The sequence below is a fragment of the Prionailurus bengalensis genome, unplaced genomic scaffold (assembly GCF_016509475.1).
Source record: "Prionailurus bengalensis isolate Pbe53 unplaced genomic scaffold, Fcat_Pben_1.1_paternal_pri Un_scaffold_61, whole genome shotgun sequence".
Classification (NCBI taxonomy): domain Eukaryota; kingdom Metazoa; phylum Chordata; class Mammalia; order Carnivora; family Felidae; genus Prionailurus; species Prionailurus bengalensis.
In genome coordinates this window covers 273,552-336,415 of record NW_025091162.1, presented here as the reverse complement: position 1 = coordinate 336,415, position 62,864 = coordinate 273,552, and the positions used below count along the sequence as shown (strand labels likewise).

At 46.5% G+C, this 62,864-nt stretch overlaps 1 non-coding gene and 4 gene segments (V, D, J or C); 1 reads left to right on the top strand and 4 right to left on the bottom strand.

Annotated features, from left to right (window-relative positions):
• Positions 1 to 11,112: 11,112 nt before the first annotated feature.
• Positions 11,113 to 11,216, top strand: LOC122478438. The gene has a single exon (XR_006295997.1). It is a non-coding gene; the product is annotated as a U6 spliceosomal RNA (small nuclear RNA).
• Positions 11,217 to 11,668: 452 nt separating this feature from the next.
• Positions 11,669 to 15,990, bottom strand: LOC122478416. The segment is given in 3 exon segments: positions 11,669 to 11,803; positions 15,426 to 15,760; positions 15,871 to 15,990. Coding segments are annotated over 3 exon segments (528 nt in total).
• Positions 15,991 to 25,546: 9,556 nt separating this feature from the next.
• LOC122478426 lies at positions 25,547 to 26,198 on the bottom strand. The segment is given in 2 exon segments: positions 25,547 to 25,953; positions 26,065 to 26,198. Coding segments are annotated over 2 exon segments (438 nt in total).
• Positions 26,199 to 32,732: 6,534 nt separating this feature from the next.
• Positions 32,733 to 33,464, bottom strand: LOC122478421. The segment is given in 2 exon segments: positions 32,733 to 33,218; positions 33,332 to 33,464. Coding segments are annotated over 2 exon segments (540 nt in total).
• A 25,700-nt stretch (positions 33,465 to 59,164) lies between these two features.
• LOC122478427 lies at positions 59,165 to 60,268 on the bottom strand. The segment is given in 2 exon segments: positions 59,165 to 60,023; positions 60,135 to 60,268. Coding segments are annotated over 2 exon segments (438 nt in total).
• Positions 60,269 to 62,864: the final 2,596 nt, after the last annotated feature.

Below are 62,864 nucleotides of genomic sequence, written 5' to 3'. Positions count from 1 at the left end.
TGAGCAGGAGTGATCAGCCTCGTCCTCAGCCTGGGACTCAGGGGTGGTCAGAGAGGCCAGCCTGCTTGACTTGCATCCAGAAGCTCTATGGGAGAACAAGAGGGCCAGGTGTTCTTTCTTCCTGTTGATTTGAAGTGTAGGGACATGGCCCGGGTGTTGCTGCCTTCAAGCTGCTCACTTTTTGCCAATAGTGTTCCTATTTCCAGTGCAGGTGAATGTGGCCATCTGTGGGTGGGCTTGGTCACTGAGGGTGGGCTTGGTCACCGACGGTGGCTGATTCAGCCCCACCTGGGTCACAGACACTGTAAGGGGACAGAGAGGAATGTGAAGAGGATGGCATCCCACTGCACGGGAGAGTGGGGGTGTGGAGCAGAGTTGGGGGGTTCTTTCATTCACCCTGGAGAGGTCTGCCCTCATCTGTGCAGAGAGTGGGGAGGGTGAGGAGGAGAGGAACCCAGGTCCTAAGACCCAGACTCTGACGCTAAAGCTCTGTCATGGATACTGAGCACCCCAAAGTCTCTTTACTTCTCTGGAAAGTTCCACAGGGGTGGGCTTGCTGTGCTCAGTTAAGCCCTTGCTGTCCATCTGTCCGGCCTCCCTGTCAAGGCCTCTCACAGGTAGAAGGAAACAGAGGAGCAGGTGAGGAGCTGACTCAGGGATAGAGGTGGCCCGTGTGGTGATGGCCCCTGGGTCCTGGCAGGTCAGCAATATCTAGTGAGCACACTGATGCCTGAACACCCTGGAGGCCCTGAGTGCTGTCTCTGCTGGCAGGGGCCACACAGGATTGTCCCAGCCTGTCTCACAAGCCATCAGAACCCAGACACTCCCTGTCCTCTCTTGCACTCCTGTCACCCCAGTTAGAGTTCTACAGGTTGTCCTGACCCTCTTTTCTGAGCTGCTCCTGATGTCACAGAGAGACCCAGAGCATCTGGGAATTTTGAAGAAGGGGGCATCGGGCTTAAGGGAGGCCCCTCTCACTACAAAGGGGCCATAGAAAGCTTGTGTCTCAGCTGCATCAGCAGAATTTTATTATATCACCTATTCCTGATGCTTAGGATTCCTGATGATTAGATCATGTATTACAACTGTGAAAACGAGAATATTTCCTCTTGCACCTCATGCGGCCAGTTGGCCAACCCTTAATACACTAACTTGTTTATACTCATCTGCAGTAACTGAGGATCCACGTGAGTTCAGAGGCTGCTGGGTTCAGCTCTAGTGCCTTCTTCATGTCTCTGTGTTTGAGACAGACTCTGAGCTCCTGCCTATGTGGACATGTCTGGGAAGAGGAGTCATCATAAGAATGTCTCAGCCTCAAGCCTGGATGGGATCAGAGGTGGGGACATTATTGAATCAACAGATATACAGAGGGTTTCAGACCTTCAGGTGCTGGTGTCATGGTGACAGCAATTTGCAAGGGTGGGAAGGTCTGATCAGGGACCCCAGAGGGTGTATTATGTTTCAATCTCTCCTGGGAACACAGCACCGTGTGGGCATTGAGGTCTCTGTCATTTGTGAGACAGTAAGAATCAACCTCATCCTCAGGTTGGAGCCCACAGATGGTCTGTGAAGTCATGTATCTATCTGACTTGGAGGCAGAAGATCAATCTAGAACCCCTGATGGCCAGGTACTTCCAAAAGCCAGTATTTGGGGGAACAACAGCACTAAGAGTTGGAACCCACACCATTATCAGATCTGGTGCTGCTGCTACTCCGAGTGTAGGTGATGGTGACTGGGTCACCAAAGACCATGCCAAGGACCCTAAAGTGAAGGACAGAGTGAGAGAGTCAGGGTACCACCAACAACTCAAGATAAGGACCCAGGAGAAAGAAAAGACCCAGTTATCCCCCGAAGGACCCCCCCCCCTCCCCCACCACTGACGTCAGAGTTCAGTCGTCTGTGTAGTATGTGAGAAAGGTGAAGAGGAGAGGGGTCCAGGGCATGGTAGAGATGACCCAAGAACTTTCTCCCCGTACTCCCGCTGGGATAGAGATCCCCCAGCCTCTCTTATCCCTTCCCTCACTCTGATGGGAACAGGGCCCATCATTCAGATTATTCCCCATCCCTCCGGATTGCCCCAACCTCTCCATCAACCAGGAATCAATACCCTCTGCTTCAAAGTTGTATTTAAAGAGCATGGGACTGGTGAATTTCTTCTGTGGGGACATCTAGGGCCTTGGGAGAAAGGGGCTGCTGGGCCCCAGGCATCCCTGAGCAGGGGACACCTACTAAGCAGCCAGGTGCTTGGTCTCCAGCTCTGGGCGCTCCCTTGTGGTTGAGGCACGTGCCCACAGCGCCACCTGCTGGCCCTGGAGCACATTGCACCAGGTGTGAAAGGCAAGGTCACCATCCTGCCTGAGGGAGGGCCAGGCCCTCCTTGACCAGCGCCACTTCCATTGCCCCTGCCTCAGAAATGGGAAAAATCTTTCATCCAGGGGCCTTTCACGAAGCTGCAATCTCCTCAAATCACGCGTCCCTTAGTTCCCTAGAACGGCCTCCTCAGATGCTGACCCTTCCTCATGGGTTACATTAGTGGAACGGGGTAGCCCTGAGACCTGGCTCCTGAAGGGAGATGTGTCCTGCTGTCAGCATATCAGAAAGACAGAGGCCTGGACCAGCCACATCCCATGGTTTGTGAAGGCTGGGGAGCCCCTCCTCCCTCTGACCTCACTTTCCAGTGAGGCAGGGTCAGAAACCTGGCCCTGCCCTGGATTCCTCTCCTGTCTACTTTTTGCAAGGATTCATCAACAAGGACCCCGGAGGAAGGGGTTGAGAAGACACTGCTCTGCACCTTTAGAAAGACAGAGGTTGGCTCCCTGAGGCCCACCTCTTAGCACGCCTGTCCCAGTAGGACCTGGGGCTGGAGCCCTGACCTGAGGGGAATGGGTCTCCATGAAGAGAGCGGGGCCAGGGTGGAGTGGGAATACTGGTGTGAGGAGAGACTGAGGAATGAAGGGGGGGTGAGGGATGAGGCTCCCAGGAGTCCCCCAAAGTAATTTTGAGTGCTTGAGCTGAGGCTAGTGACAGAAAAAGAGGATTTCAGACTGTCCTCTGGCCTGTGGGGACCCTCCTGTCAGAAGGTGACAGGGACCATCCAGTAGATTGGAAGGTTCTTTGGTGATGAGCTGTTCTGAAGAGGTGCTGTTGGAGAAGGCTGGAGACCTGTTCAGCTGCCTCTGACTGTCCCCAGCACCCTTCTTACGGAAAACATTCAGAAAGGCATAATGATTTCTACTCCCCGCCCCCGCTCTCGCACACACACAAAGACATGTGGGCTGAATCAGCTGTGATGGGCATGTGTCCTGTAGCATTTCACACCATGAATGATGCTGACTCTTTTGTAAATGTGGCAGCCGTCTCACTTTTGTCCCCAAATTTTCACTTGTTCCATGAGTGCTGTGTGTAGTCACCTTCTTTCCTGTTCGAGGTGAAATGAACTGTTCATAGAATGTGTTTCATTGGGTGTTGATTTGTTAATCAGAATACATGTTTAATCTTAGATGGTTTCGATGATCTGAAAGACACTATTAGCAGAATAATTATGTGGGTGTGTATACATTCATTTTTTTTAACTCTACATATTCACAACAGAGATACACTGTGGAAATAGCATGGTATGTCTTTCTGAATTTCTCAGTAACAGGCAGCCCTTCACACACACACAACGACAGAGAAATTGCTCACAAGTTCACAGAGAGAGGTCACTAAGTACAGAGGCTTACCTCATACAACGAAGCAGTAGATGACGTATAGAGATGGTGAGAAAGGAATTTACCAAATCTGATAATTTTTTGAGAGAAAGATCTGGGCTTTAAAATTCAATTTCCAATGATTTTCTCACCAACACGCTTTGAGGTATAATTAACAAATAAATAGTCTATATATAAGGTGTAAAATGTGAGGGCATGATCCCGTCACCAGGGACACATGGCCCCTTCTGTGCAGGACGCTGTGTTCTTTCCTCTGATGTGACCTACTGGTGACCATGGCTCCCCTTCCCTGTCAACTCCCCATAGCACCGAGGGGAGAGACAGCCTTTCTGGAGGGATGGGAGGCCACGGGAAGGGACCTGGAAGACATTGCTAGTGGGTTATTCCAGGCGAATCTTCCTTGTCTGTCAACGTTCCCACACACTTGGGACTACTGTCATTCATATAGATTTTTAACACAGTGAGTCACTCCTAGGAATCCTGTCTGCAAGCACAGGACACAAGTCTGCAGGGAGCTGTGACAAATGATATTCTCTGTAGCATTTTACTTAAAACTCTAAATCCCTTGAGCAGGATGTGTTCCAGAAGAGCAGGACTTTGGTGGTGACCAAATGTTTAAGATCAACATTTCAAACGTAAAGTTTGAGAAAAATATAGTCCATATTAAAGAATGAGTGCTGTGGGAGCTAAAGAAAAATGACAGCAATTTGTGTGCTTGCATCTGAAAATATATCCACTTTTCATCATGATCTTGCCAGAAACATAGACTTCAACCAAAAATGAACAGATGAAACATTGATCCCGTTTGCCAAAATAAAGTAAACAGATGCTTTTAAATTAGGAAAATCCTAGGGGGCCCCTGGGTGGCTCAGTCAGGTGGGCGTCCGACTTCAGCTCAGGTCATGATCTGGTGGTTCGTGAGTTTAAGTCCCACATCGGGCTCTGTGCTGACAGCTCGGAGCCTGGAGCCTGCTTCGGATTCTGTGTCTCCCTCTCTCTCTGCTCCTCCCATCCTCTCCCTCTGTCTCTGTCTCTCTCAAAAATGAATAGACATTAAAAGATAATTAAAAAAACATTAAAAAAAAGAGAAATTCTGGAATTCCACGCATCAGTCTCTGAACTGATTTGAGTCTGGGGAGAAAGAACCCCTGACCAGCCACGTGGCCAGCTCTGGGTGTGAGCAAGGTGCCAGGGGTCAGAGAAATTCCATCATGAGGAATTTATTTTCTGATTTCTAAGTCACGTGACACTACCTAAATTCCCGATCAAACCTCGTGGGTGAGCGTGAGCCTGGCCTGGCCCGGAAATGCTCTGTGGCAGGAATATCAGAATATTCTGGAGCTGGGCTGCAGCTGGAGGGGCTGGGCTTCAGGAAGAGCGAGGGCATCACAGAGACTCAGTGGTGCCCAGCGACCCTGCTGACAGTGATTTCTTCTGAAACGTCATCATTCAGCTGCCTGCCATCTTCACCCAAGCTCTGTAGTCACCCTGGATGTAATGGTGCTGAAGCAGGACCAAGGGATCCCTTTGTGCGTTCTTCCTCTGGGAGACTGTCCAGATCAAAGACTGTAAGACGCCTGGCTGGGAGACCCTGCAGCTTAAGCTTCTCTCTTGCTTGATGGGGACGCTGTGCCTGGCTCAGTGCACTTTCCATCACATTAGCCCACGTGTGTCGTAAATAAAGGGGCAGGTGAACTTGTGGAAAGTTATGTTTCCTTTAATGGATTTATAAACTAGTGACAACATGAAATTCTTTCCTTAAGAAATAATCTCAGAGTTTTCTCTGATTCTTCTGTAAAGCATGGCCTCAACCCTTCTTCCTCTGATCACTGCAGTGTAGGCTTTGTCTTCTTTAGGTGCCTTCCCATTGGATTTCTAGTAGTTTCCTTATTTCTTCTAGACAGTGTGCCCTGGCACATAATGAGCCTGTCCTAACACTGCTTGCCAGCACATCTTTGCAAGCCCCAACCAGGGGATGACAGGGTCAGGGTGTGGACCCATCTGCCTTGATCCTGCCTGAGGGACTGCTGACCCCCTGCTCCGAGGCTGGGGTCCCGTATGGAGCTCAGCTTCAGCCTCCTTATCCGCCATGTCCTGTTGATCCCTTTTTCTCAGCAAGAAAGTGAGAAGGGTAGCCAAGTAGTCATTAACAATCTTTATTGTATAAAAGAATGCTCTGGAAACATTTAAATCCAAACCAACTACAGAACCCCAGTTCTTGAAGTTCATGTTAGCTTATCTAAAGGAAATTGTGATTTTCTGTGCTTCCCTAAAGGGGAACGTTTATAACACATGGGTAGCAATGAGAACAAGGGAACTGAGCTCAGCCTCGCATGGTGTTCTTGTAACAATTCTTTGCTCTTTCAACAGGCACATTGTGAGATGAGAGTAAGCAGATATGTGCATTCCTAGAACTATGAACAAGTCGCCTGGGTCAGGGGCTGATCTTTCCCGGAATCGGGAGGTGGAAGTCACCCTGCATCAGAAATGGGTCCTCATGCTGTCCCAGCTGGTGGAGCCCCCTCCCTGCAATGGTGCCACACCTCCCACTTCCTTTTTCTCATACCCATCCCCCTCCTTATTCCCTAAATCCTCCACGTCACAGGGGTCCTGACCCTCCTTCTCCACCCCACTGGCCAACCCTTGTCCAGGACCGGGTGACTTGGGCACCATCCACAGTCCTGCCTGGTCCCCACCTTCATGCTCCCCTCCTGCTCCTTCCTTGTCTGCATAGCGCTGGGACCTCATCACAACGCATCAGATTCTGGAGTACCTGTCAACCGCTCCAATACTCTGGTTCCACCCCCCTGATCCCATCCTCATGCTCCCAGGACATAGCTTTCCTATACATGTTTAGCTTCTGTGTCCTCTCTCTTCCCCCAAACACTGTCAATGCCCTGAGCATGGGGACCTTTCCTATGGTGTCCGCATGTGGTCCGCGTCTCTAGACTCAGGTTTCTCACATAGTAGGTATTCTCCAAATGGTGTGGATCTTCACAGTCAATTATTCAGAGTCGACACACCTGGACACTGTGTCCCTGGCTCTCCCCTGACTCCCTGATATGGACTCAACTGTGTCCCCCTCAAAACCCTACGTTGAAATTCCAACCCTCAATGGTATGTATTTGGATATAAGTCACTGAAGGAAGTAATTAAGGTAAATGAAGACGTAAATAAGGGTGATGGCCTAATCAAATGGTCTCTTCATAAAAAGAGGAAGAAAAAACAGAGTTGAGCACACACAGAAAATAGGCCACAGTGAGGATCCACAAGAATGCAGCCATCTATAAGAAAGACCTCAGGAAAGCAAACCTACGAAGACCTTGGACTGGAGACCTCCAGTCTCCACACTGAGAAAATGTGCTTCCGTTGGTTAAGCCACACAGCCTGTGTTATTACATAATGGCAGCCCAAGCAGACCGACACATCTCTCCGTGGACTCTTTCCCCAGGACAACCTGTCCCAGAATCCAGAGATTTATGCTCAATTAGAGTAAAAACGGACAATGTATGGTGGCCAACTGCAAGCTTGGGGGCAGAATTTGAGAGGATGGTTCCCATTCTTTGTAGCAAGTTCCCGGTGGATGGATCCCAGACCCTAGCTTTTGACAAAACAAACAAAGGAAGCAACTATTGTGACAGAGGGGTCGGGGCTGCACAGGGATCCCCATCATTATGAGGACAGTAAGTTTTTGTCTCACCTCCCCGCAGACCTGGAACACTATGTCAGCACTGAGACGGTTCTCACAGGCCTGGAATAAAATCAGCCCCAGCCTCAGCATGAGGCCAGTGATGGTCAAGGAGCTTGGGCTGTAAGACCTTGAGCTCTAGAGTCAATCAGGGACTCCTGAGTATCAGTTGTCAATTGTTATCATAACATATGAGAGAAGTCTGAGGAGCATATTCATGGGAGCCGCTGGTACCAGTACACGCAATAAACACAACCAATGTTGTCAGTGTTTCCAGTTCAGGAGATGGAGAACCTCTGACTCAGGGCCCCAGACACTGAGGGCGGCTGAGTCAGCACAGACTGGGCCCAGGACTCTGCAAGGGGGAGAGACAAAGGAAGGATGATGCTGGGTCTAGACACAAGAGGAGGATAAAGGGCCCAATAGTCCTCCCTGGACCACTTCCCTGTCCCTGAATCCGGTTACCTATGCAGTGAGCAAGAAGGGTAAGGAGGAGAGGGATGCAGGGCATGGGGCAGACCGTCACTGTTTCTGCTTTCTGTGGCCACCCAGATGAGCAGAGCCTCCCTTAATCTCTCCCTTCCCCTCTTCATCTTCTGGGAGAGGGAGGGCCCATCCATGCAAATCAGACCCAAGTTCTCTGTCCTCTCACTGGCCCTGGGTCAGGTCCTTCCATCTGAGGATGTCAGGGGGGTGGTAGGGGAGTGGCTGGGTGGAGCCAGGAGTGGGGAGGCCCCAGCTGTGAGGTCTGAGCACACGGCACAGGCAGTGCCAGGTGGCAGGTCCCAGCTCTGATCATCCCTGACCCCTCAGAAACGGAACCCATGCGCACCCTGGTCTCCAGGCCCAGACACAACACTGGGTGACATTGTGTTGATCTGAGCCCTGCATTACAGCCAGGCCAGGTTTCCGCTTATGTGGCCTCCCATCATTTCTGGACAGACTTTACATTCTACTCACACTCCTCAGGGTGAGTGTGCACATAGCTCCTTGGCTGTTCATGGCTCAGGATCCAGGGCACACACCTCACCATGGCCCGAAGCCCTGAGAGACCAGCTGTTTCTGTAGCTCACCGGGTCCCAGTCTATTCAAACATCCAGGTCCGGTTTCTAAATGCTATGATCCTGTAGTGCTGCACATGATTATTATACTTTTTTTCTCACTCTTAGAAGGAGCCCTGATCGATGGGAGTGTAAACATGTATATATAGCGTCAAAATTAAAGAAAAATCTCCTTTAGAGTGTTGCTGGGAGACCAGTAGGGGAAACTCTCACGCCCACCACTCCTCAATTACAGATCAAACAAAAAAGATGTACCTTGCAAGCGATGCCAGTGGTAAAGGTGTCTTTGGTTAAGTTAGCAAAGTGACTTTTGCAAAGCAACTAAAGATAGGGGGCTGGTTGCCAGCACTCACATTTGTGAGTAGAGGGTTGGAACTATCAATACCCCCTCCTGACCTGGGTGGGGAGGGATTAGTTTGAATCTATTGCCAATGGCTGATGATTTAACCAATCATGAGTATGTAATGAAGTCTCCACTAAAACCCAATAGGAAGGGCACCTGGGTGACTCAGTTGGTTGAGCATCCAACTCTTGATTTTGGCTCAGGTCATGATCCCAGGGTCGTGGGATTGAGCCCTGCATCAGGCTGGGTGCTGAGCATGGAACCTGCTTAAGATTCTCCATCTCTCTCTCTCTCTCTCTCTCTCTCTCTCTCTCTCTTTGCCTCCCTCTCCCCCACTTGCATGTTCTTTCTTTCTAAAAAAAATTTTTTTTTAAAGGAGGGTCTTCATAGAGCTTCAAGATTGGTGAACAGGTGGAGATTTGGAGCCATATCAGGCTCACAGTGGACATGGAAACTCCATGCCCTTCCCCCATACCTGGGCCTGTGTATCTCTTCCATCTGGATGCTCCTCAGTTATACCCTTTTATAATGAATCAGTAATCTTGTCAGAAAAAAAAAGACATTTCTTTGAATTGTGTGAACCACTCTAGCAAATTAATCAAATCCCTATAGGAGGTGACTGCAACCCATTTCAAGTGGGCCCAAAGCTCAGGTAACACCCAAGACTTGTGATTGGCACCCCAAATGGAGGGCATTCTTGCAGGACTGAGCCCTTACCCTGTGGGATCTGTGTTATCTCCAGTACTGAGTGTCAGAATTGAGTTGAATTGTAGGGCACCCAGCTGATGTCCCAGTATGGCTTGCTGGTGTGGGGAAATCCCTTACCACACACTGGAATTGGTGACCAGAATTTCAGGTGGTTGACTCCTTCCTGGGTTTTTCCATCATAGCCGGAACCATTTTAAATTTACATAAAAATTAGTTTTTCATAGATCTCATGGAAAATCTCACTTTTCTAGAATTCAAAAGTAAACTATTCATGTGTGAGGTTATTTTGTCTACCTGCTGGATGGTGCTTCAAACATCACTCTTAAGTGCATTGCATGCATAGATTATTTTCTTGGATGCTAATACGTATCTTGTTTTTTATTCTTGTGTCAGTATCACATTGGTTAAATTATTTTAGCTTTCACAAATGTCTCAGTATCCAACAATTTATGTCCTACTTCTTTGTCCATTCATTTGCAAAATGCTCTAGACTATTTCTGTCCTTAAAATTGTCCTTATAAATATTAGGGAAAAAGAAATCATTAAGCCAAACTACCAACAAGTTTATCTTTCTATTTATGCAAGTCCTTTTCTATCTTTTTGAAAGGATTTTTCATTTTTTCCTAGAGTTTATGCATTTTTTTGTCAGGGATGGGCTGGAGTCTCTGTGGAATGTGTGGGTTCATAAAGTTGCCACTGTGTGTTGGCGGGGAAGAAGGGGCTGCCACCGTTCCTTGGTTCCCAGGGGCACCTTCTCTTCTGAGCCATGGGGAGACTTGCTGAGCCTGAAGTTTGTCTCCTGTGCTGACTAGTGAACGGCATGGTCAGGAAGAGGTTCCAGAACAGGTCTGAAGTCCTGTGCGTGCCGTGCCTGGCACAGGCAGAATCCACAGGACATTCCTAACTTATGGTCCTCACGTGGCAGGGTTGTCCCTCAGTCTCCCCATTCCAGTGTCTCTGAGAGAATTATCTTCCTGAGCGAGGATTTTCTGCTGTGTTCACGTGAGCAGGCTGAGCCTACAATTTCAACAATAGCTCAGACTAAAGCTCCTTAAAGCCAATGCTTCCTGGAGAGTTTCAGAGCCTAGGCTGCTGGTAATGTGATAGAAACAGTAGAGACCATGAAAAGGAGCCCAACATCCCTACTCATTAGGGAAATGCAGAGCAAAACCACTTACATACCACTTCAGCTTTATGAGGAGATGGTCATCTGAAACCTCATGTATGCTAGTGGGAATGCAATCCTTTGCAGCCGCATTGGAGAACAGTCTGGCACTTTATTCAGAAGTGTATAATAAAGTCATGATATGGCCCAGGCATTCAGCTATTAGGTATCAAACCAAAAGAAACTAACATATATGTCCACACAAACAGCTTGTATAGGAGTGTTTATGGCAGCAATAGACACAATGCAAAATAGACAGAAGGTGTCAACGACACAAATGTCCATCAGCTGATAAATAGATAATGAATATATGGTGCATCCATACAGTGAAATACTAGTCACCAATTTAAAAAAGTGAACTACAGAGCCAGGTATAACTAGATGGACCTCAAAAACATATTACACCTAAGAATTCGGCAACAGAAGGCCATCACATGTTTGTTTTGACAGCCTATGCAATAAAATTGGAAACTTCCAGATAGATTAGCATGGGCTCCACGCAAGGGTGATATGCAACTAAGTGAAACATTCCATACATTTACAGATGGTGATGTTCCCACAGCAATGTGCATGCACCTAATGTGGGTGAATGGGGCACTTAAAATGGCACATGTTCAGTGTTACAGTGCACGTAAAATACCCACAAGAAATCACCGCAGACAGAATGGAATTTGTGGCTACAAAGGGCTGAGCGCAGTGGCGACAGTGACTTCACTGCTGGTAGGTCCAAGGTTTCTCTGCAGGTGATGGAAATGTGGTAAATTCAGTCATGATAGAGGTTGTCCAACTGTGGAACTATATTAAAGACCATGGAATTGTATACTGTAAATGAATGAACTTTGTGGCATGCAAATTATCTCAATAGTTTTGTTTTGCTTTGTTTTTAGAAAAAAACAGTATGAGGGAGAGCAACTGTGACCGACCTTTTAAGGTCATTCTGTGCTCAGAGCAGACACTCACACCCTCTAGGGTGTCCATGGTCTCCCTGTTTGTCACAGGCAATAATGGGGGTGACCACGAGGGGCAGGGGCAGGTTTTTGTCTTAGGTCCCCATGGGCCTGTAGCACTGTGTCAGCATTGATGCTTTCATCCCACACTGAGCAGTAATAGTCAGCCTCGTCCTTAAGCTGTAGGCCCAATATGGTCAGAGAGGCTGTGTTCCCAGAGTGGGAGCCAGAGATCTGGAACTGTGAGAGCCTACTTGTCCTGAGCATCACAGTTTTGGGGCCACCGTGAGAAATCTGTTGGTACCAGTCCACATAATTTGTTCCAACAATGTTACTGTTTCCAGTGCAGGTGAGGGTGACCTTCTGTCCCACAGACCCTGACATGTATGCTCCCTATGTCAGTGGAGACTGTGCCCAGGACCCTGTAACAGAGCAGTGGAGACACAGACAGGGGAGTCTCAAGGAAGAAGAAGAAAAAAACAGAAGAAGAAGAAGGAGAGGACAAAGTGGAAGAAGTAGTCAACCTGTAGTTAGCACTGCAGGATGGAGTGGATTGACTGTGGGGCCCAAGAAGGTTGGATCTCATGTTCCTGAGCCTGGGTCACTGGAGGAGCACTAGGACCTTTGGGTTGTGTTGGTCAGTGATGTCTGGCTTCATTCTGGATTGGAAACAAGTGCTGATGAGGTAGCATGATGTGGAGACAAAAAAGGAACCTTGGTCCCAGGGTACATGGTTGAGTCAATGATTTGGCTCATCTCTGGTTGAGTCCAGAGATTTGAGGAGATATCCCGGGAATGATGTGTCAAAATCATGTCATTCTGTCTACTGCTGTTGCTCCTTCGGGGGGCAGTAGAGAGTGCATTTCTGTCCTGGGATCTCTGTCCCTGGTGGAGGCTGGATCAGCTGGGAGAGGTGTGGAGATCTGTGAGCACAGGGCAGGGTCAACACTTCAGAGAGTGGGGCAGAGCTAGGGTAGGATCCCTGCTGGAGCTCAGGAAGCATTCATCTGGGTGATAAGTAAGAACAGGGAGGACTAAGGGCATCCAGTCTGTGGTGGCCACGACCTGACACCTTGATCCTTAAATCGCCAATGAGGGCATACCTGTCTCACACTTCTTAGTCCATTCTACACCCTGAGGAACTGGGTCTGTGATGGTTAAATTATGTGTAGCTTGTGTAGGCCATGAGAGCCAGATGTTTGGTCTAACATGATTTTAGTAGTTTCTGCGAATATATATTTCACATGATATTAAGAAGTAAATGAGTAGGGGCACCTGGGTCTTCAGTCAGTTAAGCAACTGACTCTTGATTTCAGATCAGGTCATGATCCCACGGTTCATAAGATTGAGCCCTGCATTAGGGTATGAGCTGAAAGCACGGAGCCTGATTGGGATTCTCTCTCCCCTTCTCTCACTGCCTCCCTCCCCCCCCCCGCCCCGCACTGTGCTCTCTCTCTCTCTCTCTCTGTCTGTCTCAAATAAAGGAATAAATTTTTAAAAATGGAATTAAGTCAGTAGACTTTTATTAAAGCCAATTACCATCCATAATGCGAATGGGCCTCATCCAATCAGTTGAAGGCCTTGATGTAGAAAAGACTGACCTTGCACAGAAAGAAGGGATTCTGGGAACACATTGCCCTCAGAACAAAACTACAACATCTCCACTTCCTCTCCTGGGTCTGTGGCCTTCCAGCCCACACTGTGGATTTTGGACTTGCCAACCTCTACAACAATGGCTAAAGAGTCCTTAAAATAAATATCTCAGATAGACTGATATGCACACATAGACATGCACATAGACATACATTATATTACACATACATATACACATGCATCTTATAGGTTCTTTTTCTTAGGAGAACCCTAACTCATGTGCAGTCCTTTATCCAAATCTCAGTCTTGTTCTTTGTTTTTTTCTAGCCCTTTGCATGGTTCAATTCTACAGAGGGATCAAGACAACTGGTCAGGCAATGCTAAGTCTGTGCTCTAGGTCCTGCAAAGACCATGCAAAATCATGATCACAAGGTGATCACAGGTGTCAGGTGGTGGGGAAGTGACCACCATTGAAGTTTCTTGCAACTCTTTACCTTCTTTCTACCTCTGGGAAGAGAAGGTCATCATGTGAGTAATATACTTTCTGCTTTCTTTCTTTTTTTAATTTTTTTAACGTTTATTTATTATTGAGAGACAGAGAGACACAGAGTGTGAACAGGGGAGGGGTAGAGAGAGGGGGAGACACAGAATCCGAAGCAGGCTCCAGGCTCTGAGCTGTCAGCACAGAGCCTGACACGGTGCTTGAACTCACTATCTGTGAGATCATGACCTGAGCCGAAGTCAGTCGCCTAACCAACTGAGCCATCCAGGTGACCCTATACTTTCTGCTTTCTAACTCTCATGTGAATGCCTACATTTCATATCAACACCTCGTGCCTGGGAGTGAGTGTGTGTTGGTCTGGAATTGATCAGGTGCATGGACATCAGAATGGTCATGGGATTGAGCTATGATTTTATGAGATGGAAACGACCTGGCCATGTCCCCTGCCCAGATGCCAGTGTCCATAGTCCATGTCCCAACTTGAATAACAAAGAGGGTAGAGGGAAGAAGAGGTGGTAGGCACGGCCATATTTGGTGAAATTTTATCATTTTCTTCTCCTATTTGAACCCCAAATCCCCAGCCATGTGATTAGTCAGTGACTAAGCCCAGTTCCAACCAGATAGCCACTGTATTACCCAAGCCACTTGGACAATCCCCTCCCTGGTCACCATGATGATTTCAGGGGAGATGGTGGAGTGATGTGGTCCAGGCAACTTGAAAACCGAAGTTTCTGGTCAGTGGGTCATGGAGGGCAAATCTCCCGTCCAGAGGGTGTGTTGTATGGACCTCATTCTGGGACTGCAGGGACATTTGTCCCAATCTGGGAAGTCAGCCTGAGACACAGTATGTTTTACTTCTGTTTCTTCTCTCTACTTCCAGACACTGTCAGTTCCCTGAGCAGGTGTACCCTCCATGTGTTTCCTTTGCTGTGTCCGGACCCCTTAGACCCAAGTCTGCCATGTAGCAAGGGTTCAGTAAAGGGTGTGAATGCATACCATTGGAAGAGTGGACTATCCTAAGCCAGACACAGCTGGACTCTGAGTCCTGGTTCTGTCCTGACCCCTTGATAAGGACTGAACTGTGTGCCCTCAAAACCCTATGTGGAAATCCTAACCCACATTGTGATGTTTGCAGATAAGGCATTGAAGCATGTAATTATGGATAAATAAGGTCATATGGGTGGTGTCCTAAAAAATAGGGATGATGTCTTTATAAGAAGAGGTAGAGACACCAGAGGGGAAAACACAAACAAGGCCATGTGAGCACCCAGGAAGAACGCCACCATCTGCAAGCCAAAGACAGAGACCTCAGGAGAAATCAAACCTGGCAACACCTTGAACTTGGACATTCAGCATCCAGAACTGTGAGAAAATCAATATCTTTTGGATTAGCCACACAGTCTACGGTTTTATGTTACGGTAGCCCTAGGAGACAGGCACAAGCCTCAGGGACTCTGTCCCCAGGGCAATATCCCAGCGTACAGGAATTTCTGCTCAGTTTGCATGAAACAGAAAATGTGTACCTGCAAGGACAGGCTGCAGAGACAGAATTGAGAGCACAAGGACACATATCCTAGAGAAAGTTCCCTGAGTTGGGTTTCAGACCTCAGATTTAGGTCAAACAAAAGGGGAACCAGCTGTCTTGGCAGAAGATGGGGGCTGCAAAAGAAATCCCATCACTGCAGGGACAGCATGTTTTCGTCTCACTTCCCCACAGGCCTGGAGCACTGTGTGAGCACTGAGACTATCATCCCATGCTGAGCAGTAATAATCAGCCTCGTCCTCAGCCTGCAGCCCAGTGATGGTCAGGGTGCCTGAACTGCCAGACTTTGAGCCGGAGAATCTATCTGGGACCCCCGAGGGTTTGCTGTTATCCCAACAGATGACGGTTTTGGGGCCCATTCCTGGGACTTGTTGGTACCAGCTCACAGCATTACCACCCCCGATGTTGGAGCTGCTTCCGGTGCAGGAGATGGTGATCCTCTGGCCTAGGGTCCCAGACACTGATGGTGGCTGAGTCAGCACAGACTGGGCCCAGGACCCTGCAAATGAGAGACACAGAGACCGTGATGCCAGGGTCTAGAGACAAGAGGAAAAAGAACGACCCACATGTCCTCCAAGGGCCCCTTCCCTTGGCCTCACATCCAGTTACCTGTACAGTGAGCAAGTAGGGTGAGGAGAAGAGGGGTCCAGGCCATGGTGGAAGTCATCACTGTTCCTACCTTCTGTAACCCACGGTGTGCAGACCTCCCCTAATAGGTCTCTTCCCCTTTTCATTCTCTAAGAGGGGGAGGATCTGTCCATGCAAATGAGACTCATAGCTGTCTAACACTTCACTGGTCCTGGGTCAGGTCTCTCTGTTGAGGAGGTAAGGGGATGGGTATGGGAGGGGCTGTGTGGGGCCAGGGGGTGTGGATGTCACCACTGTGAGCCCTGAACATAGGGCACAGGCAGTTCCAGGTGGCAGGTCCCAGCTCTGATCACCTTTTAACCCTTGAAATGGGCTGTATGTGTCCCTTGGTGGTCCAGGCCCAGACACAGCATTGTGTGACATGTGACTGGAGCCAGTCAGGCACACCTCCTGACATCCTACTGCTTTGTCCCCTATCCCCTGCTTTAGGGCCAGGTATCCCCTTATGTTGCCTCCCATTACCTCAAGGAAAGCTGTATACTCTACCCAGACTCTTCAAGGTCTGGCCATGGCTACCTTGGCTGTTCATGGGTCAGGGTCGAGGTGGTGTCTCTGCTCAGATTCCTTTTCAGTCAGGATCAAATCCAGAGCACTGTGCTACCCCCATGAAGATGTGTCTCTTTCTGTGCAAGACACATGTTTTTTCCTCTTATATGATTCCTTGCTTGTTACAAATTTAGCAGTGTATCTCCAACACACAAAAATATTTTTTCAAAGTCCATTTTCCGGGTGAACTGTAAGTATTTTTATTTTTTATCTGCTCTTTATTCAAGCTTCACCATTTTACTGGTCTTCTCACTAATAGATGAGTTTAATAGCATATTTTATACTTGTCCATTCTGTATTTGTATGAGAATCAGATATTTGGCTTTTTGAGTCTGGCTAATTCTGATCCCACTCCCAGAACACAGAAAAGGTTAAATGTGGTAGTGCCTTCTGTGACCTCCCTGTGAGGTGGAGTCTCTCAGCAATGATCCTGAGGTGACCTGGAGTGGCACTTACTGGGGACTGGAACAGATGGGGAACCATCCTGGGATGTGTACAGAGCATCTTGTGCTGGGCCTCTGGAACTGGTCCTCTCCTGAGGAAGGGATAGATGGAGGAGAAAACCACAGGTGGTCATGGGATGTCTTATATTTTATAAGACATTAGAAAGCTCTGGGAGTCAGAATTACAACCGTATGAGACAGAAACCCCATGGTCTGTGTCCCCTGCTCAGCTCTTAACGTACACAACACAAGACTCAAACATGAACCAGCTATGAGGGTGGAGGGCAGAGCTGGTAATAAAGAGCTGAGTGATATACAAGGTGGGGATGCTTGCACAAACCGTCTGACCTTTTCCTCTCCTATCCAGACCCACATCTTCCAGTCATGCTGTCAGAATGTGATTGATCCTGGCCCCAAATGCTGGGATGAACCTCTGTTTCTGGGAGAAATCAGATGAATTTCTTTCTGGTACCATGTTGATGGCAGGGAAGATGGTGTAAGAGATCTGGTCCAGTCCTGAAGGCTGGGATTCCTGATCAATGGGTCCAGGATGACGAGGATCTCTCATTCTGGATGGCTTGTTGTGTGGATGCGATACATGGGAATGCAGAGGCATTTTGTTCCTATGTGGAAAATCAGCCTGGGGACATGGGGGTCATGGAGAAGGGTCATCTCAGATAACTATCAGAGAAAGAAGAGTGAGTCCTGAAGGATTTCCCACTTGTTATCTGGAGAGGAAATATGCCTGTGTTTTATTTTCTTAAGTTTTATTTATTTATTTATTTTGAGAGAAAGAGAGAGAGAGAGAGAGAGAGAGAGAGAGAGAGAAAGAAGAGAAAATGAGTAGGGGAGGGGCAGAGAGAGAGAGCGAAAGAGAATCCCAAGCAGGCTCCACATTGCCAATGCAAAGCTGCCTGACATGGGGCTTGAACTCACAAACCGTGAGATCATGGCCTGAGCTGAAATCAAGAGTCAGACGCTTAAGCGACCCAACCACCCAGACACCCCGAAATATCCCCATGTTGCCACTGAACAAGGCAGGGAGGTTGTTGACGCTTCCATCATGGGGGTGAACTTGGGGCCTCATCTCCATACCCCTGATCAAGAATGTTCTCCCTAGGAGCTCACTCACATGCCATCCAGCTCCTAAGGGTTAGCTCGAAGCCACACCCCCTTCTTCGGTGCCTCCTTCCTCCCCAAACTTGCTGAATCTGCCCATTATCCTCTAACAGCTACCGGTGTTCCCACTGGCTTCCTTCCTCCCTCCTCCTCATGCGTGTTCACTGAAACATCTGGACTTTTCTTCATAAGCTTGAATTAGATCCTGTGTCTTTTTGTCAAATGCTCCAGTGGCTCCTGTATCCACCTACAATACTCAACTCCCCTCCCTCCATGGTAACATTTTACATGTGTTTATGCTTTTCCTGGTTTGTTTTCCCTTTCCCAGATAGCGTCAGCTCCCTGAGGACAGGGACAATCCCTGTCTTGCCTACACTGTATCCTGAGCCTCTAGACCAAGTGTGGCACCAAGTATGTTTTAGTAAATAGTGTGGGACGAAGGAACTCTTGGTGAGTCAACTGTCCTAAGTCAAATGCAGTTGGACTCCTGTGTCTCTGGTTCTAACCTGACACTTCATGGACCTGGCCCCCAGGGAAAGCTGACCATTGCATCAAGTGATTTCTGCTCAATGCGAGACGGTATCACAATATGTGTTGCCAAGGACTGGATTTGGGGACATAGTTTGAGAGGATGAGGACAGATTGTAAATTATGTACAGTCAGATGCAATAAGTGTCCAGAGAGTGAAGGGCCCACAAGAGGAGGAGGGAGGCTGCATCTTGATTCTTCACTGATCTGGAACAGTGTTTGTCCAGATGGCCCCATGTCTGGACCCAGTGGTCAGACTTGTCTTAGGACAGGACCTAAGAAATCATGCCTTGGCACACCTGAAGCCAGAGGTTTCATCTCAGATAACAATGAGACAAGATCTCCCCAGTCCATATATCTATGGCTTCCACATATGTGTTTTGTGCCAGGCCACAATTTCATCTCATGTTGCTGCTTTTTCTGCTACAGATGATTTTGTTCTTGAGATCTGACCCCAACCTCATGGATGGATGAGTCTGTAGATCCTGGAAACAGGAACCTAAATTACAGAAAATATAGGGGGCAGGGATATTTGGAGTTCCTTATTACTTGGTCCAAAGCCTAACTCACTTTGGGGATTCGGAGCACAAAGCTCGGGATGCCAGCAAGGTTAGAGAATGGGGAGGAAATGGCAGAAAGGAGAAAATAAATCTGAATACAAATTGAGAAGGAAACCCTGGGCGTTCCTCTGCTACATCGGTGCAGGAGACTTGATACACATTTGCTAAGATACACACTCATTTTAAATTTCCTCACAGATCAGATCATTCCTTACAAGATCATGTAGATCTTGCCTTACATTGACAAGTTAGTAGAAAGAATCCATGAAAACTGTCATTGTAGGCAGATGAAATTGGGCGTGAGTGCTCAAGGAGCTAGAATTTCATTTCCTCCTAGGCCTGGGACATGGGGGCTTTCATTGTGCTGGTCAGGGGGGTTCAAATTCATCCTTAAGTTGCAGTCAAGAACTTGAGCACACAAGACTTCTCCAGTAGGCATGACTTCCCACTACATATGCCTCCACAAGACCAGGCAAACAACATCCCATGTGGGGTAGGGATACACCCACATGCCTTCCAAGAGAGGCCAAGGCAGCCATTGGAGGTGACCTCTTTTTGATCAGTTTCCTCAGACTGTCTTCCCGGGAATTATGGATGCAAGTTTCACTTGTAACCCTTGAAAATACAGAGTTTCTGAGATCACATGCTGCCCTCTTCATGTACCTGTCTTCTGGCCCCAATTCTCCAACAAGTTACAAGTCACAGGGTCCTTCGCCAGGTTGAAGTGATGAACAGAAACCATCGCCCCAGATGCACACTGTGGGGGCACTATATACACTCGTCGCCAGGGGTCCCCAGCAACAGACCTGTTGCACTCACACTCTGTGCTTCGGCCTTCGGACAGAGGGTCCTCTACCCGGTCCGTGTCCTTGGTTGACACTGCATGTCTGTGCTCTCACCCTGACTTGTTTCTTCTGACTTCAGACCTACTTCCTGGGCCTTATCCTCCTCAGAGACAAGCTGGCCTGAGGACACAGGGCAGGATTCTCCCAGGGCTATATTCTAGTCACATGTTTTCTTAGTGTTTCTACTTTCTTTTCTTTTTTTCTTTTCTAAAATTCCCCACCATTTCAAGGACATTTTACCAAAGCTATTACAATGATTGTATTGGTCAATTCTGGGAGGATTGACATCTTTACCAAGTTGAATATTTAGACCCATAAGCCCGATAGATCTGTACATGTATTTAAACCTTTAATCTCCCTTTGAATGGTTTATAATTTTTAGTGCATAAAATTCTCAAATTCTTTCAGATCTTTCCTTATATGTTTCATATTTTTGATGCTATTGTAGATGATATTATTTCTAATTTTCATTTTTGGAGGTTGATGCTAGAATAGATAATACAATTCCCACGTGCATGTGGGGGTTGCATCACAACCCCAAATGGAAACACTCAGACCAGAAGCATACCTGAGTCACTCTACACTCTCCAGAGAGCATGGCCGGAATCAGCCTTTTCATTCTTATCCAATTTCTTCATTAAGAGCTATTAATCTGTGAGCATGGGATTACTTCCAGTGCAACATTAACAGGGCGAGACTATATTATCAATGGATTAATCCAAATTTTGATCTGAAGAAAAGTATGTGATACTATCAGATCAAGTGGACTGAGGAAACTCAGGTGCTGACAGAAGAAATGACAACGCTATTGACCCCCTAACCCAGGCGTGGTAGAGCCCCTGTTGTGAGGGGCACACCAGGTCAGAAGGGTGCAGGTCAGGTTTTTGTTTCACTTCCCCATAGATCTGGAGCACAGTGGAAGTCTTTAGAAGGAGGGTATCTGGGTCATCCCCTGCTGGCACAGGGAACCTGTAAACACAGACCCTCATGGGAAACGGGGCAGCGGAAAAGGTTAAGCTGCTTGATGGTCTGTGACAGTGAGGGTGACACCCACTCAAGAGCTGCCATGGATCTGGAGATGTCCCTACCTGTGCAGTGAGCCAGGAGCACCAGGAGCACAAGGAGAAGGGTCCAGGCCATGATGGATCCTCCTCCTGCAGCCCCAGATCAGGGCGGGCATGTAGCGGTTTCTTTTGTCTTCTCCATGGACTCATGGGGACCGGCTGTTCACACAGTTTTCCGTCCTGCCTACTAGCTGAAGTGTCAGCTTAGTCCCTTAGAAAGAGGGGGCTGATTTCCACAGAGACTCAGAGTTTGTCTCCTGGGAGGGACCAGGGAAGAAGCAGCTGCCGGAACCTTCCACAGACCTGTGAGCAGCAGACCCCTCCCAGCCAGAGGGGACACAGCTGCTGAGTCCCCACTAGCACACATAGGCAAAAGTGTGGGCGCCCTAAGGGGGTTGTAGGGTACACAGCAGGGGGCCCCCAGTGTGCTCTTCCTGGGGAGGCCGACAGTGCCCCCTGCTGCCCACAGGTCAAGCTTCAGCCTGTCCCTGGAAAGGATGTCAGGGACACTGACCTGACAGCCTGGCCACTGTCAGACCACAAGCATCCACATGCCATATGCCCTAGTGCCCAAGGTAACTAATATGAACAAGCAGCCTTCCCAAGGAGAATTTCTGTGTTTGTCAGAGAAAGAAATGTGGTGAATCACCACCAAGCACCATGAATGGGGCCACAGTGGGTTGAGAAGGCAGTTTCTGGAAGCACACACCTGAGCTGCTGTCTCAGGTGGGCCACGTGAGGGAGGAGACTGGTTCTCTGGGTGGAGAGTTGGGACCAGGGTTTCTACAGCAGGACAAATAAAACACACTACCCTCCCAGAAGAAAGAAGGAATTGGAGGTGGGTGGGCCATCAGATATGATGTGTTGAGGGGACGGAAACTACGTCATTTGACAGCAGCTATGAGCAAATGGAATGTAAGTGCAAAAGGGGTGAGGACATTTGACGCCTAAATGTAAAAGTACTTCTATGTCAGAGTGAGGTGCTTGGCTTTTATTTTATTTGTATTTCTTAGAGATTGAAAATGGGAGAAATATTGTTGAAATGCAACATATTGTTTTTATTATTAATTCTGCTTAACTTTTCAGCTTTTCCAAGTATAATAAAAAATCAAACATTGTATGCACTTAAGGCACAGAATGGAGATTGGATATACATTAAAACTGTGAGGTGAAACAATCAAGCTAATCAATACATTTATCACTTCGTATACATGCCAGTTTTCTATTTTTCTTCCTCCCTCCCTCACTTCCTTCCTTTCTTCTCTCTCTTTTCTTCTTTCTTTCGTTCTTTCTCCTCTCTCTTTTCTTCTTTCTTCTCTCTCTTTTCTTCTTTCTTTCTTCTCTTTTCTTCTTTCTTTCTTTCTTTCTCCTCTCTCTTTTCTTCTTTCTTTCTTCTCTCTCTTTTCTTCTTTCTTTCTTTCTTCTCTCTCTTTTCTTCTTTCTTTCTCTTTCTTTCTTTCTTTCTTTCCTTCTTTCTTTCTTTCCTTCTTTCTTTCATGAGAACCCTTAAGATCTATCCTGTCTGCAAATTTCAAATCTACAGTACAGTATTATTAACTAAGAAACTTACACTTTAGACAGACATTGTGGTGTCAGTTTCAACAATGTGCCTGACTACAACAGAGCAGGCAAGGCCGTGTCCGGAGGGCCTGAGGGCTGAGTATACAGGGAATCTGGAGGAGGAAGATGAGCAAGTAGGGCCCACAAGGAAGAGCATGGAGAGGTGACCGTGGCCATGGACTGAGGGTGAGGGAAAGGATGATGGTGAGGTTGAGGGCTCCAGCTGTGTGCACTCTCGGGAAGGACATGAGAGGGAAAAATAAGGTTGAGGACAGTTAAAGGGGTTTGTGTCACATGTGTAAAGGTGGGGATGTGGGAACTACGTGGGAACAGGAACGTGAGATATGCCAAGTCCGTCCTCCCAGTGCAGTGGCCGGAGCATCCCTTCCTGCTGTGCACTAGCTCTGGGTCAGTGGTAAGGAAAGGAGAAGATAAGAGAGGTGGGAAGATGAAAAAAAGGAATAAGAAGGAAACGCAGGGAGCCACCCCTGCTCACAGAACCAAGATAAAGCGTACAAATCCATTAGAAGTAAATCAGGAAATCCCTCAGTTTTTTTTTTTACTCCTGTCTTTATGTAATTACTTAAGCAATTACCGTTCAGATTTGTACTCCTTTTAATTCTTCTGTTCTCTTTTTTATGTGTACTATTTTTTTTTTCTGCATTCATTCAGTTACTAAGACCATTGTGTTAACATCTGCAACTGTAATTGTGGACTAGTTATTCCTCTCTTTGCTTCTATAATTTATTCTTCAGATAGTTTTGCAAAGGTATGCTATTATATTTGAGCTTATTTTTTTTCTTGAATAGATTATTTTATCACTATTAAATGTGTCACTGGTTTTCTAGAATATTTCTTCCCTTAGTCTTTGGCGTGACACTTATATAACCACATCTTTTTGTACTTTCATGGTTGCAGGGTATACTTTTTTTTTAATTTTAACCATTATGCTCTGTTATGTCAATCCATGTCTGTAAGTGGAACAATGTGTCCATTTAAATGCAATATAATTCAACATCATTATGTAATATATTAAGTTTAATATCATTTTTGTTATTTTGTTCTCTTCTTAAATCTAGATTTAGATTTAAACAATTTAAATTCCTTTATTACTCTTTTCTTTGAAGTCTCTGTTTGTCAAAAGACTACCAGCTCTCCGCAGAGAGGTATCCACTGTATTTACTTCCCAATCTGGGTTTTGACCGGGCCTTTGTACTCAGTCTGGAATTTAATTTTCTTCTCTGGTGTACTTATGACTCATTTTCCTCTCTATTAGTCCAGTTTTGTAAGTGTTCTCAGGATGAACATTGATATAAAACATTATACAGCACAAGGGACCTCTATCTTCTTAGAAATTCGTTCTCAGCTCATCCATTAAGGGGCATTCAGGAAAGGGAATCCCACTCACATTCATTCCTATTATATTTATTTGGTAATGTTCCATGGGTTAACAGTGAAAAGACAATAAAATGTCTAGATTTTTCCCGGTAATATCAGGGTTCTCTGGACAATGTAGGATGGGTTCATAGGCCTTTTTCTCTAAAATAGTGAGATTCCTTTCAGCATCATTGCAGGCCGAGTCAGAGGAAAAACAAAGACAGAGAAAGCCTAGAACACATGCAGTTACACTTTACTGGTCTCATCCTGGTAATTACATCTGCAACACTCTCATTTCCAAATAAGGTCTCATCCCGAAATATGGGAGTTTTTAGAACTTTTAATCGCATGAATTGGTGGAGACACAGTTCAACACGTAACAATTAATATCCACAGTTTATTCAGATTTTCTTACTTTTTACCTAATGTCCCTTTTCTGTTGTATGATCCAGTTAATGATTCTTTGTGACATTGAGTTGTGAATTGTCCTTAAGCTTCTCTTACTGTGACACTTCTTCAGACTGTCCCTCTTGTTGGTGCCTTTGTGCATACTTACTGAGTGGGGGTTATGCCTGACGTCATTCAAGCCAAATGTTTACACCTGTTCCATGAAATCTCTGGATGGGAATGTGTCTCATCTGATTCCATTTATTTATACCATCAGTTAACAATATGGACGGCAGACATATGTGTAGACACTGAGTTACAACCCAAACCTTTATGTTCCTGTGGTTGAAATCTTTCTAGTTTTGCCTCATGGGGGCCCTTTAGGTTGGCTCGTGAGCTCCCAGACACACCCTGTCCTTGTGTGTGTGCACACATGGGTATGTGTGGTGGTTGTGCACTGATTTGTTTGCGTTTGTTTGGGAGACAATGACAGACAATGACAGAGTGTCATTTAAGTGTCATTAGTATCATATGGAATAATCTGTGGCTCAGAGTGTTTTCCTCTGTTCACATGATTCATTCTTTTTCAGCGTTTAGCACCCCCGCGACCTACAGATGTTTGCAGAGTTTTGCTTCTTCCAATGTTGGATGTAATTATCAAATTATTATAAAAGTGGCACCTCCTTGGTGACCTCTTAGTTGGTTCCTGGTTTGGGTGATTATTTTAAACCTAGAATAAATATCCATATGCCAAGTTTAAGGTGCTTTCAGGCTTTCGTGATTAGGAATAAGTTGTTATAAACATTGAAGTACAGGGTTTTTCCTATGGACGAAATTTTTGAAACTTATCCTCATAATTTTATAATTTTAAATTGGCATTTTTCCACAAATAATAGATAAGAAGAAGAGACTAGCCACTGCCATGGAGATAATAGTACCAGATGCAAATAAGGCTGACTTATTTTCCAGGCACCACATGGGTAGTGTTCAGAGGAAAAACAAAAATGGTTCATTTATTTTTATATCAGAAGGAAAAATTGATATGATCTGGCCTAGAAGTAAAATACCTCAGCTGATAAAACAAGAGATTTCTCTTCCATCAAGACTCTGAGAGGGTTTTCTGAGAGTGACTTTGAGGACAGAAAGGACAGGAGGAACCTCACTCATGGGAGGTGCCCTTGCATGGACCTGCGTCCAAGTCATCAGTCACAAAATGAGCAGAATCACAGGCTAAGCTGAGGAGGCAACTGCTGATGTGTTTCCCTCTTTACAGATGAGTAACTAGGTTTTTGCCTCACTTCCCCACAGGCCTGGACCACTGTGTAAGCTCTGGCACTGCTGTACCACGATACGCAGTAATAATCAGCCTCGTCCTCGGCTTGGAGCCCCGTGATGGTCAGGGTGCCTGTGCTGCCAGACTTGGAGCCGGAGAATCGGTCAGGGACCCCTGAGGGTCGGTTGTTATTATTATAGATGATGGTTTTGGGGGCCATTCCTGGGATTTGTTGGTACCAACCAACGTAACTATCAACTCCAGTGCAGGAGATAGTGACCCTCTGGCCCAGGGCCCCAGACACTGAGGATGGTTGATTCGGCCCCGACTGAGCCCAAATCCCTGGAAAGAGAAACAACAGAGAGGCTATTCCTGGGGTCTAGAGACAAGAGGAGGAATCAGGCCCACACTTGTGCTTCCAGAACCCCTTCCCGTGTCCCCACATCAGGTCACCTGTGCAGTGAGCGAGGAGGGTGAGGAGGAGAGGGGACCAGGCCATGGCGGAGGTCAGCACCGATCCTGCCTTCTGTTGCCTCACAGCTGAGCAGAGCCTCCCTTCACTTCTCCCTTCACCTCTTGATCTGTTGAGAGGGGGAGGGCCCAACCATGCAAATGCGACCCCCCTGTTTTCTGACTCCTCACTGACTTCTTTAGGTGCCTCTGTCTGAGGATGTCAGGGGGATGGGCAGGGTGGGGGCAATTTCAGGGCAGGGGTGGGGAGGTCACAGATGTGAGGCCTGAGCAGAGGGCACAGGCAGTGGCAGGTGGCAGTTCTCATCTCTGATCTACCGTGACCCCTCAGAAACAGGCCTTGAGTGCCCCTTAGCGTCCAGACACAGACATGCCATTGTATGACGTGAGCAGAGCCCATCAGAGACCACTTCTGCCTCCCACTGCTCTAGCCACTCTCCTCTGCCTAAGTGTTAGACCAGGTCTCCTCACGTGGCCCCCCATTACCTCAGGGCAGACTCTCTGTTCTACTCAGACTCCTGGGGGTGAGCCTGTCCATGGCTCCCTTGACACGTAATGGGTCAGGCCTGAAGAGTTGTCTCTACACACATTCCTCTAACAGTAAATGTGTACCAATAGAGGAAGGAGTTAACTGGATACAACAGCGGAGACAGGGCTCCAGGCACCCGTGCCAATGCAGGAAGCAGCAGAGAGCAGAGGGCAGCTCCCATGGGGAACTTTGGCAGATGGGACCTGACCCTGATGAGATTATTCTTTACACGTGCTTCTTACCCAGATGGATTGTGTTGATTCACACTCTATCCCGGCCTCTATGTCAATGTGCTCATTGTCAGATGTCTGAGTCATTCCAGTTTTCTCTCCCAAAGTGCATCAGGAAATAGCAGTGAGATCCTAAGCATCCCATCTGGTGCATCTGCTCTAGGATCCATGTATATTCGTTCTGAATTCCCTCCCAAATCCATGGTAGCTCTGTTCCGGAGACCTTGCAAAGGACCGTTTTCAGCCTATGTCTTCCCTGGTGGTCAAGAGGAACTTGAATGACTTTCTGGTCTTTTTATTCTATGGCATCAACCTATGTGTCTCTCGAGAACAATACCACATTGGTGTTCATGACTACAGCTTTGTAATATAATTTGAAAGTGCAAAGTATGGTGTCTCGAGGTTTGTTCCTTCTCAAGATTGCTTTGTCCATTTGGGGTCTTTTCTGGTTCTATACAAAATTTGGGTTTTTTTTTTTAATTTCTGTGCAAAACGCCCTTGGAGTTTTTATGGGGATTGCATTGAATTTATACAGTGCTTTGGGTAGTGTGGACATTTTAGCATTATATTTATTGTGGAGATCCCTGGATTTAGGAATTACCTGGAGGATGTGTGTGAGGTCTAGGTGTTTGTATAAGATGACCTCCATCTCTGTGCTTAAAAATGTGGATGGATTATGATGATTCAAACGAAAGAAGAGGTACTAGTTTTGGCAATAAGGTAAAGAATGTGGATTTGTGTATTTTTTCTTTTTTTATACAATGATGTATTCTTTTTAATTCAAAAACCTTTCCTGGGCACCAGTTAAGTACCGGTAGGCTGCAGACACTCAGTGCTGCAAGGACAAACAAAACTGTCAAGGTCGTGGAGCCTGTTGGGTTTTCATCTGACTCACTATGACAGACAAGGAGGAGATGTTTCATGGGAGGTATTCAATGGGAAGCATTATATATTTATAGGACTAGAGGACACGGTTCTATGTTAACCGAGAGTCGATGACTAGAAGTGTGTGTGTGTGCATAACAATATCTCATGTTTATATATACGTAGTTTGTGTTTCATATATATATGTATACATATATATATGATATAAATCCCAGAAGATATATCCTAGATGTATTGTCATGAACAGTGCAGAGATGGATTAGATGAGTACTGGGGAAAACAATTGTGTGAATATTTACAGGAGGAGTAGAACCTTGTGTGACACACAGAAGGACTAGAGAAGGATCTGGTGTGAGTAATTATAATACATTGCACACTGAGAAAGGAGGGCTTAGAGCACCAGGAACTTCTGAGTCATGGGATGAGCTCTGTCCTTACAATTCCCAAGCTTCTGTGTTTTCCCAAATATGCAGTCCCGTCTGGAAGGGAAACCCATCTGGTGCCGGGGACCCAGTCACCTCCAGTGTCTCCCTCACCACTGGGGCTTTATGGCTGCATCCTGGGATGACTGTGCTGCTGACTATCGCCATGGGTGCTCTTGGGAAAAGGCAACGTGAGAGGCACATGCCCCTTGTTTCTAATTACAGTCTGTCCTTGAAGAATCTCATGTGCATTCTTGTTAATGGAGCCTGCCCCAACAAGTGTGAGGATGGGCTCAGGTGCAGAGGATTATGGGGACTGGCTTGCCTGGGTGGGAAGTGACCTGACATGACAAAGAGATGGGATGTCTCCTCAGGCCTTCCTGATACAGCCCGTGGAGTGGTGAGCCTGCCCTCTGCCCTTCTTATCCCTCAGTGCAGGACACAACTTGCCTGAGGGGGTCACTCACCTGACATCCCAACAACACAACTATCTAAGTGGTGGGGGGGGGGGGGCACAGAGTGATTCATGCTGAGGAAGCCAGAGCTCTGAAATAAGGACTGAGGTGTGGTGATGCCTGCCACACAGGAGGTCTCACTTGGGGGATCAGAAGCCCCCGCCCCTGTGTAGGGATGGGTGGGGTGCCAGGCAGGCTCAAGTCCAGAGGGTCCCTCTCTCTGCTCAACTCCAGTTCCTTCTCCCAGTCCTAAGTGAGTCTGAACTCTGAGACAGCAGGGGGCGCTGGAGGTCTGTCCCTGTGCATTGGGGGAGGTGCAGGGATGGCTGAGGGGTGTCTCAGCTGGGCACCCAGTCCTGGAACCCTGCCTTGTACCCTCTGCTCTATGCTCACCGGGGACCACGATTGGCTCCCCAGCCCCACCCCACACTCAGCTGTCACCATATTCAGTGAGTAGGTTTAGGGACCCAGGAGGGGAGTGATTTGCATGAAGGATTCCTCTCTGCTCTCCAAAGTAGGGAGGGGATGAGAGAGGCTTTGTGCAGTTCTCTCACTGGTGGGTGGGCTCCGTCAGGGGCACAGCCTGGGCTGTCTCCACCTTGACCTGGACCCCTCTCCTCCTCACCCCCCTCGTTCTCCGCTTAGGTGACTGGCTGTGGAAAGCAAGGCGAGTGATTATGGGCTGGGGTGTGCTGGCCTCCTTCTTCCCCTCTTTTGAAGAACAAGCTGGAGGCATTCCCTCAGGACCTGCCTGTCCGTGTCTCCACTGTTCTGTTGCAGCGTCCTGGGCACAGTGTGCCCCGACACAGGAGGCCTCCCTGTCAGGGTTTCAGGGGCAGAAGGTGACCCTCACCTGTACGGGAATTAGCAACAGTGTTGGAGCAAATTATGTGGGCTGCTTCCAAGAGATTTCTCTCAGCGTTACCACAGCTGTGGTGCTCAGAACAAATGGGCCCTCGGAGATCTCAGCTCAGTTCTCTGGCTCCCACTCTGGGAACAAGGCCTCTAGGACCTTCTCAGCCTGCAGCCTGAGGATGAGCCATATTGTTAGTGCTCAACATGGGGCAGAAGCATCAGTTATGACTTACTGCTGCAGGCCCATGGGGACCTGAGACAGAAAGCTGTCTTTGTCACCCCCAGGACTGCCGGTGAGAAACAGACAGGGAGGCCTTGGAGACCCTGGAGGGTCTGAGGGTCTGACTCTGAGCACAGAGGAAATTTAAAGGGTCAGTGGGAGTAGTTGCCTCTTATTTGTTTTTTCTTCCTTTCCTGTCTCCCTTTCTTGTCTCCCTTCCTTCCTTTCTTTCTTTCTTTCTTTCTTTCTTTCTTTCTTTCTTCCTTTCTTTCTTCTTTTCTTTCCTTTCTCTCTCTTTCTCTCCCTATCTTTCTCCCTTTCCTCTTTCCTTCCTTCCTCCCTTCCTTTCTTCCTTGGATAAAGAGCTTTATTTGGATTAAATGAGAGCTGGAGAAAGCGAAGGGCCAGAGACGCCAGTGAGATTAGGTTCCAAAAGGGCAGGCCTGAGCTTATCAACCCAATGGACTCCATTTCCCAGCAACCTTCCAGTTAGTAGGGTCAGTAAAGTCCTGCTGGGATGTGTATTTGCCAGTAAACGACCAACGTTTGCCCCCCATCACTACAGTGGTAGAGTTTCTCTTTTCCATAATTAAAACTCCATATCACCTCCCACAACACCACGAATATTGCAAAAAAGGCTAAAAAATCACATCTGACACCTCTTCTACTCGTCTTCAGTAGTTAGCTCCGAAGTCTCATCATTTGCCAAAAAGAGTTCTACTAAACTCATCAGCTGAAATGTCCATCCAAGTAGTGAGAAGACAGTCTTTACTAACCCATGGTCATTCTTACCCAATTACCCCGGCCAGTCATGGCTGAACAGCAGAGTAAGGCTCAGAGAGGGTGAAGGAGGAGGATGATGGGGCTAATTTTCCCCAGTACAAAGATGGCATCCGATTCTTGGTCGGAGAGCAGAACCAGAAAGGCTTGAGGAAAGGGTCCAGGCCCTGTACTCAGTCAGAAACAGTGCTGTAGAAGAGGACGAGGAGAAGGAGGAGAAGGAGGAGGAGGAGGAGGAGGAGGAGGAGGAAGAAGAGGAGGAGGTGAAGGAGAAGGAGGAGGAGGAGGAGGAATGCTTGCCATGCTTGTGGTTTTGTATATCTGTAAGAACTTTCTTCATTTTCTTCCACATCTTCTTTCCATCAGCATTCCTGGTCTTACCATGCCAGGTGCCAAGGGATTCACAGGAGGGATGTCAGGAGCAGGTGGGGGGTAGGGAGCAGGTAGGGACCTAGGGGTTGGCCTCCCGGATACCCTGGTTATGGTGCAGGATGGGGGTGCACTGGGGAGAAAGCTGATTCCCCCGGGGAGCTGCTGCAGGATGGAGAGGGGCCTGGAGGGCAGGCAGGGTGGTCAGGTGGTGGATGGCAGGATGGGCACCTTCAGGGTACCTGACGCACCAGCAGTCAGGCCATTGCCCCCTCTCTGCACTCAGCCCTTGTAACCGCCAAGTCCTTCGCTTTACGTGACACTTATATAACCACATCTTTCTGTCCTTGCATTGTTTGAAGATATACTTTTCTTTACCATTCTTTTCTTTTATTGTAGTTTACAACTTTTTGAAGTTTATTCTTCTTTGAGAGACAGAGAAAGACAGAGTGTGAGCAAGGGGGGGCAGGTAATTTATTCAAATTACCTTTTATGTTATTACCTGAATTCAGTGACTGTTTTCTTACAGAGCCATTTGAAATGTATACATCTTTATCCTAGGATCAAAAACAGTGAACACTCTGAATTCTTTTTAAAGTCTCTAAGAAAACAAATCATTTGCTTTTATTAATGCTCTTCACCTCTCCTGGGCCTGCCTCCGTTTCACATCAGCAACTTGTGCCTGGGAGTGTGTGTTGTCCTGAGCTGACCAGGAGCAGATGTCCAAATGGACAGGGGCCCGAGGTGTAGTTTTATGAGATGGGAACCACCTGGCCTGTGTCTCCTCCGCAGATGCCGGAGCTCACAGAGCATGTCCCAACCTGAATTACAAAGAGGATGGAGGGAAGACGATGCATATGGTGGGGACCTGGTTGTTCAAAGTTCTATCATCTGCCTCTCTGATCTGGACCCCAAACTTCCAAGCTACGTGGTTAGTCAGGGTATGAGTTCGATTCCCACAAGACACACACTGTGTTAACCAAATCAATCCCACAATCCCTTCCCTAGTCTCCCAATAGCGTCAGGGCAGATGGAGGGGTGATGTGATCGAGTCACGTGAAATCTGAGGCTGCTGATCGGTGGGAGACGGAGAACAAGTCTGTGTCATGCACAGGGTGTGTCGTGTGGGTGTGACCGGAGCCTGCAGAGACATTCGGTCCTCATGTGAGAAGTCAGGGTGAGGCACAATGTATTGCTTGTGTGTTCCCTTTCTTCCCCAGACAGTGTCGGCTCCCTGAGCCTGGGGACACTCCCCGTCACTTCTGCACTGCGACTTGAGCTCCTAAACCAACAGAGGTCATGTAGTGAGGGTTCAGTAAATGTCATTCATGCATATCATGTGGACAATGACTTTCCTGAGTCAGACACAGCTGTACTGTGTGTCCGGGTCAGTCCTGACACCATGATATGAACTCATCTGTGTCCCTCAAAACCCTGTATGGAAACCCGAACCCACATTGTGACTGTTTGAGAAAAGGCATTAAAAGATGTCATCGTGGATAATGAGTTTAAAAGGGTGTTGCCCCCATAAACAGGGCTGGCGTCTTCACAGAAGAGGTAGAGGCAGCATGGGTGAGCACACATGGGAATGCCACGTGAGGACCCAGGATGAATGTAACCCTTTGCAAGCCAAGGAGAGTGACCTCAGGGGAAATCAATCCTGCCACCCCCTTGAACGTGGACATTTAGGCTCCAAACTGAGAGAAATACACTATCTTTGGTGTAGGCATCCAGTGTGTGGTATCGTCATATGGTAGGCGTAGCAGACAGGCACAACCCTCAGGGACACTGGTCCCTGTGGAAAACCTGCCCCAGCATCCAGGAATTTCTGCTCAGCATGTATGAAACAGAAAATGTGTGCCTATAAGGACAGGTTTTGGGGAAAGAATTGACAGGCAAAGGACATAGACTAGAGGAGGTTCATTGGGTTTTGTTTCAGGCCTCAATATTAGGTCAAGGGGGAAGCAGCTGTGTTGCTTCAAACAAAGAGGGAACAGAAGGTGGGAGCTACACAAGAAAAGACCATCACAGTGGGGACAGCAGGTTTTTGTCTCACTTCCCCACAGGCCTGGAGCTCTGTGTGAGCACTGAGACTATCGTCCCATGATGCACAATAATAATCAGCCTCGTCGTCAGCCTGCAGCCCAGTGATGGTCAGGGAGCCTGAGCTGCCAGACTTGGAGCCAGAGAATCGATCGGAGACCCCGGAGGGTCGTTTGTTATTCTCATAAATCAGGAGACTGGGGGCCGTTCCTGGGACTTGTCGGTACCAGCTCACATAATTACCACCCCCGATGTTGGAGCTGCTTCCAGTGCAGGAGATGGTGACCCTCTGGCCCAGGGACCCCGACACGGACGGCGGCTGAGTCAACACTGACTGGGCCCAGGACCCTGGAAGGGGTAGAAACACAGACAGGGTGATGCTGGGGTCTGGACACAAGACAGTGGAAGCAGGACCCACATGTCCTCCCAGATCCCCTTCCAGTGTGCCCTCACCCAGTCACCTGTGCAGTGAGCGAGGAGAGTGAGAAGGAAAGGAGACCAGGCCATGGTGGTGGTCATCACCGATTCTGTCTTCTGTGCCTCACGGCTGAGCAGAGCCTCCCCTAACCTCTCCCTTCCCCTCTTCATCTTCTGAGGGAGGGAGGGCCCCCTCCATGCAAATGAGACCCCAGCTCTCTGACCCCTCCCTGGGCCTGTGTCAGTTCCCTCTGCCTGAGGATGTCAGGGGGCTGGTCGAGGGGGGGCTGTTTCAGGCCAAGGGGTGAGGAGGACACAGTTGTGAGCCGTGTGCAGGGGGCACTGACAGTACAGGTGGCAAGTTTCAGTTCTCATCAGCCCTGAACCCACAGCAATGGGTCCTGTGAGCCCCCTGGTGTTCGGACTCAGAGCCGCCATTGTTTGAACTGGTAGGCAAGTCCACCAAAGAGAGCTCCTGTGCCCCCATTGCACTGCCCACTGTACCCCGACAAGGGTCAGTCCAGGTGTCCCTCTAGGGAACCTCCCATAACCTAAGCCAGACTGGATGCTCTACTCAGACTCCTCAGGGAGAGTCAGTCCATGGCCGCCTGTATGGGTCATGGGTCAGGAAGGAGGTGGTGTCTCTACCAAAAGTCCACTTAGATCAAGATCATGCCCAGTGCAATGATGAGTACCACCGGACACGTGGACCCTTCTGTGTAGGATTCTGTGTCCTTTCCTGCTACGTGATTTCTCCCGGATTTCCAGAGCTCACCTTCTTCTAACTTTCCCGCAGCACTGAGGAGAGAGGGAGAGCTTCTGTTCAGGCTGTGGGGAGAAACAGTTGTGTGTATTCCTCGGGGCGTTACGCAAAAAAATCTTTGTCATCTGTCACTATGTCTGCTTGTTGAAAACATTAGCTCTCCTCATACTATGTGCAGTGATTCCTTCCAGGATGTGCTCTCCCAGCAAAGAGACCCAAGTCTGCGGGAGCCTTGAGTGTGACACTGACCTCAGCGCCCAAAGGACAAACTTGCAGGCCATTCTAGGAGGGAAGGAGCAACAGCAGCAGGTGCTCTGACAAGGATCCAGTGACACAGTTTATGTGTTAGTCAGCACTTAGCCCAGTGTGCTCTTTGAATGGGTGTGTGCTCCTTTACACAAAATTTCTCTCAGTAAGATTTATTTCAGTCAATGACATCGTTATTATGAAAATGCAGGTACAATCACTAGGATGGTTCTCTCAGTTCTGTATTTCTTACAGAGAACACATGAAATTGTGGTTAAAAACATGGATGGAAAAACAATGCAAAAAGGATGCCTGCTATAAACTTTTTGCAAAGTCATGTTTTCTTTGCCACCAGCTTACTATGGTGGAGTTGTTCTATAAGTAGGTGAGTGTGGCATGATGTCCAATGAAAGCCCAGGGGGAGTCTGTTCCTGTGAACCGCAGCCATCTCAGTGATTCAATTACTAAGCACACACAGAGCTTCTAGGAGCGAGCGATTTGGGGTCAGACCTGTCTCTGGGCTGAGCACAGCTCTACCTGCGTTCTTTGTGTCAAGCATATTCAGGAGACAGCAATAGTTCATCCAGCCACCATGACTAGAGGAGTGAATTTCTATTCACCAAGGCTACATGAATCTTAGGTCAAAGATCCCACATGTGAGTGGTGGAGAGGTGGAGATGAGGGGGACTATGTCCCTGAGGTCACAGGCATTGTGGTCCCAGTTTGAGACAGAAGAATTTTCATCAGAGCTCCAAGCTGGCTGGGGGTGTCACTGGGGGGACTGAGGGAATAACAGTCCAGCATTAAGAGCACAGGGAGAGTGCGATACATCTCCCTGGGCTTTGAGCTGTGTGGGCGCAAACCTGAAGCTGCTATTCCAGAACCAATGTACTGATCAGCCTCAAGTGCTGACTGGAGCCCGAGGGACTCAGAGGCTGAGCTGCCCACAGCGATAGAGACTCACCCTCGGATTCCTGAGCATCAACTTGTCTTAGGAGAGAAGGTGATCAGGGCAAGTCCTGGCTGCTCAGTGACAGGACCCTGGTCACACTGGATGTTGCTGGAGTTTCCTGATGATGAGGATGCTTCCTCCTGGGCTTGTGACCCTGAGGTTGGCTGGATGAGCACAGGTTGACCATGAGTTTTGGGGAGAAAGAGAAGCCAGGAAGCTACAAAATCCAGAACACCATATACTCAGATAGAGGAGAGATCCGTGTTTGTGTGTGTGTGTGTGTGTGTGTGTGTGCCTGTGTGTGTGTGTGTGTGTGTGAGAGAGAGAGAGAGAGAGAGAGGGAGAGAAAGAGAGAGAGAATGGAAAACCTTTCCTTCAGAGGCCACACATGAAGACAAGTGTATCCCTGTCCCCTTATGTCCTCTCTGCATTTGCTGAGTGTTGTGTTGGTCCCCATGCAAACCCATCCCTGGGGCTGGCTCTCTGTATGACCGTCCAGCGTTCTGGAGCTTGGAACTCAAGAAGGCCAATGTCTGGAAGGCCACTTCTCTGGCATGAGTATGAAACTTACACAAGGAGAGTAATATGGTCTGAATTAGTTCAAATAGGAAATTCACTGAATCAGAATGTCAGGCCTTGTGGATGGGCCTTCTATCCATTCTCATTCCTGTAGACACACTTCTCATAGCTGTGGGGTCTTCAGGTCTTAGGAAGCACAAGATAGAGGCTGATCACACAGCCCCTTCTTCATGCCCTTCACATCACAGCCCTCCCCCACTGTGCCTCTCGTATCCCCTGATACCTCCATTGGGGTGACCATGAGATAGTGTCTGCTGTTATTTTGCAAAAGGGTTAATGCTTGACACTGCATTGCTTGGTGCAAAAGTGTGTGGCTGAGTGAGTGTCCTGATGGTCTTACAAACGAATATTCTCAAGACCAAGAAAAGCTGTCATGTATTGAAATATGCAGCCAATCCTTCCTTCGTTCACTATGGCAAAAGTTACCCTGTGTGCAGCCTCAGTCATTCTGAAGGAGGAAGTAATTGCATGAATCGCTTCTCTGTGCAAATACTCAAAGGCTGGGTGAACATTCATCTCACGGAAATACAATAATCATGTTGTCGTATTACAGAGATGGATGAGGTTGGTGGGGCATGAAAACTACAATCAGAGATGAGAGCAGGAATCACCTGAGGAAGTGATTTCCTGCTGGTCCAATTTCTGCAACGTCTCTGTAGAGATGGACCCTGGAGAGTGGAAACTCTTGCAAGATTATAGTTTTCTCTGAAATCCTAACATAGAGATGGTTTTCGGGCCTGAAGAGCCATAGAGAGAGACGGAAGGCCTGAGGGAAGCAGGAGAAGAGGGGAGACGAGCAGAGTGTGTGTGGGGGAGGGTGCAGTGAGGAGAGTCTGAAGACTTTGGGACTCACTTTTCGTCAGATGGGTGAGAGAGGAAATTGTCTCTGACCAAGGTGCTTATTAACATGTCAGATATGGTTGTGTCATCAGTAACACAAGAGACACACTTTGCGGCTTGAGATATGTGGTGAACGTGAGTACCTCTGTCACCATTTTCAGTCCAGACAACAGTACTGTGTGACCTTAGAAACTATACACGTGTCTCTGCCCCTAGATGCTGACACTGAGTTTCTGAAAATCTTGTCATTTTCTAAGTGAAAAGAACACTAGAAACATCCTAGTTCTAATGATGTGACTCTGGGTGGGCTCCCTGAAGCCTCCTGGGTGGGGCTGGTCCCCAGAAAGACCAAGGCTTGGTCAGAGGCTGGGAATCTTCACCCCTCATACTTGAGAGACAGGAAAAAGCCTGACAGTGTAGTTAATGTCTGATCATGTCTCCCCGAATCCTCAATAAAATCAGAAAGTGCAGTGTTTGAAGAGCTTCTGGTTTGGCGAACACATCCACTCCCAGAACAGATGCACCTCAACTCCCCAGGGACTGATGCTCCGGTGCTGGGAACAATCCTAGACCTGACACTAGGTGGCTCTTCATTACTTGTTCCCCTGTCCCCTTCATCATATCTTTAATGAACTGACTAAAGGAGTCAGTGTTTCCCTGAGTTCTGTGAGCCCCTCAGGCGAATAAATGGAACGCATCGAGGGAGTTGTGGGAACCTCCAATTTGTCTCACGTTGGACAGAGGGTACAGGTGAGCTACTAGCTGCTGTTGGCATCAAAATGGGGAGCAGCCTCCTGGTGCTGAGCCCTTCACCTGTGCACATGTCACCGTTTCCTGGCAGATAAACCTCGGTGTGAAATTCAGGTAAATTTGAGGACACTCTCCACATGTCCCAGAGAGTTCCTTGTTGTGGGAAAACACATAAACACACAAACATATAATCAATGACCAGGAGTGTGTAAAGTGAATTATTCTGAGACTAGTAAAGGAGAGACAACAAGAGAGAGAGAGACTGAGGTTCATGCTGTAAAAGTATTTATTCTCCAGACCCCATAGGCCTGTGCCATCAGGCTCTATTCCCTCACCTGTGTGCGCTCCTGGGACACCTGTGCTGTCTCAGGCAACAGCATGATCTGTGTGTTATTCTTTCTTCCTCAAGGACACGTGACCCCTCAGAGGACTCCCTCCTACAGGAGCATCCACACAAGTGTCTCAGTACAGGATGCTCAGAGACAAGGCTTTCAGCCCCAAGTGTTTTGGGCTTACTCTTCCTCTAAGACACTATAAGGAAAGCTGCTCCCACTGCCAGGATCTGTAGCACAAGAGAAGCTTCGTGCTTAGGCTGCTCATCAGACATGAGCAGAATTCCTGCATTGGCCCAAGCATCTTTGGATTCAGAGAAGCAACTGGGTCCCCGGACACTGGTGCTTATTTGAGTGTGAAGAGAACCAAGGAAGATACCAGGGAGGGCTCCCTGGCTTCTCTGGAACCTGTCTATGTAGTAGCTGCAAACACGGAATCCACTGTTCATGGTGCAGGTGAGTCTGGCTGTTGTTCCTGGAGATGCATAGAGAGGGGGTGCCTGGGTCAGCACAGGCTGGAACAGAAACCTGCAAACACAGACACTCAGGGGGGATGGGGCTAGAAAGGAAAAAGAAAAAGCATCTCTCAGGTCACTGAGGACGGAAAGAGTGATTTGGAGCCCACCCTGTGTCCACAAGGCCTGTCCCTACCTGTGCAGTGCGGGAGGAGCTTAAGGAAGACAGGAGTCCAGGCCATGCTGGCACAGTCTCTGGTCCCCACACTGGGCTGGGCTGCCCCAGGCTCTCATTTCCCCTCCACCCCTGACACAGGAGGGGCTGTCCATGCACATGGGTCCCATTCAGTGACAGTCCAGCCCCTCCCTGAGCCCTGGTGCTGGAGCCCAGCCCACACCACACACTGAGGAGGGTGGAGGTAGGACTCATCCCCCGGGGAGAGCTCTGGAACAAGCACGTGCTGAGACAGCTCAAAGCCTCCAGGTTGGGCTCCTTTGGGTGATTGGTCGTCACTGACCAGCACTGTAGGGACCACAGGGCTGTTGCAAGCACATCCTATTAAACTCATGTTGAAACATGAAAAATGAATACAACCAACTTGTGAGCGATAGCTCCTATTAAGAATACCTTGAATGCATCCTTTCTCAAAAAGTTACAATTTGGCTATACTCAAAATATATTGAGTGTATAGACCAATTTTAATAGAAAAATGGAAAATGTTATTCGAGAAGCACTCCATAGAAATGCATAAGATACAGATGTTTTCACAGGGGACAACTAACAAAAATTCAGAATTGAGAAGAATATTTTTTATTTGCTCCTTGTTTTTTCATAATATCAAAAGGTATATAATATTTCTTAGTTCGTTTACAAGGGTTATAAAACTCAAAAGTACACTTTAAAAAACATTGCACAAAAAGGAAAATTACAGACCATTATTATTAAATAGTGATAGAAATACTCTGTATAAAATATCAACAAAGAGACCTCAATACCATATTAATAAATTGATACACAATTATTAAGTGTGATTTATTCCAATGATACAGTTGGGTCACATAGTAAGAAAATCTTTACTTACCTACCATCTTATTACCTTAAGAGATACGATCAGATTGCCCCAATTGGTCTCAAAGAGCCTTTGGCCAAATTTCACACCAAATCCTAATAAGAGCCACATAAACACAAAAACAGATCCATTTATGACATGGTAAAACACACACTCTCACACACTTATGATGTGGTCCTGAGGCCGGCATCCTTGTTCATGGAGTAGCGAGGAGACCAGTTCCACAAGGATCAAGAACTTGCAAAGGGAATCTTCACGTGCATTATTTTGCAACATTATTCCTCACGTGTTAGACAATGTAACTAAAAAGCCAAAATCAATGGTTACTACTTTGCATGGATGGGAAAGGAAAGTGGTCACTCTTGAAGTCCCAGATGGATGTCATGGCCTTAGATAGGGCCGTGCTGTGGCAGCAGTGACAGCAGAGATCTTGGTGAGTGATTAGTCTCAGTGTTGGTGAGTTACTGGTGACACTTGGTACCAGAGACATGATGGGTGAAACAAACGCAGCAGAGAAGAGGTCTTGTCCCACGTGAGCGGGTGAAGAGCCCTGTGCAAGGTGTGGGGCAGTAACCCCGGATCTGAAGTGATTATTTCCTCCCACTCTGGCTGCATCCTATATGATGTCAATCTTCACATTGATGGGGCATCTGTCCCACACCCAGAATAGTACATATTGCAGAGGTTTCCAGTGGGGACTTTGGCTCGAGTGACCAGTTTACTAAGAGATGGGTTGTGAGTCTGGTGTCGCTGCCCCTGCTCCTTGATGACCTGAGGAGAGAGCATGTCCTGTGTGACCTCAGGGACTGCTTTCTGTAAAATCTGGCAAAGGCTCCCTGTATAAAGGACTGAAGGAGACACTCCAGGACATGGTGGACACCACACAGAGCTCTGTTCCCTGAGGTTCCATTGAAGGCATTCTGCCCACAAGCTGCCTTATCCTCTGGGCCGGTCCTGAGAGCCCACTTCCTCCTGGGAAATGTGCTCTGTCTATTCCTTGTGTATAAGCCTGCAATTCTCCAGACGCCAGAGGGAAAAAGGAAGAAGTGATCCATGTTGGAAGCAATGTGGTGACGCAGCCAGATGCAGGGGCTCACAGGGCAATGGATGTTCTCAGGTGGAGGCAGGTCACACAGCCCTGAGGCTCCAGTTTGCCTGGTGCCCCCCAGGCAGCTTAGCTGCTGACCCTCACTCTGCAGGCCCCTGTTCGCTCTGCTCCCCTGTTGCCTTAGGCACCATGTCCTCCAGCTGCTGTGATCCCCTCTGCACACCAAGCAGAATGTTCATTTGGACAGCAGTCGTACTGATGTTGTGACCCATGGGAGTGGAGTACGAAAGGGCCTTTCTGGGTCCCTTATTGGAACCATGACACTCTCACGTTTGGAAAAGTATCTCAGTGGAAGCTTGTGATTTGGTTCGAAAGGTCCATCTCTGCCAACAGTATCCCCAGAACTGCTCTGTGTCTCCTGTTCACAGATGCTGCACGTGGTAAATGTAAGGACAGCGAAGGAGTTTCGCTGGGACACACATATGGGGACGTGGCCCGTGTGCATGTGCGGCGTGCAGGGGAGCTGGGACAAAGAGGTCTTTACAGAGCTGCGGTATGTAAGGGGGGAACTGTAGGGTGGGCCAAGGGATGTCCCTGAGAGGAGGAGCCCTGGGTCAGAGGTCAGGGCATGTGTCAAGGCCCAAGAAAGAGGGGTGGCTGCTTGTTGATGACTCTAGTGGGCATCCACTGGAGGTCTACGAGGTAGGCCAACTGACCACCTGAATCCAGCATCTCCAAATGGAATCGAAAGGCAAACCTAGGAAGAGAAATATACCTTCCTTAACCCTGAAATCTGGTTTGACTCGTTGTGCATGCGTGTGAATGTACATATATTCAAGGGCCACAATGATATGAATACTTCACGTAAAACATCTGATCCTTGTCTTTCATAGTGAGTCAGGTGATGACCCAACAGGTTCCATGACCTTGAGAGTTTAGTTTGTCCTTTGTAGCACTAAGTGTCTGCAGCTTACTGCTACGTCCTTGGTGCTCAGGAAATGGTTTTGAATGAAAAAGAATACATCAGTGAATTAACAAAGGAAAAAATACCAGTCTCCACATTCTTTACCTTATGGCTAAAACGGGCAATGGCTCTTTCTTTTGGGCTACCATCATCCATTCAAATTGTGAACCACAGACACGGGTGTCATCTTGAACACACCCTCGACCTCACACACAGCCTCCAGTAATTCCTAAATCCAGCGTTTTCCACACCAAAAGCCATGTTACAATGTACACGCTGCCCAAAGCAATCTATAGACTCCATGCAATTCCCATGAAAATTCCAGAGACATTTTTCACAGAAATGGAAAAAATCTCCTGACTTTTATACACAACCAGAAAGACCCCAAATTGCCAAACAATATTGAGAGAGAAGAACAAAGCTGGAGGCACCAGACTCCCTGCTTTTGAGTTATATTACAAAGTTATAGTAATGAAAACCAGTAGGGCATTGGCCTAGAAAGAAACCCATGGATTGATGCGACAGAATAAAAAGATCAGAAGAATAAAACAAGACCCCTCTTCCCCAGTTTTCTAGTAGTCACCTCCCCGACTGTGGTCCCGCTCAAGATTCTGCCTGCAAACGTTTTTGTTCTGTGCAATGGCCCAGACGTCTGTGCCTGGCCTCAGGCCTGGGGAAGGGTGCCATGGGGTTGGAGGGAGAAAGGTGATGTAAGGGAGCAAGTCACAGCTGAGCACTCCCGGGGCCCCTGAGGCCCAGGTGAGGGACAGTCACACTGCAATGTGGACCCTGTTTGCCTTAGTATATGAGAGCCATTCGAGTATTTTCCTGCTGGCCTGGCCCAGAGCCCAGTTGTCTCAGGGCAGTCTGACGAGCCCACTGTTGACCCCAGTCCTGGTCACCCAGCTGCTCTGACAACACACAGCGTCCCTAGAGGATGCTCTGACCTTTGCAGATGGATATTTGAGCTTTCAGTGTCCAGGGAAGCAGCATGAGTAGATCCTCTTCTGGATGCTTGGGATGGAGACATTAATTTTCTTCAGGTCCCTAACAGCATCCAGGCTGGGCAACATAGGGCTTATTTTACAATGTTTATGTTCCTGGATATTAGTGTTCCCTGACATTGGTTTTGCGTACTTCAGGGGCCTGGCATCACTAACAGTCTCCAACCTAATTTGTTTTAACGTTTATTTGAGAGAGAGAGAGAGAGAAAGAGAGAGAGAGAGAGAGAGAAAGAGAGAGAGAGAGAGCGGGAGACACAAATCGGAAGCAGGCTCCAGGCTCTGATTCCGTGGCCCAGAGCCCAAGGCAGGGCTTCGGCTCACAAACCACAAGAAGATGACCTGAGCCAAAGTCTGAAGCTTAACCAACTGAGCCACCCAGGCACCCCTACCAGTCTCCAAACGAAACCAATTTCAAGGCCTCATATTTCCGAGGTTCACTCCCGGTTCATATGTGATAAAAAGTCCATGGGGGTTATCCTTGAACTTTGAATACTTTTTGCTCTTGTTGCTGCATTATGAGAATCTCCTGTTATATCCCATCACCTCCATGGCACAGGCTCTGGGGCATTTGAAATCTCTGTGTGTCAAAAGACTACCTGTTCTCCGCAGAGAAGTATCCACTGTACTTCATTCCCACTCTGGGTTTTGACCAGGCCTTTATACTTAGTCTGGAATTTAATTTTCTTCTCTGGTATACTCATGACCCATTTTGCCTCTCTAATAGTCCAGTTTTGTAAGTGTTCTCAGGATGAACATTATATAAACCATTATACAGTACAAGGGAATCTATCTTCTTAGAAAGTCGTTCTCTGCTCATCCATTAAGGGGCATTCAGGGAAGGGAATCCCACTCACATTCAACCCTATTATATTTATTTGGTAAATGTTCCATGGGTTAGCAGTGAAAAGACAGAAAAATGTCTAGGTTTTTTCCGGTAATACCAGGGTTCTCTGGACAAGGTAGGATGGGTTCATAGGCCTTTTTCTCTCAAATAGTGAGATTCGTTTCAGCATCATGCCAGACCGAGTCAGAGGAAAAACAAAGACACAGAGAGCCTAGAACACATGCAGTTACACTCTACTGGTCTCACCCTGGCAATTACATCTGCAACAGTCTCATTTCCAAATAAGGTCTCATCCTGAAATATGGGAGTTTTTAGAACTTTTATTCACATGAATTGTTGGAGACACAGTTCAACGCATAACAATTAATATCCACAGTTTATTCAGATTTTCTTACTTTTTACCTAATGTCCTTTTTCTGTAGTAAGATCCAGTTAAGATTCTTTGCGACATTGAGTTGTGAATTGTCCTTAAGCTTCTCTTACTGTGACACTTCTCCAGACTGTCCCTCTTGTTGGTGCCTTTGTGCATACTTACTGAGTGGGGGTTATGCCTGACGTCATTCAAGCCAAGGGTTTACACCTGTTGCATGAAATCTCTGGATGGGAATGTGTCTCATGTGATTCCATATATTTATACCATCAGTTAACAATATGGACGGCAGACATATGTGTAGACACTGAGTTACAACCCAATCCTTTTATGTTCCTATGGTTGAAATCTTTCTAGTTTTGCCTCATGGGGGCCCTTTAAGTTGGCTCGTGACCTCCTACACAAACCCTGTCCTTGTGTGTGGGCGCACACGTGTATGTGTGGTGGTTGTGCGCGGATTTGCTTGCGTTTGTTTGGAAGACAATGACAGGCAATGACAGAGTGTCATTTAAGGGCCATTAGTATCATATAGAATAATCTGTGGCTCAGAGTGTTTTCCTCTGTTCACACGATTCATTCTTTTTCAGCATTTAGCACCCCCGCGACCTACAGATGTTTGCAGAGTCTTGCTTCTTCCAATGTTGGATATAATTATCAAATTATTTATAAAAGTGGCACCTCCTTGGTGACCTCTTAGTTGGTCCTGGTTTGGGTGATTATTTTAAACCTAGAATAAATATCCATGTGCTACCTTTAAATTTTTTTTTCTACATTTATTTATTTTTGGGACAGACAGAGACAGAGCATGAACGGGGGAGGGGCAGAGAGAGAGGGAGACACAGAATCGGAAACAGGCTCCAGGCTCTGAGCCATCAGCCCAGAGTCCGACGCGGGGCTCGAACTCCCAGACCGCGAGATCGTGACCTGGCTGAAGTCGGACGCTTAACCGACTGCGCCACCCAGGCGCCCCCCATGTGCTACATTTAGGTTGCTTTCAGGCTTTAGTGATTAGGAATCAGTTGTTACAAACATTAAAGTGCAGGGTTTTTCCTGCACTTTTTTCGTTTTCTGACACTAATAAGGTCCTCTGTACTCGTCCTGCACCATTGCTCTCTGGGATAAGATTCCCCCGAGGAAGCCCCACGTCTTCTCGAGAGAACGGTATTAGAAGGTAATATCTGGGAAAATGAATCTCAAGCCTTATGGGGCATCACTGCTTCTGGTTTCACTCAGCTGACGCATGAAGGACAAATACATGAGGAAACTAAGCCAGGACCGTGGACATATTGGTGACTATGTCCACATGCAAGTCTCTGTCTCCATCAAACTACACACGTCGTCAGACTGTCATCTGCGGCTCTAATCCATGACCACATCCTCTTCCCAGCCTCCTCCCTTGGTTGTATCCGTGACTCTCCTTTCCTCAAGTGACAACTGTGGCTCCAGCACCACATTCCATCCATTTACTTCATTGTTCGGTGACAGTACACAGTGCAGTCACGTCACAATCGTCAACCTGCCCCCCCCCCCCCGCAAGGGGCCACAACCATAGTTACTAGAGGACGGAACCTTCCTGCAGTTTCCTATGTCTTTACACGTAGAGGCTGCACTCACTTTCAGCCCCTCGGCTCAGCGGCTCGCCCCACCCCTGCACTGACGTGGGCTCACACGTGTTACTGCAGCTACATGAGTTTTGTCACTTTCTACTTTCCATCATGTGCCCCAAATTCCTACATTTTTCTACGTACTCGTTAAGTTTCTGACATGGGGCGTGTACAGTGTTCAGTGAATTCTGGCAATGACAGAGTGTCTTTTAAGTGCCATTAATATCACATAGAATAATTCTGTGGCTCAGAATGTATTACTCCGTTCACATGATTAACTCCTTTTCAGCGTTTAGCTCCTCCACGACCTGCAGATGTTTGCAGTTTTGCGTCTTCCAATGTTTGACATAACTATCAAATTATTTACAAAGGTGGCACCTCCTAGGTGACCTCTTAGTTGGCTTCTGGTTTGGGTGATTACATTTAAACCCAGAATATATATCCATGTGCCAAGTTTAGGTTGCTTTCAGGCTTTAGTGATTTGGAATAAGTTGTTATAAACATTGAAGTGCAGGGTTTTTCCGATGGACAAAAGTTTTGAATCTTATCTTCATAATTTTATAATCTGAAATTGGCATTTTTTCACAAATAATAGATAAGAAGAAAAACTAGTCACCGCCAATGAGATAATAGTACCAGATGCAAATAAGGCTGACTTATTTTTCAGGCACCACAAGGGTGGAGTTCAGAGGAAAACTGAAAATGCTTCATTTATTTTAATGTCAGAAGGAAAATTGATATGATCTGGCCTAAAAGTAAAATACCTCAGCTTATAAAACAAGAGATTTCTCTTTCATGAGGACTCTTTGTGTCGGAAGTGTTTTCTGAGAGTGACTTTGAGGACAGAGGACAGGAGGAACCTCACTCATGGGAGGTGCCCTTGCATGGACCTGCACCCAATCATCAGCCATAGAATGAGCAGAATCACAGGCTGAGCTGAGAAGGCAACTGCTGATGTGCTTCCCTCTTTACAGATGAGTAACTAGTTTTTTGTCTCACTTCCCCACAGGCCTAGAGCATTGTGTGAGCTTTTAGACTATAGTCCCACGATGAACAGTAATAATCAGCCTCGTCCTCAGCCTGGAGCCCAGTGATGGTCAGAGTGCCTGTGCTGCCAGACTTGGAGCCGGAGAATCGATCAGGGACCCCTGATGGTCGATTGCTATTACTATAGATGATGGTTTTGGGGGCCACTCCTGGGATTTGTTGGTACCAACCCACGTAACTATCAACTCCAGTGCAGGAGATAGTGACCCTCTGGCCCAGGGCCCCAGACACTGAGGATGGTTGAGTCAGCCCCGACTGAGCCCATGACCCTGGAAGGAGAAACAAACATAGAGGATATTCCTGGGGTCTAGAGACAAGAGGAGGAATCAGGCGCACACTTGTGCTTCCAGGACCCCTTCCCGTGTCCCCACATCAAGTCACCTGTGCAGTGAGCAAGGAGGGTGAGGAGGAGAGGGGACCAGGCCATGGTGGAAGTCAGCACCGATCCTGCCTTCTGTTGCCTCACAGCTGAGCAGAGCCTCCCTTCACCTCTCCCTTCACCTCTTGATCTGTTGAGAGGGGGAGGGCCCAACCATGCAAATGAGACCCCCCTGTTTTCTGACTCCTCACTGACTTCTTTAGGTGCCTCTGTCTGAGGATGTCAGGGGGATGGGCAAGGGAGGGGCAATTTCAGGGCAGGGGGTGGGGAGGTCACAGATGTGAGCCCTGAGCAGAGGGCACAGGCAGTGGCAGGTGGCAGGACTCACCTCTGATCTACCGTGACCCCTCAGAAACAGACCTTGAGTGCCCCTTAGCGTCCAGACACAGTCATGCCATTGTATGACATGAGCAGAGCCCATCAGAGACCACTTCTGCCTCCCCACTGCTCTAGCCACTCTCCCCTGCCTCAGGGCTAAACCAGGTGTCCCCACATGTGGCCCCCAATCATCTCAGGGCAGACTCTCTGTTCTACTCAGAGTCCTGGACATGAGCCTGTCCATGGCTCCCTTGAATCTTAATGGTCAGGCCTGAGGAGTTGTCTGTACACACATTCCTCTAACAGTAAAGGTGTATCAAAAGGGGAAGGAGTTAATTGGATATGACAGTGGAGGCAGGGCTCCAGGCACCCGTGCCAATGCAGGAAGCAGCAGAGAGCAGAGGGCAGCTCCCATGGGGGCCTTTGGCTGATGGGACATGACCCTGGTGAGATCGTTCTTAGATGTGCTTCTTACCCAGATGGAGTGTGTTGATTCACACTCTATCCCGGCACCTATGTTGTTGTGGTCATTGTCAGACGTCTGAGTGATTCCAGTTTTCTCTCCCAAAGTGCATCAGGAAATATCAGTGAGATCCTAAGGATCCCATTTGGGGCATCTTCTCTAGGATTCATGTATACTCTTTCTGAAACCCTTCCCAAATCCATCATAGCTCTGTTCTGGAGACATTGCAAAGGACTGTTTTCAGCCTATGTCTTCCCTGGTGGTCAAGAGGAACTTGAATGACTTTCTGGTCTTTTTATTCTATGGCATGAATCTATGTGTCTCCTGAGAACAATACCACATTGGTTTTCATGACTACAGCTTTGTAATATAATTTGAAAGTGCGAAGTATGGTGTCTCGAGGTTTGTTCCTTCTCAAGATAGCTTTGGCGCTTTGGGGTCTTTACTGGTTCTATACAAAATTCAGGTTTTTTTTTTATCTCTGTGCAAAACTTCATTGGAATTTTTATGGGGATTGCATTGAATTTATTTATTTATTTTTTCAGTATATGAAATGTATTGTCAAATTGGTTTCCATGCAACACCCAGTGCTCATCCCAAAAGGTGCCCTCCTCAATACCCATCACCCACCCTCCCCTCCCTCCCACCCCCCATCAACCCTCAGTTTGTTCTCAGTTTTTAACAGTCTCTTATGCTTTGGCTCTCTCCCACTCTAACCTCTTTTTTTTTTTTCCTTCCCCTCCCCCATGGGTTTCTGTTAAGTTTCTCAAGATCCACATGAGAGTGAAACCATATGGTATCTGTCTTTCTCTGTATGGCTTATTTCACTTAGCATCACACTCTCCAGTTCCATCCACGGCGCTACAAAAGGCCATATTTCATTCTTTCTCATTGCCACGTAGTTTTCCATTGTGTATATAAACCACAATTTCTTTATCCATTCATCAGTTGATGGACATTTAGGCTCTTTCCACAATTTGGCTATTGCTGAGAGTGCTGCTATAAACATTGGGGTACAAGTGGCCCTATGCATCAGTACTCCTGTATCCCTTGGGTAAATTCCTAGCAGTGCTATTGCTGGGTCATAGGGTAGGTCTATTTTTAATTTTCTGAGGAACCTCCACACTGCTTTCCAGAGCGGCTGCACCAATTTGCATTCCCACCAACAGTGCAAGAGGGTTCCCGTTTCTCCACATCCTCTCCAGCATCAATAGTCTCCTGATTTGTTCATTTTGGCCACTCTGACTGGCGTGAGGTGATATCTGAGTGTGGTTTTGATTTGTATTTCCCTGATAAGGAGCGACGTTAAACATCTTTTCATGTGCCTGTTGGCCATCCGGATGTCTTCTTTAGAGAAGTGTCTTTTCATGTTTTCTGCCCATTTCTTCACTGGGTTATTTGTTTTTTGGGTGTGGAGTTTGGTGAGCTCTTTATAGATTTTGGATACTAGCCCTTTGTCCGATATGTCATTTGCAAATATCTTTTCCCATTCCGTTGGTTGCCTTTTAGTTTTGTTGGTTGTTTCCTTTGCTGTGCAGAAGCTTTTTATCTTCATAAGGCCCCAGTAATTCATTTTTGCTTTTAATTCCCTTGCCTTTGGGGATGTGTCGAGTAAGAGATTGCTACGGCTGAGGTCAGAGAGGTCTTTTCCTGCTTTCTCCTCTAGGGTTTTGATGGTTTCCTGTCTCACATTCAGGTCCTTTATCCATTTTGAATTTATTTTTGTGAATGGTGTGAGAAAGTGGTCTAGTTTCAACCTTCTGCATGTTACTGTCCAGTTCTCCCAGCACCATTTGTTAAAGAGACTGTCTTTTTTCCATTGGATATTCTTTCCTGCTTTGTCAAAGATGAGTTGGCCATACGTTTGTGGGTCTAGTTCTGGGGTTTCTATTCTATTCCATTGGTCTATGTGTCTGTTTTTGTGCCAATACCATGCTGTCTTGATGATGACAGCTTTGTAGTAGAGGCTAAAGTCTGGGATTGTGATGCCTCCTGCTTTGGTCTTCTTCTTCAAAATTACTTTGGCTATTCGGGGCCTTTTGTGGTTCCGTATGAATTTTAGGATTGCTTGTTCTAGTTTCGAGAAGAATGCTGGTGCAATTTTGATTGGGATTGCATTGAATGTGTAGATAGCTTTGGGTAGTATTGACATTTTGACAATATTTATTCTTCCAATCCATGAGCAGGGAATGTCTTTCCATTTCTTTATATCTTCTTCAACTACCTTCATAATCTTTCTATAGTTTTCAGCATACAGATCCTTTACATCTTTGGTTAGATTTATTCCCAGGTATTTTATGCTTCTTGGTGCAATTGTGAATGGGATCAGTTCCTTTATTTGTCTTTCTGTTGCTTCATTGTTAGTGTATAAGAATGCAACTGATTTCTGTACATTGATTTTGTATCCTGCAACTTTGCTGAATTCCTGTATCAGTTCTAGCAGACTTTTGGTGGAGTCTATCGGATTTTCCATGTATAATATCATGTCATCTGCAAAAAGCGAAAGCTTGACTTCATCTTTGCCAATTTTGATGCCTTTGATTTCCTTTTGTTGTCTGATTGGTGATGCTAGAACTTCCAGCACTATGTTAAACAACAGCGGTGAGAGTGGGCATCCCTGTCGTGTTCCTGATCTCAGGGAAAAAGCTCTCAGTTTTTCCCCATTGAGGATGATGTTAGCTGTGGGCGTTTCATAAATGGCTTTTATGATCTTTAAGTATGTTCCTTCTATCCCGACTTTCTCAAGGGTTTTTATTAAGAAAGGGTGCTAGATTTTTTCAAAGGCCTTTTCTTCATCGATTGACAGGATCATATGGTTCTTCTCTCTTTTTTTTTTTTCTGAAATTTATTGACAAATTGGTTTCCATACAACACCCAGTGCTCATCCCAAAAGGTGCCCTCCTCAATACCCATCACCCACCCTCTCCTCCCTCCCACCCCCCATCAACCCTCAGTTTGTTCTCAGTTTTTAACAGTCTCTTATGCTTTGGCTCTCTCCCATTCTAACCTCTTTTTTTTTTTTTTCCTTCCCCTCCCCCATGGGTTCCTGTTAAGTTTCTCAGGATCCACATAAGAGTGAAACCATATGGTATCTGTCTTTCTCTGTATGGCTTATTTCACTTAGCATCACACTCTCCAGTTCCATCCACGTTGCTACAAAAGGCCATATTTCATTTTTTCTCATTGCCATGTAATATTCCATTGTGTATATAAACCACAATTTCTTTATCCATTCATCAGTTGATGGACATTTAGGCTCTTTCCATAATTTGGCTATTGTTGAGAGTGCTGCTATGAACATTGGGGTACAAGTGGCCCTATGCATCAGTGCTCCTGTATCCCTTGGATAAATTCCTAGCAGTGCTATTGCTGGGTCATAGGGTAGGTCTATTTTTAATTTTCTGAGGAACCTCCACACTGCTTTCCAGAGCGGCTGCACCAATTTGCATTCCCACCAACAGTGCAAGAGGGTTCCCGTTTCTCCACATCCTCTCCAGCATCTATAGTCTCCTGATTTGTTCATTTTGGCCACTCTGACTGGCGTGAGGTGATACCTGAGTGTGGTTTTGATTTGTATTTCCCTGATAAGGAGCGACGCTGAACATCTTTTCATGTGCCTGTTGGCCATCCGGATGTCTTCTTTAGAGAAGTGTCTATTCATGTTTTCTGCCCATTTCTTCACTGGGTTATTTGTTTTTTGGGTGTGGAGTTTGGTGAGCTCTTTATAGATTTTGGATACTAGCCCTTTGTCCGATATGTCATTTGCGAATATCTTTTCCCATTCCGTTGGTTGCCTTTTAGTTTTGTTGGTTGTTTCCTTTGCTGTGCAGAAGCTTTTTATCTTCATAAGGTCCCAGTAATTCACTTTTGCTTTTAATTCCCTTGCCTTTGGGGATGTGTCGAGTAAGAGATTGCTACGGCTGAGGTCAGAGAGGTCTTTTCCTGCTTTCTCCTCTAAGGTTTTGATGGTTTCCTGTCTCACATTGAGGTCCTTTATCCATTTTGAGTTTATTTTTGTGAATGGTGTGAGAAAGTGGTCTAGTTTCAACCTTCTGCATGTTACTGTCCAGTTCTCCCAGCACCATTTGTTAAAGAGACTGTCTTTTTTCCATTGGATGTTCTTTCCTGCTTTGTCAAAGATGAGTTGGCCATACGTTTGTGGGTCTAGTTCTGGGGTTTCTATTCTATTCCATTGGTCTATGTGTCTGTTTTGGTGCCAATACCATGCTGTCTTGATGATGACAGCTTTGTAGTAGAGGCTAAAGTCTGGGATTGTGATGCCTCCTGCTTTGGTCTTCTTCTTCAAAATTACTTTGGCTATTCGGGGCCTTTTGTGGTTCCATATGAATTTTAGGATTGCTTGTTCTAGTTTCGAGAAGAATGCTGGTGCAATTTTGATTGGGATTGCATTGAATGTGTAGATAGCTTTGGGTAGTATTGACATTTTGACAATATTTATTTTTCCAATCCATGAGCAGGGAATGTCTTTCCATTTCTTTAAATCTTCTTCAATTTCCTTCAGAAGCTTTCTATAGTTTTCAGCATACAGATCCTTTACATCTTTGGTTAGATTTATTCCTAGGTATTTTATGCTTCTTGGTGCAATTGTGAATGGGATCAGTTTCTTTATTTGTCTTTCTGTTGCTTCATTGTTAGTGTATAAGAATGCAACTGATTTCTGTACATTGATTTTGTATCCTGCAACTTTGCTGAATTCCTGTATCAGTTCTAGCAGACTTTTGGTGGAGTCTATCGGATTTTCCATGTATAATATCATGTCATCTGCAAAAAGCGAAAGCTTGACTTCATCTTTGCCAATTTTGATGCCTTTGATTTCCTTTTGTTGTCTGATTGCTGATGCTAGAACTTCCAGCACTATGTTAAACAGCAGCGGTGAGAGTGGGCATCCTTGTCGTGTTCCTGATCTCAGGGAAAAAGCTCTCAGTTTTTCCCCGTTGAGGATGATGTTAGCTGTGGGCTTTTCATAAATGGCTTTTATGATCTTTAAGTATGTTCCTTCTATCCCGACTTTCTCAAGGGTTTTTATTAAGAAAGGGTGCTGGATTTTGTCAAAGGCCTTTTCTGCATCGATTGACAGGATCATATGGTTCTTCTCTCTTTTTTTGTTAATGTGATGTATCACGTTGATTGATTTGCGAATGTTGAACCAGCCCTGCATCCCAGGAATGAATCCCACTTGATCATGGTGAATAATTCTTTTTATATGCCGTTGAATTCGATTTGCTAGTATCTTATTGAGAATTTTTGCATCCATATTCATCAGGGATATTGGCCTGTAGTTCTCTTTTTTTACTGGGTCTCTGTCTGGTTTAGGAATCAAAGTAATACTGGCTTCATAGAATGAGTCTGGAAGTTTTCCTTCCCTTTCTATTTCTTGGAATAGCTTGAGAAGGATAGGTATTATCTCTGCTTTAAACGTCTGGTAGAACTCCCCTGGGAAGCCATCTGGTCCTGGACTCTTATTTGTTGGGAGATTTTTGATAACTGATTCAATTTCTTCGCTGGTTTTGGGTCTGTTCAAGCTTTCTATTTCCTCCTGATTGAGTTTTGGAAGAGTGTGGGTGTTTAGGAATTTGTCCATTTCTTCCAGGTTGTCCAATTTGTTGGCATATAATTTTTCATAGTATTCCCTGATAATTGTTGGTATCTCTGAGGGATTGGTTGTAATAATTCCATTTAGATTCATGATTTTATCTATTTGGGTCATCTCCCTTTTCTTTTTGTGAAGCGTGGCTAGAGGTTTGTCAATTTTGTTTATTTTTTCAAAAAACCAACTTTTGGTTTCGTTGATCTGCTCTACAGTTTTTTTAGATTCTATATTGTTTATTTCTGCTCTGATCTTTATTATTTCTCTTCTTCTGCTGGGTTTAGGCTGCCTTTGCTGTTCTGCTTCTAGTTCCTTTAGGTGTGCTGTTAGATTTTGTATTTGGGATTTTTCTTGTTTCTTGAGATAGGCCTGGATTGCGATGTATTTTCCTCTCAGGACTGCCTTCGCTGCATCCCAAAGCGTCTGGATTGTTGTGTTTCCATGTATTTTATAATTTCTTCTCTAATTGCCTGGTTGACCCACTCATTCTTTAGTAAGGTGTTCTTTAACCTCCATGCTTTTGGAGGTTTTCCAGACTTTCTCCTGTGGTTGATTTCAAGCTTCATGGCATTGTGGTCTGAAAGTATGCATGGTATAATTTCAATTCTTGTAAACTTATGAAGGGCTGTTTTGTGACCCAGTATATGATCTATCTTGGAGAATGTTCCATGTGCACCCGAGAAGAAAGTATATTCTGTTGCTTTGGGATGCAGAGTTCTAAATATATCTGTCAAGTCCATCTGATCCAATGTATCTTTCAGGGCCCTGGTTTCTTTATTGACCATGTGTCTAGATGATCTATCCATTTCTGTAAGTGGAGTGTTAAAGTCCCCTGCAATGACCACATTCTTATCAATAAGGTTGCTTATGTTTATGAGTAATTGTTTTATATATTTGGGGGCTCTGGTATTCGGCGCATAGACATTTATAATTGTTAGCTCTTCCTAGTGGTTAGACCCTGTAACTATTATATAATGTCCTTCTTCATCTCTTGTTACAGCCTTTAATTTAAAGTCTAGTTTGTCTGATATAAGTATGGCTACTCCAGCTTTCTTTTGCCCTCCAGTCGCATGATAAATAGTTCTCCATCCCCTCACTCTCAATCTAAAGGTGTCCTCAGGTCTAAAATGAGTCTCTTGTAGACAGCAAATAGATGGGTCTTGTTTTTTTATCCATTCTGATACCCTATGTCTTTTGGTTGGCGCATTTAATCCATTTACATTCAGTGTTATTATAGAAAGATACGGGTTTAGAGTCATTGTGATGTCTGTATGTTTTATGCTTGTAGTGATGTCTCTGGGACTTTCTCTCACAGGATCCCCCTTAGGATCTCTTGTAGGGCTGGTTTAGTGGTGACAAATTCCTTCAGTTTTTGTTTGTTTGGGAAGACCTTTATCTCTCCTTCTATTCTAAATGACAGACTTGCTGGATAAAGGTTTCTCGGCTGCATATTTTTTTCTGTTTAGCACACTGAAGATATCGTGCCAATTCTTTCTGGCCTGCCAAGTTTCAAAAGAGAGATCAGTCACGAGTCTTATAGGTCTCCCTTTATATGTGAGGGCACGTTTACCCCTTGCTGCTTTCAGAATTTTCTCTTTATCCTTGTATTTTGCCAGTTTCACTATGATATGTCGTGCAGAAGATCGATTCAAGTTACGTCTGAAGGGAGTTCTCTGTGCCTCTTGGATTTCAATGCCTTTTTCCTTCCCCAGTTCAGGGAAGTTCTCAGCTATTATTTCTTCAAGTACCCCTTCAGCACCTTTCCCTCTCTCTTCCTCCTCTGGGATACCAATTATGCGTATATTATTTCTTTTTAGTGTATCACTTAGTTCTCTAATTTTCCCCTCATACTCCTGGATTTTTTTATCTCTCTTTTTCTCAGCTTCCTCTTTTTCCATAACTTTATCTTCTAGTTCACCTATTCTCTCCTCTGCCTCTTCAATCCGAGCCGTGGTGGTTTCCATTTTGTTTTGCATTTCGTTTAAAGCGTTTTTCAGCTCCTCGTGACTGTTCCTTAGTCCCTTGATCTCTGTAGCAAGAGATTCTCTGCTGTCCTCTATACTGTTTTCAAGCCCAGCGATTAATTTTATGACTATTATTCTAAATTCACTTTCTGTTATATTATTTAAATCCTTTTTGATCAGCTCATTAGCCATTAGCTGTTGTTATTTCCTGGAGATTCTTCTGAGGGGAATTCTTCCGTTTGGTCATTTTGGATAGTCCCTGGCGTGGTGAGGACCTGCAGGGCACTTCCCCTGTGCTGTGGTGTATAAACGGAGTTGGTGGACGGGGCCGCAGTCAGACCTGATGTCTGCCTCTAGCCCACCACTGGGGCCACAATCAGACTGGTGTGTGCCTTCTCTTCCCCTCTCCTAGGGGTGGGATTCACTGTGGGGTGGCGTGCCCCGTCTGGGCTACTTGCACACTGCCAGGCTTGTGGTGCTGGGGATCTGGCGTATTAGCCGGGGTGGGTAGGCAAGGTGCACGGGGGCAGGAGGGGCAGGCTTAGCTCGCTTCTCCTTAGGTGATCCACTTCAGGAGGGGCCCTGTGGCAGCAGGAGGGAGTCAGATCCACTGCCGGAGGTTTGACTCCGCAGAAGCACAGAGTTGGCTGTTTGCACGGAGCGAGCAAGTTCCCTGGCAGGAACTGGTTCCCTTTGGGATTTTGGCTGGGGGATGGGCAGGGGAGATGGCGCTGGCAAGCGCCTTTGTTCCCCCACCAAACTGAGCTCTGTCGTCCGGGGGCTCAGCAGCTCTCCCTCCCTTTTTCCTCCAGCCTTCCCACTTTCCCAGCAGAGCTGTTAACTTATGACCTCCCAGACGCTAAGTCGCGCTTGCTGTTGGAACACAGTCTTTCCGGCCCCTCCTCTTTTGCCAGCCAGACTCAGGGGCTCTGCTTGGCCGGCAGGCTGCCCCTCTGCCCCGGCTCCTTCCCGCCAGTCCGTGGAGCAAGCACCGCCTCCCCACCCTTCCTACCCTCTTCCATGGGCCTCTCGTCTGCACTTGGCTCCGGAGACTCCTTTCTGCTAATCCTCTGGTGGTTTTCTGGGTTATTTAGGCAGGTGTAGGTGGAATCTAAGTGATCAGCAGGACACGCGGTGAGCCCAGCGTCCTCCTGTGCCGCCATCTTGCGACCTCCGATGGGATTGCATTGAATTTATAGAGTGCTTTGGGTAGTGTGGACATTTTAGCATTATATTTATTGTGGAGATCCCTGGGTTTAGGAATTACCTGGAGGCTGTGTGTGAGGTCTACGTGTTTGTCTAAGATGACCTCCATCTCTGTGCTTAAAACTGTGGATGGATTATCATGATTCAAATGATAGAAGAGATACTAGTTTTGGCAATAAGGTAAAGAATGTGGATATGTGCATTTTTCCTCTTTTTCACTGATGTATTCTTTAAAAATCAAAAACCTTTCCTGAGCACCAGCGAAGTATCGGTAAGCTGCAGACACTCAGTGTTGCAAGGACAAACAAAACTGTCAAGGTCATGGGGCATGTTGGGTTTTCATGTGACTCACTATGACAGACAAAGAGGAGATGTTTCTTGTGAGGTATTCAATGGGAAGGATTAAATATTTACACGCTAGAGCACATGGTTCTATGTTAAACAAGAGTCGATGACTAGAAGTGTGTATGTGTGTATATAACTGTATCTTATGTTTTATATATATGTAGTTTGTGTTTCATACATTTATATGTATATATATATATGTATATATATATACATATATATATGTGTGTGTATATATATATATATATATATATGATACAAATTCCAGGAGATATATCCTAGTTGTATTGTCATGAATAGTGCAGAGATGGATTAGATAAACCACTGGGAAATATAATTGTGGGAATATTTACAGTATGAGGAGACCCTTGTGTGACACAGAGAAGGACTAGAGAAGGATCTGGTGTGAGTAATTATAATAACTTGCACACTGAGAAAGGAGGGCTTAGAGCACCAGGAACTTCTGGGTTATGGGACTGAGCTCTGTCGGGTAGTAAGCTCTGTCGGGAAAATACCTGTTTGGGTATTTTCCTGCTGGCCTGCCTCACAGCCCAGTCCTCTCCGTGCCAGTGAAACAGGCCACCGCTGACCCCGGTCCTGGTCACCCAGCTGCTCTGACAACACACAGCATCCCTAGAGGACACTCTGACCTTTGCAGATGGATATTTGAGCTTTCAGTACTCAGGAAAGGAGCATGAGTAGATCCTCTTCCGGGTGCTTGGGATGGAGACATTAATTTTCTTCAGGTCCCTAACAATGTCCAGGCTGGTCAACATAGGGCTTATTTTACAATGTTTATGTTCCTGGACATATTAGTGTTCCCTGACATTGGGTTTGCTTGCTGCAGGCGCCTGGCATCACTACCAATCTCCGATTAATTTGTTTTAATGTTTATTTATTTTTTTTAAGAGAGAGAGGACAGAGAGACAGAAACAAGGGAGACATAGAGAGAGAGAGAGAGAGAGAGAGAGAGAGCAGGGAGGTACAGAGAGAGAGCGGGAGATGCAGAATCAAAAGCAAGCTCCAGGCTCTGATTCTGTGGCACAGAGACCCAGGCAGGGCTTTGGCTCACGAACCACGAGATCATGACCTGAGCCAAAGTGTGAAGCTTAACCGACTGAGCCATCCAGGCACCCCTACCAGTCTCCAATCGAAACCAATTTCAAGGCCTCATATTTCCCAGGTTCACTCCCGGTTCATATGTGATAAAAAGTCCACGGGGATTATCCTTGAACTTTGAATACTTTTTGCTCTTGTTTCTGTATTATGAGAATCTCCTGTTATATCCCATCACCTCCATGGTACAGGCTCTGGGGCATCTGAAGTCTCTGTTTGTCAAAAGACTACCTGTTCTCCACAGAGAGGTATCCACTGTACTTAATTCCCAATCAGGGTTTTGACCAGGCCTTTATACTTAGTCTGGAATTTAATTTTCTTCTCTGGTATACTCATGACCTGTTTGCCTCTCTATCGGTCCAGTTTTGTAAGTGTTCTCAGGATGAACATTGATATAAACCATTATACAGTACAAGGGAATCTATCTTCTTAGAAATTTGTTCTTGGCTAATCCATTAAGGGGAATTCAGGAAAGGGAATCCCACTCACATTCAACTCTATTATCTTTATTTGGTAAAGGTTCCATGGGTTAACAATGAAAAGACAACAAAATGTCTAGATTTTTTCCGGTAATACCAGGGTTCTCTGGACAAGGTAGGATGGGTTCATAGGCTTTTTTCTCTAAAATAGTGAGATTCCTTTCAGCATCATTGCAGGCTGAGTCAGAGGAAAAACAAAGACCGAGAAAGCCTAGAACACATGCAGTTACACTTTACTGGTCTCACCCTGGTAATTACATCTGCAACAGTCTCATTTCCAAATAAGGTCTCATCCCGAAATATGGGAGTTTTTAGAACTTTTAATCACATGAATTGTTGGCGACACAATTCAATGTGTAACAATTAATATCCACAGTTTATTCAGATTTTCTTAGTTTTTCCCTAATGTCCTTTTTCTGTTGTAAGATCCAGTTTATGATTCTTTGCGACATTGAGTTGTGAATTGTCCTTAAGCTTCTCTTACTGTGACACTTCTCCAGACTGTCCCTCTTGTTGGTGCCTTTCTGCATACTTACTGAGTGGGGGTTATGCTTGACGTCATTCAAGCCAAGGGTTTACACCTGTTCCATGAAATCTCTGCACGGGAATGTGTCTCATGTGATTCCATATATTTATACCATCAGTTAACAATATGGACGGCAAACATATGTGTAGACACTGAGTTACAACCCAATCCTTTTATGTTCCTGTGGTTGAAATCTTTCTAGTTTTGCCTCATGGGGTCTCTTTAAGTTGGCTCATGAGCTCCTAGACACACCCTGTCCTTGTGTGTGTGCGCACACGGGTATGTGTGATGATTGTGCGCTGATTTGCTTGCGTTTGTTTGGGAGACAATGACAGACAATGACAGAGTGTCATTTAAGGGCCATTAGTATCATATAGAATAATTCTGTGGCTCAGAGTGTTTTCCTCTGTTCACATGATTCATTCTTTTTCAGCGTTTAGCACCCCGCGACCTTCAGATGTTTGCAGAGTTTTGCTTCTTCCAATGTTGGATATAATTATCAAATTATTTATAAAAGTGGCACCTCCTGGGTGACCTCTTAGTTGGTTCCTGGTTTGGGTGATTATTTTAAACCTAGAATAAATATCCATGTGTCAAGTTTAGGGTGCTTTCAGGCTTTAGTGATTAGGAATCAGTTGTTATAAACATTCAAGTGCAGGGTTTTTCCTATGGACAAAATTTATGAAACTTATCCTCATAATTTTATAATTTTAAATTGGCATTTTTTCCACAAATAATAGATAAGAAGAAGAGATTAGCCAGTGCCATGGAGATAATAGTACCAGATGCAAATAAGGCTGACTTATTCTTCAGGCACCACATGGGTAGAGTTCATAGGAAAAATAAAAATGCTTCATTTATTTTTATATCAGAAGGAAAAATTGATATGATCTGGCCTAGAAGTAAAATACCTCAGCTGATAAAACAAGAGATTTGTCTTCCATCGAGACTCTGTGTCGGAAAGGTTTTCTGAGCATGACTTTGAGGACAGAAAGGACAGGAGGAACCTCACTCATGGGAGGTGCCCTTGCATGGACCTGCGTCCAGGTCATCAGCCACGGAATGAGCAGAATCACAGGCTGAGCTGAAAAGGGAACTGCTGATGTGTTTCCCTCTTTACAGATGAGTAACTAGGTTTTTGTCTCACTTCCCCACAGGCCTGGACCACTGTGTAAGCACTGCCACTGCTGTACCACGATGAGCAGTAATAATCAGCCTCGTCCTCGGCCTGGAGCCCAGTGATGGTCAGGGTGCCTGTGCTGCCAGACTTGGAGCCGGAGAATCGATCAGGGACCCCGGAGGGTCGGTAGCTATTATCATAGATGATGGTTTTGGGGGCCATTCCTGGGATTTGTTGGTACCAGTACACGTAACTACCAACTCCAGTGCAGGAGATAGTGACCCTCTGACCGAGGGCCCCAGACACTGAGGATGGTTGATTCGGCCCCGACTGAGCCCAAATCCCTGGAAAGAGAAACAACAGAGAGGATATTCCTGGGGTCTAGAGACAAGAGGAGGAATCAGGCCCACACTTGTGCTTCCAGGACCCCTTCCCGTGTCCCCACATCAAGTCACCTGTGCAGTGAGCGAGGAGGGTGAGGAGGAGAGGGGACCAGGCCATGGCGGAGGTCAGCACCGATCCTGCCTTCTGTTGCCTCACAGCTGAGCAGAGCCTCCCTTCACCTCTCCCTTCACCTCTTGATCTGTTGAGAGGGGGAGGGCCCAACCATGCAAATGCGACCCCCTGTTTTCTGACTCCTCACTGACTTCTTTAGGTGCCTCTGTCTGAGGATGTCAGGGGACGGGCAGGGTAGGGGCAACTTCAGGGCAGGGGTGGGGAGGTCACAGATGTGAGGCCTGAGCAGAGGGCACAGGCAGTGGCAGGTGGCAATTCACAGCTCTGATCTACAGTGACCCCTCAGAAACAGGCCTTGAGTGCCCCCTAGCGTCCAGACACAGACATGCCAGTTTATGAAGTGAGCAGAGCCCATCAGAGGCCACTTCTGCCTCCCCACTGCTCTAGCCACTCTCCTCTGCCTAAGCGTTAGACCAGGTCTCCTCACGTGGCCACCATCACCTCAGGGCAGACTCTCTGTTCTACTCAGACTCCTGGGGGTGAGCCTGTCCATGGCTCCCTTGACTCTTAATGGGTCAGGCCTGAGGAGGTGTCTCTACACACATCCCTCTAACAGTAAATGTGTATCAAAAGGGGAAGGAGGTAACTGGATATGACAGCGGACGCAGGGCTCCAGGCGCCCATGCCAATGCAGGAAGCAGCAGAGAGCAGAGGGCAGATCCCTTGGGGGCCTTTGGCAGATGGGACCTGACCCTGGTGAGATCGTTCTTAGATGTGCTTCTTACCCAGAAGGAGTGTGTTGATTCACACTCTAATTTGGCATCTATGTTGATGTGCTCATTGTCAGATGTCTGAGTGATTCCAGTTTTCTCTCCCAAAGTGCATTAGGAAATATCAGTGGGATCCTAAGGATCCCATCTAGGGCATCTGCTCTAGGATTCATGTATATTGTTTCTGAATTCCCTCCCAAATCCATGGTAGCTCTGTTCCGGAGACCTGCAAAGGACCTGGTTCCAGGCTATGTCTTCCCTGGTGGTCAAGAGGAACTTGAATGACTTTCTGGTCCTTTTATTCTATGGCAGCAATCTATGTGTCTCTTGAGAACAATACCACATTGGTTTTCATGACTACAGCTTTGTAATATAATTTGAAAGTGCGAAGTTTGGTGTCTTGAGTTTTGTTCCTTCTCAAGATTGCTTTGGCAATTTGGGGTCTTTTCTGGTTCTATACAAACTTCAGGGTTTTTTAAATTTCTGTGAAAAATGTCATTGAAATTTCCATGTGGATTGCATTGAATTTATAGAGTGCTTTGGATAGTGTGGACACTTTTGCATTATATTTTGTGGAAATCCCTGGATTTTGGAATTACCTGGAGGCTGTGTGTGAGGTCTAAGGGTTTGTATAAGATGACCTCCATCTCTGTGCTTAAAAATGTGGATGGATTATGATGATTCAAATGAAAGGAGAGATACTAGTTTTGGCAATAAGGTAAAGAATGTGGATATGTGTATTTTTTCTTTTTTTATTCACTGATGTATTCTTTTTAATTCAAAACCTTTCCTGGCCACCAGCTAAGAACTGATAAGCTGCAGATACGTAGTGCTGCGAGGACAAATAAAACTGTCAAGGTCGTGGAGCATGTTGGTTTTTCATGTGAGTCACTATGACAGACAAGGAGGAGATGTTTCATGGGAGGTATTCAACGGGAAGCATTAAATATTTATAGGACTAGAGCACACAGTGCTATGTTAACCGAATGTCGATGACTAGAATGTTAAGTGTGTATAACTGTATCTTATGTTTTACTTATACGTAGTTTATGTTATATATATATATATATACGTGTGTGTGTGTGTGTGTGAGTGTGTGTGTGTGTGTGTGTGTGTGTGTGTGTGATATAAACCCCAGGAGATATATCCTAAATATATTGTCATGAACAGTGCAGAGATGGATTAGATAAACCACTGGGGAAAATAATTGTGTCAATATTTACAGTAGGAGTAGAACCTTGTGTGACCCAAAGAAGGACTGGACGGATCTGGTGTGAGTAACTATAATACATTGCACACTGAGAAAGGAGGGCTTAGACCACCAGGAACTTCATGGGACTGAGCTCTGTCGGATAGTAAGGTCTGTCTGGTAAATACCTGTTGGGGTATTTTCCTGCTGGCCTGAATCACAGCCCTGTCCTCTCAGTGCCAGTGTGAACAGGCCACCGCTGACCCCGGTCCTGGTCACCCAGCTGCTCTGACAACACACAGCATCCCAAGAGGACACTCAGACCTTTGCTGACAGATATTTGAGCTTTCAGTGCCCCGGGAAGGAGCATGAGTGCATCCTCTCCTGGGTGCTTGGGATGGAGACATTAATTTTCTTCAGGTCCCTAACAGCGTCCAGGCTGCTCACCATAGGCTTAGTTTACAGTGTTTATGTTCCTGGACATATTAGTGTTCCCTGACATTGGGTTTTCTTGCTGCAGGGCCCTGGCATCACTACCAGTCTCCAATTTGAATTTGTTTTAATGTTTATTATTTTTTTAATACATAGACAGAAAGACAGAGACAGAAAAAGCAGGGAGTTACAGAGAGAGAGCAGGAGACACAGAATCAGAAGCAGGCTCCAGGCTCTGATTTCGTGGCACAGAGCCCAAGGCAGAGCTTCGGCTCACGAACCACGATATCATGACCTGAGCCAAATTCCTAAGCTTAACGGACTGAGCCACCCAGGCA